The following is a 53,081-nucleotide window of genomic DNA, read 5'->3' on the forward strand; positions in this document are numbered from 1 at the left end:
CCTCCGTGCTGTAATTGAGTTGAGCTGAGCTGAGTGTTGCAGGGGGTAGGGTTCCAGTCCAGGTCCAGTCTTGGCCTCTTGGGAGTAGGGACCTCTCTTTGACCCCCATAGTTTATACTGCAACCAAAAGGAACAACATTAGTTTGGAGCATGGAGTGTTAAAGGTGCACACATCTCCAGACGAGCTAAATTTCCTTAATCTCTGTTGTTATAGTAGTATAATATAATACTAGTAATAATGTGTAGAAAGGATAACTTTGTGTAATAGAGAAAGGCTTATGTGATTTACTGTTAAAAGCCGAATCTGTAAACAGGATGAGCACTTTCTGTGTAGAACAAAAGATCGTCTAAGGTTGCTGGTCACATGTATGAGTTTCTAGGGTAGTACTTGTAGCCAGCTTTGTGTTTGCTCATGTGATGAGACATTTGTGTATTTGTATGGAAGAAAAAGTAGAAGTTTCTGAGGCATTCGGAAAAAAATTCCTCATGGCCAGAGAGACTGACTGTCTATTAGTAAGCTCTGAAGAACTAAAGAGACACGTGACATGACATCCCGTTGTTAGATCTCAGCTATCCCTGTCTCACTGTTCTAGTGCTCTCTCTCTCTCTACTCTCCCTTCCTCACTGGCCACTCACACCCACCCAAGCAAGGAAGAATGGAGTACGAGAGGATTCATCAGAAAGCCCAGGTATCCATGCCATGCCAATGCAGTAGCTCGTTTGATCTGAGCTACTTGCTGGCCGCTCAATTTGCTTCGTAGTTCTTCAAGTGAAGTGTCTTTTATCCCTTCATTTACATAAATACATTTCCATTTGCTTTCTTCGGAGACTTCAGTTTTATTGCTATAGATGTGGTTTCTTGCCTTGTTGCCAAGTTTGCTTCTTTCTTCCATTTCTTTAGAAGATTATTTTTCCTCATGCCCATTTGGGCATGTACTCTGTGGGAATGTTCTGCTTCATTTCAAGCTAGTATGTAAGATTGACACTCCTATGGGACAACTTGAGAACAAAGTGGCCAAGCCTTGAAATGATACAAGATGAATAGAATGTTTCTTGTTTAGAGACGTGCCATCCAATCTGTTTTCTCAGTGGAAGTGAAGCCAAGTCCCAAGTCCAACGCTAAATACACAGTTCTACAGGAAAAATGATCTTTTTTCCCCCAGGTAGTGGCGACCTAGCTAGAGTATTCATTCTGAAGAATTTGGTGTCGATTACAGTACGTCCTAGCATTTTGCATGGTGAAGGTGATGAATTCAATAATTTGTGCCGCATTTTCTTTTAACACTTAGTTCATGGTTGAGAAAAAGCAGTACCCCTTCCACTTAATCTCAACAAATGGCTGGCATCTCCTACTTCTACCGAGTACTAAAGTATGCCCTTTGGGGTAAATTAAATATTGTCTAACATATTTGCCAAGATTTTTGTGCAATAGTTACCACCTTGAATTGCAATATTTTACAAGTTAGAGCTTTCATGGAGAATGACTCATAGCTCTGAGGTTCCTGCAGGCTGGTGCTCTTTCTCCAACGAAGCTAAGGATGAAGCTTCTGGGTGCCCACAATCGAGTAAGGGTCATCACCAACAACTCATCGTCGCGCACATCGCCTGCAAAAAACACTGAGACGTCACAAGCGCAGAACAGGCTCTTAGTCTGTGATGTTCTTGAAGAAGGTACGAGCAAATTGGCCATTGATTTACTGACTTACCCCTTTTCCTGGCCAAGTCAAGCACACACCCTTCTTGTTCTGCAAACAGTTTCAGACAACTCTGATGGCTCCAAACGCCCTTCAGCAATCAACAAAACTGAAGCTGTAGAAAATGATTCAGCATTGGATAGTAATAAGGTCCAGAACACATCCAAGATTTCAGTTCCCCAACCAGCACCAGTCAACTCAAGCATAATATATCCAGTGAGAACTGTGGAAGATGACGGTAATGACTGTGATAGTGGGCTTGACAATGCTAGTACCAGTAGCTTTGAGTTCCATGGAGGTGAGAGGACGGCGACGCAGAATCCAGCGGCGGGATATTTCTCTAGACAGACTTCCTCCAAGTGGAATGATGCAGAGAAATGGATTGTGAACCGGCAGAATGTTAATCAGAACATCTCCAAGGGCACAGCACAAAACCAGACTGCACACCAGATGAATTCTGCCGCAGCCAGGGGTGCCATTGTACCCAAAGTTTCTGGTCGCCCTGTGCAGAACATGAAACGAGTGAATCCAGCTTCTTCTGCTTCTCGAAGCATATTAGAGAGGTTATCTTTTGCTTCGCATCAGCCAAAGCTGGTTAGGCATGCGGATGTCTTTCCAGTTAATAATGCTAGTGCCACCTCAGAGTATCACAAGGCAACTGACCCTGGTTCATCAATTGCAGTGAAGCCCTACAGCGATCCAAAAGGTAACTTAATCGCCGAAATAGCCAGAAACGCACAAAATTGTGACATGAAGCAAGTATGACATATTGACGCTAAACTTTATCTGTCTTGAAAACTTACTTGAACTTGTGTGAATTGTCGTGTGCAGTTATTCGTACAGTTCAGTCAGTGTCCGTGAGAGATGTGGGCACAGAAATGACTCCAATACCTAGTCAGGAACCTTCAAGGACTGGAACTCCACTTGGGTCAATGACACCAACACGAAGCCCTAATTGTTCGATACCATCGACTCCTGTAGGAGGGAGGTCAACAGCGTCACCCGGTGAAGACAACACAGATGATGGTCCATACTTCAACAGAAAAGGTGGCACAAATGAATTGTCAGATACTGAAATGAGGCTTAAGACAAGGAAAGAAATTGCTGCCCTTGGTATGCAGCTAGGAAAGATGAACATTGCTACATGGGCTAGCAAAGAAGAGCTAGAACTAGTCTCTGCAGCACCGAGCATTGCTGATATGGAGCGGATGAGGAAGGAATATGCCTCCCGTGCAGCAGCATATGAGGAGGCAGAAAATTCTAAACATACAGCAAGGTATTGTTCAGTCTGAATATTTGATCGTTCTTGTTGGTTTCATCTGCTACCGAGTTACAAAGAGACAAATAACTTGTAAATATTAGTTTTGTTCATCTCATCATGTAATGGAGATTGTTTTCCTCAGATTAAAAAAGGAAGATGTGAAGATTGAAGCTTGGGAGAGTCGTCAAAGAGCAAAAGCTGAATCTGAAATGAGAAGAATAGAGGTGCATTTCCACTTTGCATTTCATCCTCGGTGTACCTAGCTTTCTTTGCATAACAACAACAACAACAAAGCCTTTTAGTCCCAAGCAAGTTGGGTAGGCTAGAGATAAAACCCAACAAGATCCACCAAAAAAGAAAAGAGGATGGGAAAAAATGGAAAAGTCAGTGAAAGCCTTTTAGTAACTGGTTTCCTTGCACCAACACAAAAATTCTTACTCAAATTTTGAATGCATTATACTCTTACATGTCTAGTAATATGCTAGTAACACTAAAAATCACTTTATGGCAGGAACATGCAGAGAGAATGAGAAGTGAGGCCATGGCAAAGATGGCTGAAAAGTTAGAGATGACACGGCGTATAGCCGAAGAGAAACGAGCGTTAGCCAATGCCAGGATGAACCGGCAAGCAGCAATAGCAGTTCAGAAGGCCGAGAAGATTCGCCAGACAGGACGAGTTCGAGGATCAAATATCCTATGCTGCAGTGGCTGCTTCTGTGAACCTTAGTGGATGCTCAACAACTAATATGTTGAACATAGTGGTGGGAAATCTAAATTCCACCCTCTGTAAGTCAGCATTCCTTAATTTTAGTATGAAAAAGGGAATGCCTGATTAGGTACTCAGATGCAAGACGCAAACACATTCTTGTTTGCCATGTAAATCGTTCAAATGCTTTTATCTTGGTCAGTGTAAAAAGTACCCAGTTAATTGTTGGTCGATGAAGGAGAAGCACTCAATATGTAGAACGTAAAGGTGATGAGCAGTGGTTGACCAAGTTTTACGGGGTAGAGCCACAACGGTGAGGCCTTGCGATAAAAAGCTTTCGAAGACTAATTAACCGAGTTTCTTTTCTTATTTCCTTCCGTTCTCATTTACTCCTATGTGGCACAGCTAATATGTGATTATCCTAGCTGCAGGTCATGGCATGCCTCTCGGGTTAGTCATGACCCCAGAACCTAAGGAGCTCAGGCAGATGAAGCCACCATGCCGTACCTCCACGGTTCAGCTTCAAACCAGAGTAGCCAGCGCTCAGTGGATGCGCAGTTGACATTTCCATTTCGCGATTCATCCGGTACTGCGAAAAGCAGCTGAAATGGAACAAATCAGTATGGGATCTTACAAGCAGCTGAAACATATTCCATAATGCTTATACATTGATAAACTAAAGTTTTTGATGTATGGAGCACAGAATTCGATGGCATTGGATTGGATTTGATTGGATCCGTCCCCGTTGATGTATGGAACACGCAACTCGATTGCATTGGATTGGATCCGTCCCCCGTTGATGTATGGAACACGCAATTCGATTGCATTAGATAGAAATCCATGTAAGTTTATCTGGTTGTTTTAAACAGAATAGCTTTTAATATAATTCAGCCCATTTCGTAAAAAAAAAAACTGAATAGCTTTTAATATAATCTAGCCCATTTCGAAAAAAAACCAGAATAGCTTTTAGAAACCCTAACTCAACCTCTCCCAAGCACCACCTGTCTTTACAACCTCTTGCCATCCACCCTTTGCACCACTGCGCTGCCCTTGTGGCGCCTCCCGCCACCAGGCTTCTTGCTTGATTATGAGAACTTTTGATTTTTTTCTACCTACCATCGAAACTTCTTCGACTAGTTACAGAGGTATGGTGGAAATTAAGGTGCACGATTTTGAATAGGGAACATGTAAGAATGTATAATATTAGCCCAAATGACATGTCGCAGATATCTCATATTTGCTTTTCTTTTGAGATGGACATCTTGACTCTTACAAACGGATCCAATAGCCCATATCATCCATCATGAATATGAAACTTTTATTTTGTGCTTTTGAACAGCTTTTGAGATTAAAAATAAACTTTTATAAAAATAAAATGTTCTGTTTTAGGGCGGTGCAAGATAAGGCCGACCAATATAATGGTGTTTTCGGATGTGCAATGGGTGAGTTACTGCTGCAGTATCTAGGAATCCCGAATCACTTTCGAAAACTTAGAAACTTAGATTGAAAGGGAGTAGATGAACGAATCAAAAAAAGACTGAGTAGTTAAAAGGCCAAGTACTTATTTACGAGTGGCAGATTGGTATTTCTAAACTCAGTTTTTAGTTGGCTACCCACATATATGATGCCATTCTTTCAAATACCACGTGACGCTTAAAAAAGATCAATTATTTCAGATCAGTATTCTATTAGCAAAGTGATAGTAAAAATAAAAGAACTACCACCTAGCAAAATAGAAAATCTTGTGTAAACCCAAAGACATGGGTGAATTAGGGATAAATGATCTTGACATCCAAAATACCTCTATCATATGTAAGTAGTTGTACAAGTTACCTCTATCAAAATAAATACATGGGGACAAAACTTCTTTCGCAAGTTGAAGGAAAACCAGGTGAGTGACTCATATTTCTAGGCCAGACTTATGAAAATGAAAAGTATTATATTCCGTTATGATACTTTTATCATAAAGAATGGATCTAACGTTAGATTTTGGAAGGATATTTGATTAGACAACTCTCCACCGAGACTCCAATATCCTTCATTATATAACATAGTGCGAAACAAATAAGACTCGATAGCTAAGACGATGGAGTCATTCCTCACAAATGTTTCATTCATGCGGGGCTTGAATGGCCCGAAATTAGTCATGACTGCTCATCTCACCAATATCACGTTGTCTAGGGACCGAGATGAGTTTATATGGAGCTTAAACAAGTCAGAAAAATTCACAGTTAACTCTCTGTATAGGCATTGGTGTAAAGTGATGAACCAATCCAGAATAGTAAAATATGAAAAATTAAAGCTACCATTAGAAATAAAAATATTCATGTGGTATTTACACAAAGGAGTTTTGGTAACAAAAGATAACCTAAGAAATTGGCTCCGTTCATGGTCTGCATTACATCAGTAGCAACACCGTGAGTTGGTTATTATGACATGTACACAACTGTAGCAGACGACCAGTATGCTCCTTATCTTGTTTAGATGATAACATAGACTCCGTATCTAAGTCTAAGAAGAATAATCTCGCTCAAGGAGATGTATTTCCATCTTGTTCGAACTTTCTATTATGTGTTTCATGTAACGCTCTTTTTCCTTAGATATAGTTGTGTGTATCTCGGTAATGCAGAGACCAAGGGTAAACTCATGTACGATTATATCAGCTTGATATAATGATAATAATTAATAAAACTCTATTTTTCAAAAAAAAAAATCACTCATCGTGCTCTTCTAAACTCCCTCCCTTGATCTTGATCCCCTCCTACCCTTGCCACCTCCACTGCCATCGAGGCTTGCCATCAATTCACTAGCCCCACCTCCTAATGTTGCTATTGTCGCCGACCATCTCCCTTGTTACCTTTCATTCTCTTCCTCACCTTCATCATCTTGCTCCCAAATCACTCGGATCTGATGGCCAGAGTCACCGACCAACATGGCAACATCAATTAACCTCCGCCGATTGCGGGCCGAGGTACGAACGACACACAGCTTGGTGTTCCGAACTTTTTGATTTGATTTTGATTTTAAGTTACACATGAGCCAGGTGGATAAATTCCAAGTGTCTCTTTGCATAGGCACATCGATCCGTAAACACATAAAAGTCGGATGATGGCTCTAAGTGGATACTCATATGATGCCTCTTGGCGGACGGGTTTCTAGCCTTGTGACAACCCTCTAAGGGTGAAGGGAACTGATCGGGGGTTCGAACTCCCGGTCTCGCATCCCATTAAAAGGCCTCCAATAAAGGTCCAAGAAAATAGGATCCGGTGCTAAAAAAATGATGCCTCTTCGCATGGGCATGTCCATCTGCAAACAAACAAGTCTTTTTGCACAGATAGATATTGTTAGAATTATAGTGGTCTATATAATTTTAATAATTCTTAATAAATCTTAAAGACCCATATTGTTGAGAGGCGGCCCATGATAAGATTAGTACTATATCATTAATAGAGGTGGAGGTGAGTGATTTTCTCCGTATATATCTAAAGACCCCACCTCATTGGAGTGAGAAGATAAACTATTAACGAGAGTAGCCCTCAATTTAGGAACGCTCTTGTTACGTGAGTCTATATAAGAATTAAGTTTTTTTTTCTCTTCCTCTCATTGTTGCGTTGCTATTGTAGTCTACTTCATCTCAACAGCAGCGTGCACCGGCAACCGGGAGAACATGTTTCCGAATAAGGTTTTTGGGACGCGCTATGTGCGACTGTTTGAGTTCTTCACCATGGCTTTTCTTCCTAGTTGCTTGGGTGCCGCACGCTGTCATCGTCAAAAAATCTGGCGCGTTGTTAGCAGGATCGATCGTGTCATCAACACGATACAACCTACACCCTCATCAATTTTCACAGCGCATGATATGTACGTAAAAACTATGTCACTCGTACTTTATTTCATACGATCTCTAATTTCGAGTATAGTGGATCTAGGCATATATAATGATATCATACATATGTCTAGATTATGCTATGATGATATGAACGTGTTAGTTTATTAGTTTACGCTCATGAATTATTTATAGATTAAATTAAACCTAAAAGTGTCTTATTTTTCAACAATCCAAAAATCTTATTATAGGCACTTTGGTTTATCAATAGCTGGATTTGTCGATGCACTGAGGCCGGACAAGTTTTCTAGTGTGCACTTTAAGAGATGATAAGTTAAGGTCACTTTGTAGCTGACGGCTATGAATGTCTACTGGGTGGCTAATGGCAAGCCGGAATGAACCCTTGTGAGCAGAAAAAGACGTTCACAGATGCCAATACACTCTTTGTAGGATGTATTCTTAGCGTTCTTGGTGACCGTCTTTGTGATGTGTACATGCACATACAAAGTGCGAAGGGGCTGTGGGATACTTCGAAAGAATAAGAGAACGGGATTTGGGAGGTCGCAGAACGACCCTATGGTTGCAAACCTGTGGGTTGTAAATGTGTGTTCAAGAAGAAGTTTATGTCTGATGGTACTATTGAAAAGTACAAGGCTTGGCTTGTGGCTAAGGGTTATACCCAAAAGGAAGGCGGATATTTCTTTGACACTTATTTCACCTGTTACGAGTTTGACTACCATCCGAGTGCTACTTTTCTTAGCTGTCTCACATAGTCTTATCGTTCATCAAATGGACGTTCAGACAACTTTCCTTAATAGAGAGTTGGACGAGGAAATTTATATGGAACAACATGATGAGTTTGTAGTAAAAGGTCAAGAATGTATGGTGTGTAAGTTGTTGAAGTCCTCATATGGTCTTAAGCAAGGGTATGAGAAGTTCGATATAACTTTAACATCTGCAGGCTTTTCGATCAATGAGGCAGATAAATGTGTATACTATCGCCATGGTGGGGATGAGGGAGTTATATTGTGTATGTATGTTGATAACATATTGATATTTGAGATAAATCTTGACGTGGTTAGTGAGATCAAGTCTTTCTTGTCTCAAAACTTTGATATGATAGATCTAGATGAGACTGATGTAATCTTAAACATCAAACTAATCAAAGGAGATAATGTGATTATTTTTACACAATCTCATTATGTTTAGAAGGTCCTGAGCCGCTTTGGCTACCAGGACAACAAGTATTTTTCAGCACCTTATGACCCCAGTGTGATACTTCGAAAGAATAAGAAAAGTGGAAGAGATCAACTGAGATACTCCTAGATTATTGGATCACTCATGTACTTAGTTGGTGGTACAAGGCCTGACATCTCATTTGCTGTGAGCAAATTGAGCCGGTTTACTTCTAACCCGAGTGATAAACATTGGCATGCGCTTGAGCGAGTCATGCGCTATTTGCTTGGTACTATGTGTTATGGTCTTCACTATTCTGGATACCCATCGGTATTGGAGGGTTATAGTGATTCAAACTGGATACCTGATGTCGATGAGATTTACGCCACAAGTGGATATATATTCACTCTAGGTGGTGTTGCTGTCTCATGGAGGTCTTGTAAACAGACCATCTTAACGATGTCAACTATGGAAGTAGGACTCATTGCATTAGACACAACCACTATTGAGACGAGATGTGTGTGTGAGTTGTTGATGGACTTGCATGTGGTTAAGAAACCGCTATCGGCTATCTTTATGAACTGTGATAATCAGACGGTTATTATCAAAGTAAATAGTTCTAAGGATAATGATAAGTCAAAAAGGCACGTAAAGAGGCAGATTAGAGTTTGTTAGGAAATTGAGAAACTCTAGAGTGATAACCTTGGATTATGTCCAACAGCTAATAACATGAAAGATCCCTTCACAAAGGGATTATCACGGAATATGATAGAGAATTCATCGAGGGAGATGAGTATGAGACCCATGTAAGTTATACTATAGTGGTAACCAAGCCTATATGATCGGAGATCCTGTAAATTAGGACATAGGAAGAACAAGCTATTGGTCTAACTGAAGTATAGTACTTTACAACATACTCCAGTGAAGATGCAATATTCTCAGAGATCTATAAGGCAGGTTGGCTATTGCCTTAATATGTTATGTTGGCTTTAATAAGCAAAGATGCTGTCCTACAGAGTATTTTTGAAAAAACACATCTATATGAGCCCGACTGTTGGTCGCGGTCTGTGAGACTTGGATAATCTCTATTAAGCTCATGAAGAGGCCAATGAGTAGACTTATATGCTCCATCCACGGGGTAGCCTATAGGCAGCCAAGTATCAGTTATGACCTCTAATGAAACTTGTTTGCACAAAACTTGTAGTTCAAGGCGTAATCTATTGTTCAAGTTGTGAATGAGTGTAGCTTGATGTTCTAGGTGGATGTTCAACTTAACAATCTTCACTGAAACACTAGTATATCAAACAACAGTGGGAAACAGATAAATCTCTATGGGACTTTGAGATTTGGTGGAGGATTGTTAGAATTATAGGGGCCCATATAATTTTAATAATTCTCAATAAATTTTAAAGACCCATATTGCGGAGAGGCGGCCTATGATGAGATCCACTTTCTATTAGTATTGTCGGTGTATCAGGAACCAGGGGTCCTCGAATCCCGAGGCCAGGCCAGCCATCCGTCACATGGCGTCATCCCACGAGGTCTCTCCTGTAGGATGAGAAAATGTCAAGTCCTGGGAGAAGGTGCTTGGGCCATGGTCGGTGGCCCCCCGAGTACCCCAGTTCCCCGATGATCCACGGAATCCAAGTACCGGGAAGAAAATGCCCGGGGAGGTGTACTGTCACCCTCGAGCACCCTAGTCCCCCGACGATCAGAAGAGCTAAGTTTCGGGAGAAAGTGCTCAGGGCTGCGTGCGGCAGCTCCCGAGCACTCGGTTCCCCGAGGATCCGTACAAGAGTGCTCGAGAGAGAGTGCTCAGGGCTGCACGCGGCAGCCCCCGAGCACTCGGTTCCCCGAGGGTCCGTGCAAGAGTGCTCGGGAGAAAGTGCTCGGGGAGGTGAACAGTACCCCCGAGCACCCGGCATCCCGAGGACAAGGATTGGCATTCTCGGGAGAGAGTGCTCGGGGATGTGAATAGTACCCCCGAGCACTCGGTACCCCGACGACCCAGGAAGACCCCTGAGGGGCCTATCGATGAGGTGTCAACCAGTCAGAGGCTCGATACCGCATTTAATGAGCGTGCGTGGCCTGACACCTCCTATTGCTCCCGCCGCGCTCAGCGTCAGTTCCTGCCATGTTTTGGCAGAGAGGCGTGGGGTCATTAATTGCATGGGTCCCGTCCCATGCCATCCGGCTTATCTCGGGATAATGTCGTAAGGATCAGGGCGTTCCGTCTGCCGCGCTGCTGTGGCAGGGGAACAAGACAGGGCGAGCACACGGGGTTGCTCTGCGGCTGCCTGGTGGGCTCTCTCCACGGCGCCCGTTGCCAGGGCATTTATGGTGACGGGTGATCGAGCGTGCGACGCATTTTCCACCCCCGGTCACTTCGCCCAGAAGAAATGATGACGCCCTTTCCATATATGGCGTCTCGGAACTCGAGCCCCCCTCCTTCGGTTCGGGGCATGTCGCGGCCGGCGAGTATTTAAAACAGTCGGCGGCGCAGAAGCAAGGAGAGGTAGATAGAGAGAGAGAGGGAACAAGAGATGAAGAATAGCACAATAGAGACCAAGTGCAGACACGAAGAACACAGCGCAAGAGAACACTGTGAGGGAGGCTGAGCTCAGTTCCAGCCGAAGAACCAGGCGCCTCAAGCTCTTAGATAGACCCACATTCTTGTAACTGGCAACATCCTTGAGGGACTTCCTCAGGGCAGTTATAGCATCCACATATGAGTAGGGTATTACGGTCCTATGCGGCCCGAACCTGTCTAAATTCCGGTGCATTTACCTTTTCTCGCACTAGGTTAACATCCCCCACCACCGGCCGTTGCATTCATTCCCATTTATTTCTCCGACGAACTTATTCAGAATCATCCCCCCGACCGAATCTCTAAAAAAGGGATCTCTCGGGATCCCTGCGACAGGAGTTAATCCTCCGATAAGTATCATATTGCTAATAGAGATAAAGGTGGGTTTTTTCCCTATATATCTAAAGATCACACCTTATTAGAGTGAGAAGATAGACTACTAATGAGAGTAGCACTTAATTTGAAAACACTCTTATTACGTGAGTCTATATAAGAATTAGAGTTTTTTTTTTCTCTTCCTCTCACTCTTGCGTTGCCACTGTAGTCTACTCCATCCCGCATCGGCGTGAACCAGTAACCGCGAGAGCATGTCTCCGAAGGCATCACTTTTGAGATCTTACACTGGGAGAGGACAAATAAGATTTTAAGAAGCGCTCCACGCAACTGCTTAAGTTCTTCACTACGGCTCGTCTTCCTAGTCGTTTAGACGCCGTTCGTTGTCATCATCAACAAATCCGGCGCGTTGTCAGCATGATCGATCGTGCCGTCAACACGTTGCAACCTATATCCTCAGCAATCTTCACAGCGTATGATCAGTATGTAAAAACTATGTCACTTGTACTTTATTTTCTGCGATTTCTAATTTTGAGTATAGTAGATCTAAATATATGTAATACTATATTACACATGTCTAGATTATATTTTAATAATATGAATATATTAGTTTATCAATTTACACCTATAAATTATTTATAGATTAAATTAAATCTAAAATTACCATATCTTCCAACAGATACTATCACCCTTAGAGAAGATTGTCTAGCGGTGGAGGCAGGGGACTGAGATCCAGTGCAGTCCCTCCGCCGACTGCAACTTTAGGACTGCACGTGATCTCAGCGTTCGTTACAACGGCAGACAATACAAATCAATTGCTACAATAGGGTCTGCTACATAGATTTTGCTACAGAGACTATGCTACAATGTATCGATACATTATTTTTCCTAAGTTACCATCACACTAACGAGTGTACAGAACCAGGTCCGGAGGCAGGGTAACCAAAAGCAACACCACGGCGGTGACCAGAGGTCGCAGTGGCGGAAGCACCTCTGTGGCTTTGTGTCCTGCAGACACCAACACCTGAACATCTTTCTCCCTCCCGCTAGTACAAAGTGCACGTACGACTGCTCACTGGGGCCCGACGAATTTATGGCCCAGCGAGGCAGTGTCTGTAAATCGCTTCGAACAACCAGGCACGTACTCCAAGCGGGTAACTGTAGCCGGACGGAATCCTGCTAGATCGAATCTCGAGTGCCAGTACGTCTGTGCAACACCTCCACTGACACTTGGACCCCACATACGAGTCAGACCCACTGCCAGTGACTAACTGCCAGATTCTGCTGTGTGTATCCAGAGGCGCGCCGGTAGGAACTCTCCGCCCTGCCTTTTTGCCACGTCATGAATCTACAAAAGTCACCGAACACAGATCTTTCACATCCCACTGCAAGGCGGTCCCACGAAAGTGTGGACCCACTTAACAGTAGCAGCATAGCATTTTAAACGACCGGGGTACGCCAGAGAGTAACTGTAGCGCACCTCGCCGCGTAAATCTCCAGCGCCACCGAAGGATTCAAACTGTTCTCACTGGCCTCTTGGCCCCACGAGTCGTGGTCCCACTGTGTAGTGAGGGAGCTGTATATTCCCGCACCTGGACGGGGACGCATCGAGACGAAGCGGAGCCTTCATAGATTATTCTCCCCAAAGTCTCTCCCTGCCTCTCCTCCATCTCGCGATCGACCCCTCGCCCTTTCTCTTCTCTCGCTTCCCAAACTCCGCCTCCGCGCCCTCTCCCCCCCCCCACCCTCCTCCCACTCGTCATCTCGCGATTGGCGAATTCTTGGGTTCCGCGGCCACCCGGATCCAGCTCGACGAGGCCAGCTCCTCTAAAGCTTCGGATTGCGCGAGCGGGCGCTGCTCACTCCCAGTTCCTCCTCCTCCTCCGCCGCCGCCACGACGACGACGAGTTGCTGTGCCTGGGGTTGGAGACTCCACCGCCTCTCTGTTGACCATCGGTGAGGGACTCAGCTCCTTCCTCGAGTTTCCAGCTGCTGCTGCTGTGCTGTCAGCTCGCTAGTCACCCAGTTCGATCGCGTCGTGCTGTGATTTGATATGTCGGAGATGGAGGTTTGCGGCGGAGCTGGCGTGAGCAGCTGGGAGCTAGTAGGGAAGTGGTGTCGTTTGTGTTTGTGCGCTTGCTTTTTTTTTTCTGTGTGCGGGTGGGTGGGGGCGGCCGTGTGTTGCTGTGTCAGTCGTTGCTTTTATCTGTCTCGCTTTGTGGATTGGTGCTTGCGGAGCTGGAAGCTCCCAGGATTGCTTTGGCTTATTTAACCGCTAGGACTTTGGAGGCGAGGGACTGGAGACTGGAGAGGTGGGGTAAGCGTTCATGTGGCTTTTTGTGTTTTGTTTTCCGAGCTTGATGTGATCGGTTCCTGATTATGTAGTCTGCTGCTTCAATAGTAGCTGTGTGAATCTGGAGACTCATGGTGGGTGGTTCGTTAATTGGTGGCTGACTGGCTGTTGTACACCTGATTGGAGATTATGAGACGGGATTCAGGGCATGCGTTTTTTTATGCATATTTGTTGTTTATATTCTGATGTTATAACGATTTGCTTGGGTAAGGATGCAATCGAAATTGAGTTTGTTGTTGTTTTGGTTACTTCGATTCTTCCTAAGAATCGGTGTTTGTCATGGTTTGAGTTATTTAATTGGATGGTATATAGTGTTAAACACAATCTATACACCTTTTCCAGAGTTTCTTCGGTTTAGGGGTTTTGGTTCTAGGACTTTCAGGTTGTGCTTACATGGAATGCTTTTAAAATTCTAAGGATGTTTGAAATGTTATTAAAGTTTGAGGGTTTTTTACTTAGGTTTATGACGTATTGATGAAGTGGGTGTGGGTAATGTGCCAAGGTGGTCAATCATAATTTTTTCAGGTTTCCGTGCCAAGATACATGCAGACAATTTTTGTAATGGAAGATAGTGGCTAGCGGGTAGTTTTCAGTGTGTAAAGTATCTATGTGGTTCATACCAAAGCTCCATTTATTCAATTATGAAACTTTGTTCCATCTCATCTCACAATCAGCTATTTCCAGGATATGGTCTGAAGTCTGAATCAGCACACAATATAGAAATCTGAGCCCTAAATCTGCTTCATTTGTGAGATTGTGACAGTGCCAAGTATTGACGGAATTGTCACTCTGCAAGATGTTTTGGCACGTGCCTGGACTCTCCGCTGCATCACCTGTGAGTGCTTGCACTTTGATGATTGCATTTTTTTTTTGTAGTGTACAATTTTTTTTTTTTTTTACCGGACATTGTGCTATTTCTTTCAGGTGGATACTATTTTGGACAAGGAAAATTTTAAGTTGGAGGATCTTCTCGAGGAGGATGAAATAATCCAGGAGTGCAAAGCACTGAATACCCGCCTAATAAATTTGTACTGTTCCTTTTCTAGAGCACTGTTTCGTTATGTTTGTGATTTTCCTAGACCTGGTGTAAATTATTTGGTAGTAAACTATCTGTTTTATCTGGTTATTGCAGTTTGCGAGACAAGGTTCAAGTGGAGCAATTGCTCTGCTACATTGTAGAAGAGGCACCTGAGGATGCAGAAAAGAAAAGGATATTTAGGTATAACAATTAGAAGGCTAATTGAAGCTGAATAAAACTCATTTTGTGCAATTTCCTAATGTGGAGTTTATTCAACACCATGAAATACCACTGTGCAGATTTCCTTTTATAGCTTGTGAAATATTTACGTGTGAAGTGGATGTCATCATGAAGACATTAGTGGAGGATGAAGATGTATGTTTTAGTTTTAATCTAATTACTGTCTTGATGCCATACTGTAATTACTGTTCCTATGATACGGTGTAATTTTTTTTGCAACTAAATTCGTGATCTCTGTGCAGCTCATGAATTTACTTTTCTCATTCCTGAAACCTGACCACCCTCATGGTACATTGTCTGCTGGTTACTTTGCCAAGGTACTTTTATGCAGCTTTTAACTTCTGAAAAAAAAAAAACTCAGTCTGGATGATCAAAATGGTAATTTTCTCATTCTTACACTGACATTTTAAATGGTCATGATCTTATTGCTTTTGCAGGTAGTGATTTGCTTGATGCTGAGGAAGACACTCCCACTTGTTAGTTACGTGCAGGTTTGTGTAGTTCTAGTGTCATTTGTCAGCTCTCCTTTTGTTCTTCTGTGTTTCTGTTTGTTCACTGATCTCTCATGTTAGCTATTCATCCTGCTCATGCATTGGTATGCCGAATAATGCTTACTGTGCTGTATGAGTCAATATATTTTTATTATTGTTTTCTTTATGGGGTGGGATGGGGACAGTACCTATTGTAGCTAACCTCTGCTAGAGCCCAGCTGGTGTCTGAATCATGAACTCGGCATCTGGTTGTATAATCAAACACTACTGACCCTTTTCTGGGAACCTAAACTGTACTTCTCGATGGCTTTTACATCCATGTAATGTCTACAGGTGTTGGAGGTCTGAACATCTGTAAAACCTTTTATATATCTCCTTATCCTGTGTGTTGTATCTAGAATTAGCACTCGAGTATGTAATAACTATTCGCTGTTGTGTTCCTTCTCCAGGACCATCCTGAAATAGTTAGCCAACTTGTGGATCTTATTGGGATTACTTCTATCATGGAGGTCAGATTTCTTTAAAACTTTACTATAATTGTACTTTTTTGTTTTAATCACATGAAAAGTTGTGGCACCAAAGAATATCATTAGCTGTGATACTGACAAATGAGGGCTTTGCCCATGTCAATGGTACACTCAGTAGTATTTTTGAAAATATACTTTTCCCGTGCAGTGAATTAAAATGCCCAGTTTCAATAGTTTGATTTCTGTTGGTGTGTAATGCAGGTTTTGATTCGCTTAATCGGTGCTGATGAAACTATGTATTCAAGTTACGCGGATTCTATGCAATGGTTAGATGACATAAAGGTCCTTGAGATGATTGTTGACAAGTTCAGCACATCAGTAAGAACTAAAGATTGCTTTTAGCATCTAACCTTGTCAGTTATCCACTTATCCTGTTTATTGTTTTCAAACTATTCTAAAATAGTATCTGTTAATATTTGTAATGAAATGATGTTGAAAAGTTATTGCTCAACTATATAGCCTTCACTGTGATAATCAGAAAGCAAATGCATGCTCTTAGCACAATAAGATCGCTCTTGTAACTTTGTGTTGTTTCTGGGTAAACCTGCACTGCTTCCAGTGCCTGGTTGGAATCAATGGATGGGTTGAAAAGCTAGCCTTTTTGGATATTGACTTGGCAAAGCAAGATAAGTCTTGTCCAAAAGAAGATTTTCTTGAAAACTGAAGCGTTTGTCTCTAGCAGAACAAGCTCACATCTTTTTGCAGACCATTGGCGCAAATATGGTTATCCATTACATAGCTTGGTTAGAATTCTCTAATCTGAACCAATATGACTGTGAAAGCCCTTGTTAGTGGTCTGATCTCCTCTGAATGTGATATCCTATGGTCCATTTTCTGGTTCTCATTTACGTGGTTGTTGAATAAGATTACATTTTCCTGGTAATTTATGCTTTTACGGTCAATGTGATTCGTTTTTTATTTAACTTCTATTGCAGGATTCTCCTGAGGTTCATGCAAATGCTGCTGAAATCCTTTGTGCAATAACTAGATATGCCCCTCCAGCACTTGCTGCAAAGATTTCCAGTCCAAGGTGCCTTTGTTGCGCACTCTTTTATTGTACTACTTTTTGAATTTGTCATGATTTGTATAGTCTAAGGGCTTTGTCTTTTCAATCCGATATTCAACATGGTTGTGGGCATTCTTTTTAACTTAACATTTGCAGCTTTGTGGGAAGATTATTTCAACATGCTTTTGAATCTTCAAGGCCTAAATCGGTGCTGGTCCACTCACTGGCAGTGTGCATATCTTTGTTAGATCCTAAGAGACTTGTATCAGCTTCCTACCAGGCTTTCTGTAGTCAGTTAAGCCATGGAACACTGGTCACTGCAAGTCCAGAAACAGTTAATGGCATGCTGGATAGCCTAGGTTAGTTGTTGTTTAGTCTTTTAAATCCTTGTATCTTTCCATATGGAGACTCATGAACTCATCATAGCTACAGTCTTCTAAAGTGTCATTCAAACTTCTATGTTCTTATCTATGATATTTCAGGTGATTTGTTAAAGCTGCTGGATATTTCATCTGCTGAAAATGTTCTGCCAACAACATATGGAAGCTTACAACCTCCTCTTGGCAAGCATCGCTTGAAGGTCAAAGTGCTTGGTTCTGTAATGACTTGCTGATTGGAAATACTCATGAAATGAACAGCACAGCGACTAGTGCTTGAAGTGCTTGACAACTAGACATTTGACAATTGACATAGTGTTGGTTTACACACCTTTTTTTTCCTGGGAAAATATCAAGAATTGGTTGCTTTATCCAAAGAACTGGTGCTATCCGTTTCTTCAATTGTAATTTATAGAACAATTTTCAGTAATGGCTTTGATTTTCTTCATTATTGTTGAGTCTGGCTATTTCATTTTTTTCAGATTGTCGAGTTCATCTCTGTTCTACTGTCAATTGATAGTGAAGCTGCTGAAATGCGACTGATCCATCTAGGAGCAATCAAGCGTGCTATAGATCTATTTTTTGAGTAAGTTAGACTTTGGAATCTGCTTCTCAATAACTTTTCAGAAAGCTGACATAGACTTCCATCTTCAGGTACCCATTTAACAACTTTTTGCACCATCATGTGGAGAATATCATCGGGTCCTGTTTAGAAAGTAAGCAGGATCACCTGATTGGGCATGCTCTTGATGAGTGTAAACTTGTTACAAGAATTCTGGAAGCAGATAAATACTCTGCTCTGTCAACAGATTTAACTAAGGTTAAAAAAAGTTACCTTACTGCTTCCATTGTTTAACTGTTGGTTAGTTTATTAGTTTCTTTTTTTTTCATCCTATATATTCTCCTATTATTTTCCTGGCAGCATACATTATCTTCAGAGGGGAAATCTCCACCAAGGATAGGAATTGTTGGTCATACGACACGCATAGCTAACAAGCTCATTCAGCTAGCCAACACCAACATCGCAGTCCAATCACATTTGCAGGTTTAAATTTGATTCTCATTATCTAGATGAAAGTGCTGCAACCATTTACATTCCTAACATGTTACTAGGTGCGCTAGTCATTACTGGTCACTTGCTAGCTATCTGACAGATCCTTACTACAATGGTCGACAAAAAAATAATATATCGTCTATTTTTTTTTCTTGTTTTCCCTGTCTCGATTCTATGGCCTGCATTGAACAAATGAACGTCATGTTGAAGTCACTAGAGTTTGTGTGATATCACCCTGTAACTCTTTGATTGCAATTTTGGTCTTTGGAAATCTTGATAGTTGCAAGTTAAATTCCTCCGCAGATAATACAAGACAATGTGTCTAAGATCCAATGTGGATCAACTTCAATACCTATTATAATTGTAACTAATCATTATATAATCTGAAAGAATGTGTATGCTAAGGTTTGAGAGTCACCTCATGTGCTAACTACCGTGCTTGTTGTGGGCTGTTTAATCTTTATTGGTTCATCTTCTATATACAAGCTCATTCTCTAAAAGACTGCTCATGTGATCTGCTTTTGATGACATAACCAGCAGCCAGCTTTATTTGATACATTTAATTTGTTGAAGCAGAATTCTGGTTGGATTGAGTGGCATTCCAGTATCCTAACAAAGCGTAATGCATTAGAAAATGTTTACCAGTGGGCTTGTGGGTAAGTACCATTTAGCCTTTTATGTTATATCTTGTGCAAGCCTTTTAGCAGAGCTTTATTTTGAATTCTCCTTTTACTCGTGTTGTTTCTTCCTCATGGATCATAACGCACTCTGCTGACAGAAAATGGTATTAGTCAGTGTGATTGCTTTAAGAAATATGCACATATGTTAACTACATCAGTGCTGCTTTGATATCCAAAAGTGCATCATGCACTTTGTCCCTTACTTCTTGCTGGATTTAGAAGGAACTATAGTCAATAATTGTTGGTCCTTAGTAACCAGCCATTACCCACCTGTTAGCTCCCTATGCTATAAATAAAGAGTGATATAATTTCTATTGAGCTCGAAAACATCATTTTTTCTTTCTACTGCTTCATAGGGCTGTATATATTCATATAGTGTGCTGAAAATTTGAAGTATTATATTTGGACAAATGACCTTTACGATTATTTTTATATGAAACTTGTAGTTTACATTAGTTATTACAAGAAAATTTCAGTGATGGCATCATTACATGAAAGAACAGTGTGATGTTTCAGAGTTTTCCTCATTTTGGAGGAACCACTAGGCCCAATTGTGGCCAAACTTCTGCCCCAATAGGACATAAGGCATTGATGCCATAGTTCTAACATCTATCAATACTTTAATACTTCAAAAGGGCTGACTATATGTCATGCATGTCTGCATAAACTATATGGAGTTACTGCAGACTTCAGCTGCTGTGTTTTACTTATCTTGCTTTGCTATGTGTCCTGCATTTACTGGGAAGAAAGATCATATGCTAAATTCCGTGTTGCTTCTCTGGTTATAGTCGACCAACATCACTGCAGGATCGTGGTAGGGACAGTGATGATGAAGACTTCCGAGATAGGGACTACGATGTGGCCGCACTTGCTAGTAATTTAAGTCAGGCATTTAAATATGGTACTTACAGTAATGAGGATATTGATGAGGTCAGTATTTTCTTGTTGAGCAGCATTCTTACTGCTAAGGTGTAGGTTGCATATGCAGCTGTATTAGCCTTGATTAGTCCTATTGTTTTTGGTTTGGAATCTTGCATACTTATGTGCTCTATATGTAGGCCTACCGATCAACATTAAAAGATTGAATCAGCATTCATCCCAAGATTTGAAATGCTGAATTTGTGGACTTTGAAGTTTAATAATCATATTATGGACCTAACCTAAGCAGCATGTTTCGGCTTTATTTGCATAACATTTGAAACATTATGTTTTGTTTGATAAGTAACTTTTTGATGGTATGATGCATGCAGGCCCAAGTATCACTCGAGCGGGATGATGAGGTATATTCAGATCTGTTTGTTTAGACTCGCTGCATGATTTTGAACCATCCATCAACCTGACAAGATTGTATTTGCTGATTCATGATTCTCTTTCTGATTATACTCTGTCGCAGGATGTATATTTTGATGATGAATCTGCGGAGGTAGTAATCTCCTCTCTTCGCCTTGGAGATGTACAAGACAGGTTTATTCTTGTCTATGTGCTTTGGCTACTGTTCTGCATCAGCACATTTGAACGACTACAATCGACTAATGAAGAATATCCTTTGCAGTAGCTCTCTCTTTACAAATTCCAATTGGTTTGCGTTTGATGAGGACAAAGCATTGAATGATGGTCCGGTTACCTTAGAAGCTTCCTCATCCCCAAATTCAGAGAAATCTTCGCCAGAAGTGGATGACGAGTATGATGAAGTAATTCTTGGTGAAGTTATAGATGACACAAAAGGTTCTAAACCACCTTTTCCAATCTCCAACAAGGACTCAAGTGAAGAGTCTGTTCACACAGTCTTGACAAATGGCCCCGTTGACAAGTTGGAAGATGACATCAGACCACCAACTCCTGATGTGAAAGAGAGTCCACCTGAGTGTGTCGAATGGATGGAGGAAGAATCTGAACCTGGTGTTGTTGCTGAGAAGGATACTGCGGTTCCTAATTTTGAGGCTGGAAGTGAGAAGCAGCTGAATGCCACCGATGATGTCATGCCTGTTGAGGCCAAATCAGAAGAGGAAAAAGCGAGTGATAATTCTTTTGGATCTTCAATGCCTGAGGCTACAGCAGAAGAAGCGTTACCAGTTTCACCTGATGTTAATTCAATCAAGCATCCTGAACCAGTCAATGACAGTACCGGTTTGGAGTCTCCAGTGGACGAACAAAACCACGAGAAGGATGAAAATCAGGGGGAATGAAATGAATTTGAGGGCAGCAGACTTTCGTTCACATTGATGATGGACGTGCAGGGTGCTTGGGGAACTGGTCGGATCATTCTTGTACAAACAGTTGGAGGGTCATACATGGATATTTTTCTATACAGTTTGCTTAAGGAGGTCCCCGACACTCACCTGATGGAGCCTCAAAGATTTAACTTGTCTCATGGACCTGCTTAGGTTTGATTTGTATCATAATTTATTGGAGGTTCGTTGATGCTGTGCCAGTGCCTGCAGTCTCCCGGCTACATTTTGGCACAAAATGCTGGAAATAGTCAGCCTTTTCGTTCTCAACCAATAGTTGGGGTTCTGCTTGTGTCACCGACTCACCGTGGTAAATAACCGATTGGTGATACCTGGTTCTGCTGCATGTCAAATGCTGTAGCTTGTGCTATTTGTATGAAAATTTTGACCCAATCCCAGCCAGTCGATTGTTGTCATATTCAGAATTTGTTCCGTCGTATAAACTATAAAGACAAGATAACTTCTATTCTTCCCAGGTACTTTATTCATTTGTTATGTGTAACTTTTTTTTAATCTTAACACCATATTTCGAACGACCTTTGATATTTCAGCCATCTGTTCTTATTTTCTGTAAAGCTGAAGCAGTTGTTCATAGCTATACTCCTTTTGCCCCCTTGAATTGAAATGGTGATCTCTTGTCTATTAGATGAATGTGCTTTACAGATAATTACTGAATCTATAATTAGTTCAAATCTGAATGTGGACCTGCATGCATGAAAGAAACTTGCGGCGCAGCAGAAAATTTCTGTTGATTGGTGAATGACTAGAAGGATGCTGGTCAGATTTCAATGTATTTAAAAGTTGGCAATGCTGCGTTTTTGCTAGCATGCTAGGTGATCTTAGCGATTGGCAGTTAATACTTCTATTAAGTAAATTGGTAGTTAATAGTTGTTCATGGCCAGTAGAACGCAAGGCGACCTGCAAATACACCTAGGCCTGAAACAAATGATGCAACAGTTTCAGCTTTAGCATTTGCAACCGTCGAAACACAGTTGTGCAGTAACGCTTCACATGCCATTTTGTTCATTTGCTCGTGCCCCATTTGTTCCTCGGTATAAACGAGTTAAAAATGGGTGAACGAACACCATGAATACTTTTCCAAGTGTACCCCGGCGCTCCCGTCCAGTATTTACTCCTGGTGAGGCACACAATTCACAGTTCCTTTTTTCTCCAGCAGCAGCAGCAGCAACGAGTTAGAATCAGCAGGCACACAGAAGAACCACTTCTTCTGCAAATTATAAACCAACAGCTCCAAGCGTCAGCGCCCGGAAGAAATCTACGCACGCTGTTCTTACCGGTAGTGGATACCTTGATGCGTTTGGGCGGCATGTACTGGTAGCTGTCGCTGGATTTGAAGTCGGGCCTGTACACGCCGTTGCCGGCGCCGCCGTTATCCCTGAAGGCCGGCGGGATGCCCGCCTGCGCGTGCCCGGGACCGGTCGTCTTCTCGTCGTCGCGTGCCCGGGGCCGGTCGTCTTCTTGCCCAAACTTGGGCAGCGGCCGCCCCTTGTCCTGCAGGCATGGCCTTGCCACGTCAAAATCACAACCAATTCGTAATGGATCTGCATTGCTGTGCAATGCAACCGTTCGGCATGGGAGCCTGGGATTTATCTGGACATGGATCCCGTAGGCCGGCAGATGAGGTGAGCAGAGCAGATCGTATCGGGGATGGCTGAGCTTACGATGGTGCAATGCAAAAACGTCAAGAAAACGTTGGAATCCGTTCAGCGGGTTCGGCATGGGATGAAAAACGCGATTTTTTCAGAAGGAAATGGAGAGGTATTTGGAGGGGAAAAGATACTGCTGGCAATGCAATATTCCACCCACCAACGCACCGGATCAATCTCGTAAGCGTCACAGAAAGAAGAGCTCTCCGGAAAGAAAATAATGGAGTCAAAGAGAGTTGGTTAGAGGAGTTACCGTCGTCATGGCCGGGAGGGAGCTAGCCCGCGGGGACGAACTCGACGCCCGGCCGGCCGCCGGGGACGGGAGAGAAGAGAGGTGGAGAAACGACGTAACCAGCAGGAGCAGCGGTGATAAAAAAATAGACGGGAGGGGTGGCCAGGAGCAGGGATGTCAATGACGATCCGATCTCCGATTCTTCGTGGAGAATTCCCTTATTAGGGGACGGAGATGTGAAAACGCTTCCCGTCCCCGCTATATTCTCGATATCACATATATATACATATTTTTCTTAGTATATAAATATATAAATATTACATTACGTAGGATAAATAATAAATTACTCTTATTCTTTTTTATCTAACTACGATGTTTAATCAATCTTATATTAATTATCCTCATATATATCAATAAATTACTTATTTATATAACATACATATTATTAATATATAAAAATAATTAAATATCATTCAATTTTACATCCCTATTGGGAATCTGATCCCCGCAAATTCTCCGTGGGGATAGAGATGAGAGAAATCTTTCCTCCAATAACTAAATAGGGACGAGGATTAGAAAGCATTCCCCGCAGGATTGACCCTGTTGCCATCTCTAGCCAGGAGGGATGGCGCCCTCGTTTTATACACAGGGAGGTGCCGTTCGTTCTCCCCAGAAAGAGAGGATGCCGGCTTACCTGAAGAGCAAACGTGTGTTCGTGCGCGAACCAGCAGAACCCGCTGCAAGGATGGTGCCGCAAGGCGCTGAGCAATGGAGTGTTGCGTTGCAGAAATTGCTTGTTGCACCAATTGATATTCTGCTACGCATCCTCATGCATATGCATTCTTGTCAATTAGTTGGATGTACAATAAAATACTGCAATATAATTTCTTCTCTGCTTTTTGAGACTGAAAATTGGGATGTTGAGTGTGAAGACATGATGATGCTGTAGTTACTCCTGTAACTCTCTTTATAAATTGTGATCTAGAGGACTGCAGTTGGAATTCAGTGAATAGAAATTGTAATAGTGCGGAAAAGAACTCTGAACTGAACCTTTGCCATCTGTTGACCGGTTATGCAGTACTGCAAACTTCATGCATCGTCGGTAAAAGTAGATGAGTTCTTCCAAAGCAAAAAGGTCAACATCAAGAGGATCCCCTCAATCTGATTTTATTTAATATTGTCATTGGTACGTTAGCAGTACTAATCGAGAGGGCTAAAAATAACACTCAACATCCCCATTTGATACACAATGGGTTATCAATCCTTTAATACGTTGACGACATGATCTTATTCATGGATAATGATTTGAAAAAGATAAAGAACATGAAGCTTTTGCTTTATACATTCGAACATCTTTTAGGTCTAAAAATTAACTTCCGTAAAAATGAATTGTTTTACTTTAGGGCGGTTCTAGACAAGACCGATCAATATGCTAATATATTTGGTTGTGCAAAGGGTGAGTCGCCCCTGTGCTACCTAAGAATCCCAATTCATTATCGAAAACTCAAAATTCTAACTGGAAATGAGTAGATAAACGAATTTAAAAAAGACTAACTAACTGGAAGGCCAAATACCTAATTGCGGATGGCCGACTGGTACTTCTAAACTCAATACTTAGTATCTTACCCGTTTATATGATATTCTTCTTCCAAATCCCACACAGGGTATTAAAAAGGCTTGATTATTTTTGCTCTCGATTCTACTGACAAAGTGATAATCCGAAAAAAGAAGTACCGTTTAGTGAAATAGAAAGTCCTTTGCAAACCCAAAGGCAAGTGTGGACGAGGGATAAAAGATATGGATATCCAAATTATCTCACTCCCATGTAAGTGGTTATACAAATTACTGATAGAGGATGGGATTTGACAAGAAGTACTACAAAATCAGGTGACTCACTTCTGGACCGGACTAATGAAATTGAAAAATACTCTTTTCTGTTATGGCACATTCAACATAAAAGATGACTCTGAAATCAGATTTTAGGAGGATATTTGGTTAAGCAATTCCCCACCTAGAGTCCAATATCCTTCTTTATATGCGAGAAACAAGCAAGCCTCGGTTGCAAAGTCAATGAAATCATTCCCAACCAATATATCCTTCAGATGGGATCTAATCGACCAATGTTTGTTCACGTGAAATGAATTGATGACACATCTCAACAACACTTTGCCTGAGGATCAAGATGAGTTTAAATGGACCTTAAGCAAAACTAGTAGGTTCACGATCAATGCTGTATATAGGGCTATGGTGCAAGGGGATGAGCCAATCCATAATAATTAAATGTGGAAATTAAAAATACCAATAAAAACTAAAATCTTCGTTTGGTATTTACAGAAGGGTGTATTGTTAACAAAGAATAATCTAAGTAAAAAACAATAGATTAGAGATCAGAAGTGTTGCTTTTACCATAAAATTGAGACAATTAAGTACCTCTTTTTTGGTTGTCGATTTGCCCGTTCTGTATGATTCATAGTCCGTGTGGCATCGTATCTTTATCAACCATAAAATGCTCAAACTATACCATATGTTAACTGGCTTATGGGTTTTAGTAAAAATTGAAAGCCTATATACCAACGGTGGTGGCTACATTTTGTTAGTCCCTATAATCTTGTAAGAATGGCATTGTCTTTAATAAGAAGAAATTTGTATCTCCCTTACAGGTTATTTTTACTTAAATATATTGGCTTTCATACGTGGTCTGTGCTACACCGGCAGGGCATCACGAGCTGGTTTCTTCAACATGTATACGTCTAGGGAGGATAGACAAGAAGCTCTTTACTCGGTTTGGATAACAGTCTGATACTACATCCAAGATTGAATGAAACACCGTGTCAGCAGTTCATCAACAATATTCTCGTCAATTGTAAGAGATCATAAATTATCTGAGTGAACCTAAGGAATCATCAGAGAAGACAACCAATCAGTCTTCATTTAAATTTGCAGGAACGAAACACCGGTACTTGCTGAACAACTAATACAAACGCCTGCAACTTTTACAAACGTTCCACAAATATGCTTCATGAAAAAGCTTCCAGCAACTGGAAATTCCGAAGTTACCAAATACTCAAATAGTCAAAAAATCAATTTAAGGTCTTCTGCAATTTCAAAAAATTAAGGTCTTGGTTAGTAAAACAGCATAGACAATTGTTGACATCAAGGGTAGAATTTTGCACAACAAGCAACATCACTGGTACAAATAGTTAAAATAACACATATTTGGATGGTCGCTAAAATTTATCTGACGTATGCATCTAAAAAAAGCTGAAATAACGCTCATCACGCTAATGGTCATCACCAGACCAAGAAGAACTCGCATCATCCAAGCACTCGAACACTACTGTTAAAACAACCTCCCCTGCACCAAAGAATCAGCATTGTCAGCTCCCGAGGCTCTGTCCACGCCCGCCGTCCAATCTCGCGCCCGGCACGATTCAATCCGTCCACATCGCCTGGGGGAGATGTCCATACTCTCGAGGGCTCCGAGTCGCTCCTCCGCCAATCCCGGTCGCCGCCGCCGCCGCTGATGGCCTTATCCGCCGCCGCCGCCGACTTTCCACCCTGCTCCAATGTCGCCGCCACGGAACTCAAATCGCCCCGGGCGCGGCAAAGAGAAACCCTAACCGCGTTCGTGGCCTCGCCCCGCTCGCCTCCGCAGTCGATGACACCTCTGGTTTTGTCAATTCTGTCGGTGGAAGTTTCGATTTTGGAACTTCAAATTCGATTCGAGAGTTCAGGATTCCCAATCCCCTCTTCTACTGAAAGTTGGACATCCACTTGGTACCCAGCAGCAGGTCGTCGCGGCCACTGGCCCGTCGCGCGGGTTGGCTCGCTGACCGCGCGTGTGATCTCGTCCACACGGAACGGCTCCATGGCTCCCTGCCCACCACCCAAATCAGACAGTACTGCCACTTAATTTGTCGCCCAAAAAAATTTGCATCTGGTGCTCTCTTCTCCTATCCTTTCCTCCCCCATTCATCTCCTTTCTTCCTTCATTGTGCACCAACTGCTTCTGCCGAAATCCTTCTCAGCACGAGGCGATGACGGTGGGAGAAGCTGTAATCGGGTGCCTGGTGGAAAGCGTCCTGAACCTCTGCTTCTCTGAAAAGTTGGTTGCATGGACTCGCAAAGTTGGGCTTGCCGACGATGTGGAGAAGCTCAAGTCAGCCATGAGGTATGTCCAGATGGTGCTTGCTGCTGCCAACGGGAGGAAGATCGAGAACCAGCCGCTGGCTCAGTCTCTGAGTGATCTCAAGGGGCTGCTGTACGACGCCGAGGACGTGATGGACGAGCTCGACTACTACCGCCTCAAAGAACAGGTCACAAGTGGTATGTGTATCATACCAATCCCAAGGATTTGGTCATAAATTTGGTACTTTGCGAATTTAATATGCTTCAAGTGTTTTGTGAGATTGGCCAAACTGGTTTACATTTTTAACATAAATTCCAGTTGATTTATTTTCGGAATATGACGCAGTGATCTACCCTTTCACTTCGCAGACAATACTGCAACTTCATCCGCGTGGTGGTTTAGCTCCATTAAACAATTAGGAAGCAGTTTAATCGACAAATGTGGTAACTTTGTCTCCACGGGCAACTCGAGGAGAAAAAGGAGAAGAGAAGATGACCACAAGATTGCTGCCGACACACACCTGGGAAACATGAGTGAGTTTTCTGGTAGGATAAAACACATTACTGGTAAACTAGAGATGTCGGCCATGACGTTGTCAGATTAAGAGTTTCTACAGGATCTGGTCATTATTTTATTTATTTATCAAATAAATGATAGGCAAATATGAGTCTAAATGCAACAAAACACTAAATAAATAGGTACAAAAAATGGATACATCAATGATGATGACTTATATTAGACTAATTAGAGGATATATCACATAACATCATAGGAAAAAGGAATACAAATGGGCTATAGTCTCACTTGGCCAACTATCCTAGCCAAGCTCAGTAGCCCATTTAAACACCACGCCACCCCAATCCAAGCCCACTAAGCAGCATAGCCAGAGCAGCGCAACATCTCCCTGTTCTTCTTCATCAGGCCATCTACCTCAGCCAAAAGCAGAGCCACCGCAGCCATCCCTCCTGTACAACGCCAGCACCGGATCCAACACCTCCATCTTCTCTGCTTTCCTTCCCAGCTGAAGCCAAACTTCATGCCCTAGTCCCATCGATAAAGGTAGGCGCTCATCATTCCTTATTAATCTGCCACTTCTCCCTCAATCTGCGCGTGGGGAAGGCTGCGACAACGTGTTGACGTCTACTACGCACACAAATTACTAACCACAAGCGCACGGGTCAATTGTATCTTTTCCCTTAGAGTATTCCAATGTTTACTGAATCCACAAGGATCAACAACCAAACCAGTAGAGAAATTATCATAACAAGTTGATTCTAAGCATGAATCCTTAATTGCATATAGATAACATGTTTATCATTAATTGATGAAAGAGATCGGATTAATGGTTATGAAAGCATAAACCAAATTTGCGAGTTACAGCCAGATAATTTGATAATCATGATGTCGGTAGTTACTAGTTTAGTTCAACCAGAAAGATACAATTGCCTAAGAAAGATTAAGCTTCCTTAGATCTATAAATTCTCCTGATTATTTCCTCCGGACCCCTCGTGCGTTCCCCGAGAGCACATGTCATGTGGCTAGTTAGTCACACCCACGCCCTTCAACAAATACAAACTAAGCAAATAGAGCGTGTCCAATCTAGCCAACTAATCATTAAGCTAAGGCAAGAAAACGCCAAGATTGGCTCTGAACTCGAGATTGGATGGTCTGGGCACCGTGTTCTTCGTTTTATATGGGTGTTGGAAGGCAGTGGCGTGTTTCTCGAGGTGGGGGCAATTGGTGTTGTGCATAACAAAGACAATGTCATGTGGCACCCTTTTTGGTTTGCGTGCTCACCTTTGCATATGTCGGTGCTAGTTCTTCTAGAAGGCCCCGTGTGCCTTCCATGCGGGTCCATCATGTCAAATCTTTTTGGAATAGACTCTGGGAGGAGTCTGTATCATCGTCGGTTTTCGAATTTCCTTGTTATGCTTATCAAATATTCTTCACGGTAATCTAGGGAAGTTTCTGGAAGACTTGCACGAGGGGAAACCCTCAGCCTTGGTTGGGCCAAGGTGGGCCTTGTGGGCCAAGTGCCGTGCGGCACTAGGCCTAGTGCCATACGATACTATGCTGTCCTTGGGCCACCTGGCCGAGGTTTCTTCTATATGGCTGGTGAAGTCTAGGCCTTTTCTAGTGAGGCCCAATTTTGCCCTTTTCTGTCGTCTTTTGTGATATTTCTGTAAAACATGCTCAAACAACACTATATGCGAGAATTGTTAGGGTTATAGACAATAATCAACAATAATGATGATAGTTCAGATAATATATTGAGAGAATTTGATGCTAAAATATACAATAACTGGTGTCAACACAACGCGGAGTTGACCGTTTGTGAGGCGGGCTAAGGCATTGAGCAAAGGCACGGGGAGGCATGCAGTGGTGTGGAGCAGGGCCCAAAGAATGTGTAGGAGGCCATGCAAGAGCAATGGCGGTGCTGTCGATGGAGGTGGTGCGTGTGCAGGCAGTCACGGGCGATGGCAACGGACGCCATCGGCTCGCCTATGGAGGTGATCACACGTGGGGGTGGGGTATGGACTAAGTGTACTTGCTAGGTAAAAACGGGAATCCCGAGGGGAATTTCCCTATAAACGTGACTCCGGCAAAAATTTTGGGAAGATGATAGTATCGTTTCCGAAAATATGGAAAGCGGTTAGGGAAAAAGGGAAAACAGTATGGGTCGAGATGGGAATTTCATGTTCCGTTTTCATCCCTAATAGTAAGGAATGAACCGGGTGCAACCATGAAGCCATAATCAAAGAGAACAACTTAGTTGGTTCGGGTCCTTGTGGTGGAACCTGCCCACCTGGGTTCAAGTCATAGACTCAGCATATGTGCTTATATTTTCCTAGGATTAAATCCGGGAAAGAAACAATACATGCACATGTGGGTACGTTCAGTGGTCAAAGCGTATGCCCTTGCTACATGAGGCTAGGCCTCCAATCTAGTTTAGACGTGTGATAGGGTGCACAATTGCACACACGTTGGTGGATGTGAGCGTGAGTATGGTGTGTGTCCGTCCGACTTGTACTCAAAATTTTTTTCCAAAGCAGGCATCACAGTCATTAGTAAAGTTGGTCAAATGACCAATATGGACAATCTCTAACTAAAGATTCATCTAACTGAAACACACAGACTAAAATTATGAATTTTGTTCACGTCGAGTGTTTTTGTGCCATTGGTACATTTGTTAACATGGATTCCTTTCCGGAATTCAACAAAGTGATATAAATTCCCTTTTACTTTGCAGGTAATACTGAGGGTGGTACAGCCACTGCTGCGCACAATACTGCAAATTCAACCACGTGGTCCGTTCAACAGCTTAGAAGCACCTTAATCGGCATCTGTGGCAACTTAGTCTCGAGGGGGAAAAGGAAGAGAGAAGATGACCACTACATTGATGCCTACACATACCTTGAAAACAAGCGTGAGTTTTCTGATAGGATGCAACGTATTGCTGGTACACTACAACGTGTTGGTCGTGATGTCAGTCACACTCTCCATATAAATGAATCGAAGTTCGTTGGAACTTCTAGTTTGAGTCCGAGTACACCCCAGGACACACGACTAACATCATCATATCTTGTCGAGCCCAAAGTTTATGGGAGGCATTCAGAGATGGAATCCATCCTAAAGCTGATGGCAAGTAACAGATCCAATGGCATAACTGTCCTACCGATTGTAGGCATAGGAGGCATTGGGAAGACAACTCTGGCACAACTTGTGTACAATGATCCGATAGTTGCAAATCAGTTTCAAATCAAGATATGGGTTTGCGTGTCTGATAACTTTAATGTAGTTAGGCTGACATGGGAGATGTTAGACTGTGTCTCTAAACAAAGGCAAGCAGAAACAAGCAACTTGAACAAGCTTCAGGAGGATCTAGAGAAACACATGAAATCTAGGAGGTTTCTAATTGTCTTGGATGATGTCTGGGATGACATGAATGAACACTCTTGGAACAAACTATTAGCTCCTTTGAAACGTAATCAGGCAATGGATAATATGATACTTGTGACAACTCGAAAATTGCCTGTTGCAGAAATGACAAGGACAGTTGAACCAATCATGTTAGGTGCTTTGGAAGGGGATGATTTCTGGCCACTATTTGAATCATATGCATTTGGTGATCAACAATATGAAGATCAAAGGTTGTACAATATTGGGAAGCAAATATCTCAAGATTTGAGGGGGAACCCATTAGCAGCAAAAACTGTAGGTGCGCTATTAAGAAGGGATATTAGCTTTTCTTATTGGACTAAGATTCGAAAAAGTGAAGAATGGAAATCCCTACAAGAAAGCGAAGGCATCATGTCTACTTTAAAGCTGAGCTATGATTGCCTACCAGGCCACTTGCAGAATTGCTTCAGGTATTGTTGCCTGTTCCCCAAGGATTATCACTTTGATGGAGCAGACTTAGTCAAAATTTGGATTTCACAAGGATTTGTGGATGGTAGCCGTACCAGTAAAAGTCTAGAGGACGCAGGGAATGCCTATTTGGCTGATTTGGTGGACTCGGGCTTCTTTCAGAAAATAGGAAGGGATTGGAATTCTCTGGAATGCTTTGTCATACATGATCTTATGCATGATTTAGCATGGCAGGTTTCAAGAGCTGATTTTGGCACTATAGATGGCTGGGACTGTGAAGAAATCTTACCAACTGTGCGCCATCTATCAATAGTTACTGATTCTACATTTTCTCATGAAAATATTAACAAAAAACTGCGGCAAATTAAATCTGTGAGAAAGCTGAGGTCCTTGTTGTTAATTGGCCATTACGACCCCTCTTTTTTTGAAGACTTCCAGAATATGTTCAAAGAGGCCGGAAATTTACGTTTGTTGCAAATCTCTGCAACTTATGCTGATTTTGTTTCCTTCTTGCGCAGTTTGGTAAATTGTTCCCATCTTCGCTACCTGAAACTTGAGAACAAATGGATTGGTGAAGATTTGCCTATACCTATGAGCAAGTTTTACCATCTTGAAGTATTAGATGCTGGACACCCAACTATAGTTCATGGTATGAATGATCTTGTCAGCATGAGGTATCTTGTTGTGACAAAGGGAGCGTGCTCTTCTGTTACTAGTGTTGGTGAAATGAGCAATCATCAAGATGTGCTGAATTTCACGGATCAAAATTCTAGCTGCTCTGAGATAACACAACTTCAATCCATGAACAAGCTTGTACAACTTGGTGTGTTTCAACTCGAAAATGTCAGTAGTGCCGAGGCTTATGGAGCAAAACTGAGAGATAAACAACACTTACAAAAGCTACACTTGTCTTGGAAGAATACTTTGTCACAGGATGGATATGATAGTCGAAGTTCTGAACAATTTGTTGACACAGCGAAAGAGGTTCTTGAAGGTCTTGAACCACATCGCAACCTAAAGCATCTTCAAATCTCTGGGTACAGCGGTGTTACCTCCCCAGCTTGGCTTGCCACTTCAGTTAGCTGTTTGCAAACTCTTCATCTAGAGGATTGTGGAGAATGGCAAATACTCCCATCTTTGGGGAGGCTTTCGTTTCTTACAAAGTTGAAGTTAAGGAAAATGCAGAAAGTAATAGAAGTATTGATTCCTTCATTGGACGAGCTGGTGCTGATTGAAATGCCAAAATTAGAGAAATGCTCCTGCAATTCCGTGAGGGGTTTGAACTCTAGTTTAAGGGTACTGAATATCCAGAGATGCTGCGTACTGAAGGCCTTTCCTCTCTTTGAGAGCTGCGAGAAACACAAAATCGAGAAGAAGTCATGGTTGTCCCGTCTTAGAGAGCTTACCATCCATGATTGTCCTTATTTAACGGTATCATATCCTCTACCACCTTCAAATGCTATTGTTCAATTGTCCATTCGCGGAGTTCCAAAGCTTCCGGAAATGAAAGGATCATCAAGGGCAACATTAACAATTGGTTCTCTGGATGAACTGAATCACAATGTTTTGGCATTCCATAACTTGAGGTTCCTGTCTCACTTGATACTAGTAGGATGCCGAAATCTATCATTTACTATATCCGAGGGTTTCAGGCAACTCGTCAACTTGAAGCGGTTGAAAATATACCAGAGTAAGGATACCGATGAAGACATGGCAGCTGCGAATTTCATTGCCCCTCCATCTCTCAAGCATCTTGCGATCATGAGTGGTAAAATAAATTGGAGCTGGCTATCTAGGATGCTTCAACAGGTGCAGGCCCTTGAGGAATTACATTTAGAGGGGTGTCACCTAAGAGGGCTATCGTTGGAAGAGGAAGAAAGTAGCCTACCTAATCTGATCTCATCTCCGGAGGCTTCATCATCAGGAAATCCATATGATGCATCGACAAGCTCAGCTTCAAATGGACTCTTGTGCATTCCATTAAATATCATCTCCTCTCTCCAGAACATGACTATTGTGTGTTGTGGTGATCCAACATTTTACGGGACCAAGGATGGCTTCGCTAGATTCACCTCACTTGAGGAGCTAACAATTTGGGGCTGCCCCAAGCTTATCTCGTCATTGGCCTGTAAAGCCGAAAACAACGACCAGGCAAGCGAAAGATGGCTTCTTCCGGATTCACTTGGTAAACTTGTGATATACCTTGAAGGACATGAGTTCATCCATTCCCCGGAAACCCCCCATTCCCCCGAAACGCTGCAGCTCTGCTATCCAGGGAATATGACCCGCCTAAAAAAATTAGAAATATGGGGCAGCCCAAGTTTGAAATCTCTACAGCTGCATTCTAGCACAGCACTGGAGGAATTGGATATTCGTGATTGTAGATCTCTCACGGCACTAGAGGGCTTGGAATTCCTTGGCGTTCTCAGGCATTTGAGAGTATCCAAGTGGCCCAGCTTTCTCCTATGTTTGGAGGATCTGTCAAGGCAGGGCTATGACCTGCGCCCTCGACTGGAAAGCCTCGAGATCGACGATTACTATATCCTTACCACGTCATTTTGCAGGACCCTCACCTCCCTCCAACGCCTAGAATTTCACACTCATTTGAGCCAAGTGACGAGACTAACAGATGAGCAAGAGAGTGCGCTTCGGCTCCTCTCGTCCCTGCAGGAGCTCCATTTTTGGGGTTGCCGGAGTCTAGCAGATCTTCCTGTGGGTCTGCACAGCCTTCCCTCCCTCAAGAGGTTGAAGATCTTCGATTGCGGGAGTATCTCAAGACTGCCACAAATGGGCCTCCCACCTACGCTGGAAGAGCTGGATGTTAGCTGGTGCAGCGATGAGCTATCTGAGCAATGCAGAACGCTTGGGCTGCAGTGGCGTTCTTCAGAATGAATACGAGCATCATACAATTGCAAGCTGTTCGAGAGAGTGTTCATGGCATCCCTGTTCCTCCCGGGATCACCTGTTGCGGGGCTCATGCTCGCGAGACGAGAGTCCACAAGTGTGGTTCTTTTTACTCAAAAGCGTCAAAAACTGGATTTCTTGTGCCAGATTATGTACAGGTTTTGTTTCACTTCTGAACCTCGTCCTCACGTGGTCATGTTGCTGGATACGGTTCTCATGTTTTGTTATAAACTTGTTGGGATTTTAGAAAAAGCCAACAGAGAATTTGTGTGATGTCATGTTCAACGAGGTAGCTGTTTTGCTCGTTCAAAAGGATGATTATCACTTATTTCGTTGACTACAGAAGGGACTCCGAGATATATCTGAAGATAATGTGCTTTTCATAAAAAAAATGGAGTAAATAAGCGTATCCAAAATTTTCTTGCTAACCATGCAAAATACTCTGCAACTACAACAAGGTACTCTCCAGTTCTATCTCGCTCTGCTACAAATCAGGATGGTGCAGTCAGCAGCCAGCTAGTTTGTGCATAAATTTGAGGCATCCTTTGGATTGTAGAAATTTTATAGGAATTTTAGAGGATTTCAATCCTTAGAAAATTTTCCTATAAGGGTCCTTTGGAAAAAAGGAATAGGCTTCTCAAATTTCTATGAAAATCCTACGAAATAGTTTTTTTTCACAGGAATTTTGGAAGAATTGTAACATGAGGTCCAACCTCATGGAATTTCCTTTGTGTTCATTTGATTCATGTGTTTTTCCTGCGCTCCATCCAAACGATCATTCCTGTAGTTTTTCTGTATTTTTCCATTATAGGATTCAAGGTGTTAGGATATTCTAATTCTGCGTTTTTCTTATTCCTATGTTTTTAGAATCCTATGTTCAAGAGGCCCTGAGTATGCAGCCTGCGACGCACTCTGTTACTGCTGATTGATTTTCCACGTGGTGAGAGTTTTGTGGCCTGTGTTTGTGATGTTATATCTTACGAGTTCATTGTGCTGTCTGGGCCTTTTGAAGGCAAACATGTCACACCTTTGATTGTCATTGAAGACAACCAATCAGTCTTCGTTTCAATTTGCAGGAACGAAACACCGGTACTTGCTGAAACAAACGCCTGCAACTTTTACAAACATTGCACAGATATGCTTCATGAAAAGCTTCGAGCAACTGGAAATTCCGAAGTTGCCAAATACTCAAATAGCCACAAATCAATTTAAGGTCTTCTGCAATTTCAAAAAATTAAGGTCTGGTGGTGTTAGTAAAACAGCATAGGCAACTGTTGATATCAAAGGGTAGAATTTTCGCACAACAAGCAACATCACTAGTACAAATAGTTAAAATGAACACAGATTTAGATGGTCGCTAACATTTATCTGGCGTATGCATCTAAAAAAGCTGTTATAACTCTCATCACACCAATAGTCATCACCGGACTAAGATAATGTCTTGCTACTTATAATACCACAAGGCGAAATTTGCTACGGGACACTGAACTTTGCTGGTATTTGCCATTTCACACCGTTTCAGTATTTAGTCGCAAAACATTACAAATTTGTTGCCACATGACACTATAACCATTAGAATAATATTTTCTTAGATTTCATGTGAGAGAGTGTTCATGAAAAGATCATTTTGCCCTTCGGATCTGTAGCAGCAGTTTTGGCTTTGCAGGACCATTTTTCAATTTGATTATTCCGAAAAAAATCAAATTCGAGAATTTTGTTTTCCATTTTTTTTTCATTCACCGGCGGATTTCAGAATTTCGAATTTCAAAATTTTCGTATAGCTCTGTATGTAGTGAAATTCGAGAATTTTCAAATTTTCAGAATTTCAAATTTTAAAAATTGAATGTTAAATTTCGAATTTCAGAATTTTTGTATAGATATTCTGTATGTATGAAATTCAAAATTCTGAAATCCGCCGGTGAATGAAAAAAAAAAATGGAAAACAAATTCTCGAATTTGATTTTTTTTGGGAATAATCAAATTAAAAAATGGTCCTGCAAAGCCAAAACTGCTGCTACAGATCTGAAGGGTGTAAGGATCGGTGACGTCATAAGAGGGGGGGGTGAATTAGGACACTTAAAACTAAACTGGCTCAAAAAATAACACAAGATAAACCTATATCAATTTCTATCTAAATGTGCTCTAGGTTTATCTAGCGTGTCTACTCTACCGATTAAGGAAACTTGCAACCTATCTAGTAAGGTAAATTGCAAGAATGTAAATGCGGAAGTGTAAAGAGGGTAGAGAGAACAAACTCGGCACAAGGATTTTTATCCCGTGGTTTCGATGGCATGAAAGCCACCCCTAGTCCACGTTGGAGCTCCACAAAGGATATGCTCCCGGTCGGCACCCGGTCACGGCCTTTGAGCCACCAAGTCACAAAGACAAGGCCTCTACCCGGATGAGCCACCAAACCACCAAGGCAAGGTCTCACCACTAGCCTCTCTTCCGGTTCCTCGCCGCCGTGATCACTTCGGAGCTTGAGCCACAAAGGCAAGGGTCTCCGCGTCCCCGCACAAATACCTTGCCGCCTCTCCACACCAAGTCGGAGGGTCAACAAGCTTACCGGCGAGTCACCAAGACTCCAAGGTGCCGGCGTACCACTTGGTACAAGTTAGGATCACTCCTTGATCCACTCTCTATGCAGCTATCAACTAGCTACACTCTCTCTAGGCCTACAAGCACTAATCACTCTCTAATGGTGTGCTTAATCGCCTTGGATTTGATCACTTAAGCACTTTGGTGGCTTGGATGTCTTCTCAAGTGTACATGAACTTCTCTGGACTCCAGCACCTTCAAATGACTGAGTGGAGGAGTATTTATAGCCTCAAACCCGCCAACTAGCCGTTGCCCCAACGGCTCAGAAAATTGTGAGCACCGGATAATCCTGTGATGATAGTAGTACAAGCACCGGATTATCCTGTGAGTACATCAGAGAAACTAGCCGTGGGAACCCACTCAAACTCAACTGTGAGCACCGGATTATCCTGTGATGAGTTAGTTAACACCGGACAAAAGCACCGGATTATCCTATGCCCATAAGTTCATTTTGGAGCTCTCTGCAAAAATTAGTCCGGTGAGTTCATTTTGTGAGCACCGGATTATCCTGTGAGGCACCGGACTTATGTTGATTTGAGCACCGGAGTTATGTTGATTTGAGCACCGGATATTCCTCTGAAGCACCGGAGTTATGTTGATTTTGAGCACCGGATTATCCTGTGAGGCAAATTTCAGCACAACTGTATTTTGGGCATAACTTTTCGCTCCGAACTCCGATTTTGATGATCTTGGGCTCTATTGAAAGCTTGTGAATAGATCTACAAGATTATACAAAAATCCATCCCATTTGATCACATCAAAATTCATTGTGAGCACCGGATAATCCGGTGAGGCAAATTTCAGCACAACTGTGTTTTGTATTTTGGGCACAACTTTTTGCTCCGAACTCCGATTTTGATGATCTTGGGCTCTATTGAAAGCTTGTGAAGAACTCTACAAAATTATACAAAAATCCAACCCATTTGATCACATCAAAATTCATTGTGAGCACCGGATAATCCGGTGAGGCAAATTTCAGCACAACTGTGTTTTGTATTTTGGGCATAACTTTTCGCTCCGAACTCCGATTTTGATGATCTTGGGCTCTATTGAAAGCTTGTGAAGAACTCTACAAAATTATACAGAAATCCAACCCATTTGATCACATCAAAATTCATGGAACAAGTCCAATTCATTCCTTTCTTTGTTCCGGCTTCGGTGACTTCTCTTTTGTTGCATCCATGAGACCTACTAAAGCATATACTTGACAAACATGTTAGTCTTATTGACTATGTTGTCATTAATCACCAAAATCACATACATGCCCTTATGTAATTTAGGCAATCAATCTAAGGGCATGTTTCCTACAAAGGGTAAAATGGTCTTTTCATCAACACTCTCTCACATGAAATCTACGAAAATACTATTCTAATGGTTATAGTGTCATGTGGCAAAGAGCCATAAATTTGTAATGTCTTGTGGCTAAATACTGAAAGTTCGGTGTGAAATAACAAATACCAGCAAAGTTCAGTGTCCCGTGCAAATTTCACCATACCACAACATCGTCAAGGACATAAAAAAGGTGAAACATAACAGATGTACTATGAAGAACACAGACACAAGAGCACCCTAATATCAGAATGCTAGATCAACTAATACAATTGCCCCGATACCTTCCATGTGACGCCCGACTCCGCAACTGCTCCCGCTCTCGGCGCAGCGCCGCAACGGCCGCCCGAGATTGCGGACGCCCTCAACCGCATTCGCGAATCCCGCAACCACCACTCGTGTCTATACAATCCAAATCAAACCCCGCCGGGCCTCCTCTCACCATACCGCACCCAAAGTCTCACATCTCGTTGAGTTTCCTCCACCCGAGAGCGCTTGCGCCGCCGCCGAAGCTCCGCTGCACCCCGTCACCGTCGTCGAGCTACTCCAGACTTCCCAACGCCGCCCGAGCCTTCTCCCGTGTTCGCCGTCCACACGTCGACGTCCCCGACCGATCTCCATCGAGTTCCGTTGCCACAGTCGAGCTCCTGCGATCGTCGAACCTCTACTGAGCCTGAGCGTCGTCGCCAAGCCTCCTCGAGCTTCCCCGACGCGCTGCAACTCGTCAAACGAGTTCATCGTCGATCCCCGGTGCTTTTTCGCTGCTCACCGTCGATGTTCGACCTGCGTCGCGCCATTCCCGTTGCCTTCGGCCATCCTCTGCCGTCGCTCAAGCTCGCCGTCGTCGCCCTCATACCGGAGAAGAGGTAGGCCCAACCTCAAACGTCCGATCTCTCGTAGATGGCCACGATTAGATCCAGTCGTACCCCTTCACGGGCCAATTAGATCGCGCCACATGTCCCCTTTGATGATTGGGATTATGTGAGCCATGTCAGCCGCCAAGTCAGCACGCCACGTGGGCGATTTTGTTCAATGTGGCAGTCCAGTCAGCCGATCAGAGCCGAGTCAGCAACCCGGTCAACACTGACGTCAGCGCTTACGCAATAACTCAGAATTTCCTTTAGAAAAATAATTCACGAAATAGATTTAATCCGAAAATATGTTTTCTTTTAATAGAAAAATTCCAAAAAATAGTTTATGTTATAAATAAATGCTTTTAATAAGTTTTGTTGCTCATAAAATTAGTTTTAATTCTAGAAAAATGCAAATAAATTCCATAAAATTGTTTTAATTAGTTTTATGCTATACAATAATTCTGGAAAATTTTAAATAAATGTTTTAGGATATTTAAAAATTAGGTTTAATTCCAGAAAAAATAGTTTTTGTTGTTTTTAGTCGTTTTAAAAATTCGTTTAACCGTAGCTTTCGCGGCATTGCTCCGATTTGGGTGATTCTTGCGGTCAAATCTTTCAAAAATCATAATCAAGCCCGCCTTCGCGTTTGTTTGTTGCGTTAGCTTCATTTTGCGCTTGCTCTTAGTGTGTTGTTCTCTCCGCGTGTAGACGATCCTGTCCCAGAGCCATTCGAGAATATTCAAGATCAAGATTTCGACAACACTGAGTAGCATTTCGGAGAAGACAAGTGTACTTGAACATCTTGCACCTATTTTTAGGAATTTATGTTAGTTGTTTATCCTTCATTACACGCTTGTCTAAATTGGAAACCTATGAATAGGGTTTACTGTTTTTTGTCTGATTATCCTTGTCGTCGTTGATGAGTCATGGGAATAAAATTGTAGATATGCTAGTCGCTGTCCTGGTTGGGTTAGAAGTTAAACTTGACTAACGATTATGTAACATGAATCGGGTATGGTAATTTTTCGTAGCAACATGAAATAGGGATCCTAACAGGATGGTTGGTATGCGGATGGTGTATGAAGGTGCATGTGTTGTGGCGCACGATGGGAATGTATCTGTTCATGTGTGGGGTCCTAAGGACCGGTTCTTGGAGCCTGTAACCCGGCTGAACAGCGCAACCATGAGGCTTATATGGGTACGATCTGACCAATTAATTAGATATCCTCCTTATTATGTACGCACCAGTGGACAGTTGAGTGGCACAAGAAGGGGCCTCTGCAGTGGATGGAATCCTTGTTAGTGGTGAAATCTTAGTAGGTGCATATGAATTTGGAGGCACTTTGTAAAGGCCTTCTAGTGAGACCCCAGCTCTACACCCCGGAAGTGTGAAGCAAAACGGGAATCATGACTCGTGGGTAAAGTGTGCAAACTCTGCAGAGTATAAAACTGATCGATCAGCCGTGCTCACAATCAAGAGCGGACTTGGATTTTTCTTGCTTAGTTGGGATCAAGGTACTAGTATGGATGGTCGGTTAAGCAGGTAATGGGATTACCTGGTGAGTTATGGTAGCCGGATATGGAATATCTGGTGAGTTTAGTAGTTGGATGGAATCCGATGAGTTGTTTCTCTTGTTTAATTTGTGTCTTCACACTTAGTAAATAGGATGCCTAATTCTGGGAGTTATAGGTTAAGGTTGCTTAGTGCAGTAAACCAGTGTCTAACCTTTTCTTTACTTAAGCCCTCATATCATACTTTTCTACACTTGCGGAGTACGATATGTATTCGCACTTGTTATTTCTAATAATAAATGTTGCTCAGTTGGAGAAGGCTACATGAAGATCAAGGAAGCTAAAGACTACAATGAAGACGGAACATCCTAGGTCGCGTTGCCCCCAGTCGATTGCCTGTGGTGTGGCATGAAGCCTTCGTTGGAGTTTCATCTTGTTCTTCCGCTACCGTTTAAAAACTCTGATATCTGTTTCAATGAAGTTGTTTTGTTCGATATAGAACTGTTTATCACTGATGATGTCACCACATATATGGTGAAACAGATCCTGACATACATGTGGAATACACCTGGTTGTTCTTTTTCAAAAACTGGACGTGACATTCCACCACCTGCTTATATATACATGGTCCAGCTGTGCTACCAGATTACCCACAAAACTATTCCGTTATCTATACTAAGTATGTGCTACCAGATTACCCACAAAGCCATTCCGTTATCAATACTAACTAGTCAACTAAACCCCAAGCATGCACACACGTCTCAGAAACAACTTACAAAATACTTACAGCTTCCTCTAGCTCTACTCGAATCACCCAAGGCCAAGAAGAACTCACATCTTCCAAGTACTCAAATGTTACTATTAAAATAACCTCCCCTACACCAAAGAATGAGCATTGCCAACTCCCGAGGCACTATCCCCTGAGCTCCCCGACTCAGAACCTGTATAAGAAGGCAAATGGTAAACAGTGTAAAAGTTCCGGATCATGAAGAAGTTGGAATTTTTAAAGTACAAATAGTTGGCTTGATCATACCAGTGGACGATGAGCCGCTGCCGGAACCACCAGAGCCAATAGCAACCTCAGCATCCTTCTCAATCTCCATTGATTGGTAAGTGGCTGTTGGCATCTCATCTCCAATATCTATATACTCATCCACCTGCTCGGCCATTGTGGTACTCTTCACAGGGTTCTCACTCTCCTGTGAACAAGAAAACAAACAAGCCAACATGAGAAGCAAATTCTCACATCCTCTAGCTGCAACCAAGAACAACGCCTGCTGGTCCTATTGCCATTACCGTATCATCATTGTCAACCAATGTAGGCACAATGCCATTCACTGGCACAATACTGTCCTCAGCCACAACTGGATCGGTTATATCAGCAATGCCACCATTCGTCATCGCAGCCCGTTGACTCTTCTTGAGCGCTTTGTTGCAGTTGGTGACGAATCGATCAAGCTCCCACTGTGTCTCGACATCCATCTCATCAATATCCAGCTCAATCTCATCCCCAAGCATCTCTGGTTCCTATTCCTCTTCCGCACAATCTACAGCACATTATGCATCTTCTCTTCGGGCAAGCTCTCTAGCCCTAGCCTCAGCCTCAGCATGTCCTTCTCCTCCAGGCTCATCTCCCTCTTGTTAGGCTCCCTCGCCTTCGGCTTCCGCATCTTCATTGTGACGTCCGTTACTGTGCTGTCGGCCTGGCCCACCTTTCCCGCTCTCGAGGCCCAGCCGAAGCCCAGCTCGCTCTCTCTCCTTCTCTCTTTGGTAGCCCGGACCCGCCCGTCAGCTCCCTCCCCTTCCTCCCACCACGCTCACGCACTCGCAACTCCACGACCAAAACCGCCGCCCACGCCCCCGCGCCCACGACTCCACAATGGATTTCTCCCCTGCACGCGCTATATAGATGTGCCTACAGCACACCGTGCCCCCATTCCGCACTCCGCTCACCCGCCCGAGAGACCGCAGCCCCGTCGCCGAGCCGCCATTGTCGCCTCAAAGCTCCGCCGCACGTCGTCTGTTGCGTCCGAGCTCTCCCCGGTGTCTCCGAGCTCGCCGTCGACTTCGCAGGAGCACGAGACATCCCTCCTGCCGCTCCTCGACACCGTCCCGCTGCTCGCCATTGATAGCCATTCCCGTTGCACCCCGAGGTCCGCTAACCATCTCTCCGGCATCGCAGGGTCCCATGGAAGCGTCTCCGACCGTCAATTTCGTGTCTCTATCACCATAGCCGTGCCTCCATCGAGCATTGACCGCTGCCGCCACTCTTCTCCGTCGCCGACCACCGCCGAGACCTCTCCGGCCGCCGTGAAGCCCTCGGTGAGGATCCCCATTGCCTCCTCTTTCAGTTGCACCGTATCTCGTCGAGTTTGGTAGGCCGTAGCTCAATCCCGCGCTTCGCCGGTGATGTTCCGGCAATGTCCGAGGCGGCGCCGTCGTGTCCCCACCGTCGTCGACCACCCTTTCTCCCCCAACCATCATCGGTCGTTCGTTTTGTCACGTGCGGTCTAGATTAGAAGCCCGGATACCCTTTCATGTTTTAAATCTCAGCCGTCCAATCTAGATTGTGCGTCCTAGATTTAAATAACCAAATCCCAGTCAGCCTTGCCACATGTGCATGCCACGCGTGCACCTTCGTCCCACGCGGCACAACCACGTCACCCTTTTTGGCCCAATCAGCATGCGGACACAATAATTAGGATTTTCAATACAAAAATAATTCCTTTATTCTCTAAAATTAGGTCTTATTACAATCTAAACCCTAAACTTTTCTGTTTTCACAAAAGACCCTTGTCAGCCCTATTATTTTTACTTCTAGCCCCTTGTAGTTTTGTTTATTTGCATATAAGTCCATAACTTTTTACAAATAAGTCCCTGGAACTTTCTATTTTTACAATTTAGTCCTTGTACTTTTTCAGAAAAGCCCTCGTAACTTAAAACCCTCATAACTTTTTCATACGAGCTCCGATTTAGATGATTCTTGCGCTCCCGCAATCGTAGCAACGAGTACTATCCATTAGTAATCTTTTTATAGTGCCTTGCTACTGTTTTATGTACTGTTCTAGATATTTGTGGCTGTTTATTTCCAGTGTGCGCGATTGCAATAGGAGACGAGTAGTTTGTGAACCTGCAGGACCAGACGTTCGAGGAGTTTGAACAACCTGCGGTTGAAGGCAAGTGTCCTTGATCACTTTGATCCTATTGTAGGAAAGTGTATCTTTTATTTTTCTAGATGTATGCTTGTCAATATGAATCCTATGTTTAGGGTTTACTAGTACTTTCCCTATGCGTCTTTTCCAAGATTGTTCTGCGGTCAGGTTACCATCAGCTGAAGATTCAAGCATCGGACATTCCCATGACCGCTTTTGTCACCCGATATGGTTTGTATGAGTTTACAGTGATGTCTTTTGGATTGACCAACACCGCAACATACTTCATGTACCTCATGAACAAGGTTTTCATGGATTATCTGGACAAGTTCATGGTTGTGTTCATCAATGATATCCTGGTCTTCTTGAAGGACGAGGAAGAGCACGAGGAACATTTGAGGATGGTTCTAGAGAAACTCACAGAAAATCAGTTATATGCCAAGATGAGCAAGTGTGAGTTTTGGTTGAAAGAAGTCTCTTTTCTAGGTCATATAATCTCAGCAAGGGGAGTATCCGTTGACCCCAGCAAAGTGAAGGAGGTCCTAAATTGGAAGCCACCGCAGATCGTTTCAGAGATTCGGAGTTTTCTGGGTTTAGCAGGATATTACCATCGCTTTATAGAAGGCTTCTCTAGGATCGCCAAGCCAATGACAGAGTTACTGGAGAAAGGAAAGGAATTTAAGTGGAGTCCCGCTCCTGAGTCCAGCTTTAACGAATTAAAGAAGAGATTAACCACCGCCTTAGTGCTAATCATGCCTGACACACAGAAGCCATTCTCGGTGTACTGTGATGCCTTGCGCCAAGGTTTGAGATGTGTGCTAATGCAAGAAGGCCGCGTGATAGCCTATGCTTCCAGGCAATTAAGGAAGCACGAGGAGAACTACCCTACTCATGACTTGGCACTAGCTGTTGTAGTTCATGCACTCAAGATTTGGAGACACTACTTGATAAGGCATAGATGCAAGATCTTCTCGGATTATTAAAGACTGAAGTATATCTTCATTCAACCCGATCTCAACCTTAGACAGCGTATGTCGGTGGATGAACACCGTGAGCGGGGATCCTGAGGGACCCCCTTTGAGATTCGGCCGGGGGCTGGTTCTGGATCTACCTCGTACGTGGGGTTAATGCGGGTGTATAGGATTTAGGCGGGATGGATCGTCTTCGGCTGGTGGAAATGAATGCACTAAGGATTTAGACAGGTTTAGACCGCACGAAGGTGTAATACCCTACTCCTGTGTGTCTAGTATATTATCAATGCTCTTCGAATGCCTTTCTCTGGATCTCTAGCCCTCTCGTTTTTCTCTGAGTTACAAGGTTCGGGGTTTATCTTTCGGCTGTCTGAAAACCCCCCTCTCTACGAAGTGCTCCCCCCCTTTTATCTACTAGGGGGGAGGCCCTCCAGGGAGTGCCCAGAACGAGGGCACAAGTTCCCGTAAACAATAAATGGAAAACAACCATCATGAGTCTACAGTTGATGTTACAGAGGGTTGGAAATATATCCCTCGGACGGTCTCATCGGTCTTCACGTCCATACTTTAGCAGGCGCAGGGGCGCCCACCGGCCAGTCTCTAAGTACTCTCTCATGCCCGTCTGGTCAGAGTAGGTCTGACACGGTCTGAAGTAACAGGGCGATAAGCGATAAGCCTCAAGCCCATCGAAGATATCTTCAAGCCGTCTTTCTTTATGGGCCCCGCGGGGGAACATGCAATGGGACCCGCCGCATTAATTGTGCCCACGCCTTCTTGCCAGGCGGTGGCAGGGACTGATGTATTCAGTACGACATGCGTGGGGGAGAGTGGTTGGATGTGACCGTCCACGCCCCCCATTAAATGCAGCATCGAGCCTCCTACCGACTGACACCTCATCGTGGAGTCCCTGCGGGGTCCACCGGCATGGGGCTTGCCGGGTGCTCGGGGCACTCTGGGTAATCGGGGACTAACTGTTCTTGGCCCCGAGCGCCCACTCCCGGACCTGGCTCTTCTTGGGTCCTCGGGGCACTCTGGGTACTCGGGGACCAACTGTTCCTTGGTCCCCGAGCACCCACTCCCGGATCTAGCTTCCCTCGGGTTCTCGGGGCACTCTGAGTACTCGGGGACCAACCGTTCTTGGCCCCAAGCACCCCCTCCCGGACCTGGCTTCCCTCGGGCCCTCGGGGACCCCTCGGGGAGGTGGTCCCCGAGGGAAGGCACCACGTGGCACTGCGATGTCCTGGTCCCGGGACTCGGGGACCCCCGGATCCCATTTCACCGACAGCGTAGATGGCTAGAACTTATTAAGGATTACAATTTGAGAATCAACTACCATCCAGGAAAAGCAAATGTAGTGGCAGATGCTCTGAGCAGAAAGTCTTATGTTAATATGATGACTATACAAGAAAGACAACCTGGACAATGTAAAGAGTTTGAGAAACTTAATTTGGGCATTGTGTCCAGCGCAGATGCAATTGTAATGGAAGTGGATTTTACTTTGGAGCAAGATATAAGAAAGGGCCAACAAGAAGATGAGAAGATTCTAGAGATCAAACAACTCATTAAGGAGGACAAGGCTCCATGATTCACGGAAGATGAGCAAGGAGTGGTGTGTTATAAGAAAAGAATATGTGTTCCAAATGTTAAGTCCATTCGGGAGTCGATTCTAAGAGAAGCTCATGACTCAGCTTACTCTATTCACCCGGGAAGCACCAAGATGTACCAAGATCTTAAGGATCATTATTGGTGGTACGGAATGAAACGTGAAGTAGCAGAATATGTGGCTCTATGTGACACATGCCAGCGAGTTAAGGCCGAACACCAGAGACCAGCCGGGTTGCTTCAACCATTGAAAGTACCCGAGTGGAAATGAGAAGAAATCAGCATGGATTTTATAATGAGATTACCTCGAACACAATCCGGGTATGATTCTATATGGGTTGTAGTAGATTGGCTAACAAATGTAGCTCACTTCATACCAGTCAAGGAGACATATAAGGGACAAAGGCTCGCAGAATTGTACATGTCTAGGATTGTGTGTCTTCATGGAGTACCTAAGAGGATAGTATCTGACCAAGGTACCCAATTTACATCATGTTTTTGGTAGCGTCTACATGAGTCCATGGACACCAGGTTGAACTTTAGCTCAGCTTATCACCCGTAGACTGATGCACAGACGGAAAGGACCAACCAGATTCTATGTTGAGAGCATGTGCTTTAAAGAACGACAAGAGTTGGGATAAGAATCTCCCCTATGCAGAATTCTCATATAACAACAGTTACCAAGCAAGTTCAAAGATGGCCCTTTTTGAAGCACTATATGGAAGGAAGTGCAGAACCCCACTATTCTAGAATCAGACCGGAGAAAGTCAAGTGTTTGGCTCAGAAATCTTAAGGGATGCAGAAAGGCAAGTACAAGAGATTTGGAACAGTCTGCGAACCGTGCAGTCAAGGCAGAAGAGTTATACGGACAATCGACGTCGAGAGTTGACCTTCGAAGTTGAAGACTTTGTGTATCTCAAGGTGTCACCGATCAGAGGCCTTCGCAGATTCAAAGTCAAGGGTAAGCCAACACCTCGATATATTGGTCCATTTAGGGTTCTAGAAAGAAGAGGAGAAGTGGCTTATCGTTTGGAATTACCACCCCAGCTCTCCGATATGCATGATGTGTTTCATGTCTCACAGTTAAAGAAATACCTGAGAGTTCCAGAAGAGCAGTTGTCGATGGAGGAACTGAATGTGCAAGAGGGTCTATCTTACTCAGAATATCCAGTCATGATTCTCGAGACATTAGAATGTGTTACCCGGAACTAGAGGGTCTGAATGTGCAAAGTGTAGTGGAAGCATCATTCAAAAGCAGAAGCCACCTGGGAGAGAGAAGATGATCTAAAAGCAGAGTTTCCCTAGTCTCTTCTCCGATCCTTCCGAATCTCGAGGACGAGATTCATCCTAAGGGGGGTAGGTTTGTGACGCATGTTCCTGTGCTGCCGGCCCAGCTCACCTCTCCTGCTCTCGAGGCCCAGCCGAAGCCCAGCCCGCTCTCTCTCCCTCTCTATCTAGCAGCTCGGACCCGCCCGTCAGCTCCCTCCCCTTCCTCCCGCCGCTCTCGCGTGCTCACAACTGCACCACTGAAACTGCCGCCCACGTCCCCTTGCCCACGACTCCGCAACGGATTTCTCTCCCCCCCCGCTCGCGCTATATAGATGCGCCTGCAGCACGTCGCGCCCCCATCCTGCACTCCCTCACCCGCCCGAGAGACCGCAGCCCCATCGTCGAGCCGCCATTGTCGCCCCGAAGCTCCATCGCACGCCGTCCGCCGCATTCGAGCTCTCCCCGGTGTCTCCGAGCCCGTCGTCGGCTTCGCAGGAGCAAGAGACATCTCTCCTACCGCTCCTCGATGCCGTCCCGCCGCTCCACAACCATCCCACCAAGCTCCTTTGAGTTCCGCCGTAACCTCGCCATCGATAGACATTCCTGTTGCGCTCCGAGGTACGCTGACCATCTCTCCGGCATCTTAGTGTCCCGTGAAAGCGTCTCCGACCGTCAATTTTGTGTCTCTATCGCCATAGTCGAGTCTCCATCGAGCACTGACCGCTGCCGCCACTCTTCTCCATCGCCGACCACCACCGAGACCTCTCCGGCCGCCGTGAAGCCCTCGGTGAGGATCCACATCGCCTCCTCTTTCGATTGCACTGTATCTCGTCAAGTTTGGTAGGTCGTAGCCCAATCCCACGCTTCGCCAGCGATGTTCCGGCAATGTCCGAGGCGGCGTCGCCATGTCCCCACCGTCACCGGCCGCCCTTTCTCCCCCAACCGTCGTCGACTGTCCGTTTTGTCATGTGCGGTAGAGATTAGAAGCCCGGATACCCTTTCGTATTTTAAATCTCAACCGTCAAATCTAGATCGTGCGCCCTAGATTTAAATAACCAAATCCCAGTCAACCTTGCCACGCGTGCACCTTCGTCCCACGTGGCACGACCACGTCACCCTTTTTAACCCAGTCAGCATGCTGACACAATAATTAGGATTTTCAATACAAAAATAATTTCTTTATTCTCTGAAATTAGGTCTTATTGCAATCTAAACCCTAAACTTTTCTGTTTTCACAAAAAGACCCTTGTTAGCCCTATTATTTTACTTTTAGACCCTATAGTTTTGTTTATTTGCATATAAGTCCCTGAATTTTTTACAAATAAGTCCCTGGAACTTTCTATTTTTACAATTTAGCCCTTATACTTTTTCAGAAAAGCCCCTAGCTTAAAACCCTCATAACTTTTTCATATGAGCTCTGATTTAGATGATTCTTGCGCTCCCGCGATCGTAGCAACGAGTACTATCCGTTAGTAATATTTTTATAGTGCCTTGCTACTGTTTTGTGTACTGTTCTTAGATATTTGTGTTTGTTTATTTTTGTTGTGCGCGATTGCAATAGGAGACGAGCAGTTTGTGAACCTACAGGACCAGACGTTCAAGGAGTTTGAACAACCCGCGGTTGAAGGCAAGTGTCCTTGATCTCTTTGATCCCATTGTAGGAAAGTGTATCTTTTATTTTTTCTATATGCATGCTTGTCAATATGAATCCCATGTTTAGGGTTTACTAGTATTTCCCTATTGTCCTTGTCGCCTGTGTCATAGTTTGAGTGTTAAGGGTAGAAATGCTTAGTTATGCTGTCAAGTCGGGTGGATTAAATATTAATCTGAATAATGTTCTATGCAACATGATCCATTTTGGGTAATTTTTGTAGCAACTTTGATCATAGGGATCTAGGCAGATTGGTTTGAATGGTATGGCTGCTATGTGCGCATTGGGTGATGTGCATGTACCTGCTGTAGACTCTAAGGACCGGTTTGTGAAGCCTGTAACCCGGCATAATAGCGCAACCATGAGGCTTATATGGGTACGACCTGACCAATTAATTAGATATCCTCCTTATTCTATACACACCAGTGGACGGTTGAGTGGCACAAGAGGGGGCCTCTGCAGTGGATAGAATCCCTGTTAACGGTGAAACCTTAGTGGGTGCATATGGATTTGGAGGCGCTTTGTAAAGGCCTTGTAGTGAGACCCCGTTTCTACACCCCGGAAGTGTGAAGCAAAACGGGAATTACAACTCGTGGGTAAATGGTGCAAACTCTGCAGAGTATAAAATTGATCGATCAGCCGTGCTCACGGTCCAGAGCAGGCTTGAACTTCTTCATAATTAGCGGGGATCTTGGATGGTTGGTTTTGGGTAGTCGGGTGGTGGAACCTCGATGAATTGGTAGCCAAGTATGGGATATCTGGTGAGTCTGGTAGTCGAATGGAATCTGATGAACTGTTACTTTAATGTTGGTGTCATTACACATAGTACATAGGTTTACTATGTCTTTTGAGTCCTAGATTAGAATGTCATAGATGCAGTCAACCTGAGTCTAGCATTTCCTTTCCTTAATCCTTCATGTCATGTTTTCCCACACTTGCTGAGTACTCCATGTACTCACGCTTGCTTTCTCCCAACCTCTTGATGCTGCTCAGAAGGTGAGGATTTCAAGGACATCTCGGCCGATGGAGCTGAGTTCTAGTCGAAAGAAGATGTCGACCTGAAGACCATGTCGTAGGCTGGCGCTCCCCTGGATAACGCCTGTGGATGAATGGAAGAACTGCTATCGCCGGAAGTTATCGTAGTGTTTTCTTTAAGACCTACGGGTTCTTTTGTAATGAACCTTATCGTTATGTAATGACACTGTTATGTTATCACTTATGAAGTCACTGCATGTATGGAAATTTGATCCTGGCATACATGTGAAATGCATCTGATTTGTTCTCTTGAAAACCGAGTGTGACATTCATATTCCCAGTCCTCGGCTTCACCTTTGTCTCAACAGCCAGATAATTTTATTTGGCATATGCATCTAAAAAAAGCTGAAATGACTCATCACACCAAAGAATGAGCATTGCCAGCTCCCGAGGCACTATCCACGCCCATGCCCGTCGTCCGATCTCACGCTCGGCACGATTCAAGCCGTCCAGATCCCGAGTGCTCCGAGTCGCCCTCGCCGGCATCCTCAATCTCGTCCCCTCACCTTCTCCTCCGCCAATCCCGTTCACCGCCGCCGCCGCCACCGACTTTCCACCTAGTTCCATTGTCACCGCCACGGAACTCAAATTGCCCCAGGCGCGGCAAAGATAAACCCTAACCGCGTCTGTGGCCTCGCCCCGCTCGCCTCCGCAGTCAATGACACCTCTGGTTTCATCAGTTCTGTTGATGGAAGTTTCTATTTTTGAACTTCAAATTCGATTCGAGAGTTCAGGATTCCCAATCCCCTCTTCTACTGAAAGTTGGACATCCACTTGGTACTTTGTTAACTCTCCTTAACCATCAATGCTATAACTCTGCAACTAATCGGAGCCGAGCTCCAAGTGTCCTTGAGATTGTTCTTCAATCTTCAGATTATATTGCTCCTGATCTGGAGCCATTCTGTAATTGGCGGTGTGCTGGCATGCTGTATGCACCCACAAGAGTAGTAGTTAGCACAAACTTCGAAATCCCAACAACAAGAACAACCCGAAATTGCAAAGTTACCAAATAATCAGATACCAAAATCACGGTCGTTTTGTGTTAGACGTTTGTGCAGCACAGGCACTAGTTGACATCTGAGGGGATACTTTTCACGTAGCGAGCAACATCACCGAAACAAATGGTTGGAACCAACACAAACTTGCATGGTCACTGAAATTTATCTAGCGTATGCCTCTCGGAAAAGCTAAAATAGCTCTTCACATCGATAGCCATCAACGATTCTACGACGCGCGCTCGGTTCGCGTGTGTCACGTGGTGGTAATAATGCATTGGCCATTGGGGTTCGTTAAGCTGTACTGCTGCTACTGCTAGTGTTTTGGCCCATGATAGATTCTTGTGCGGTGCAGCGTGAAACGAGGAGGTCTGACCCGCATGGCAACACACGGGTTCTACTGGTAACGGACCAACGGTTTACTGTAGCTGCTAAGCTTGCTTGATTACTCTTGTGTTCATGGCGAAAGTTTCGATTTTGGAACTTCAAATTCGATTCGAGAGTTCAGGATTCCCAATCCCCTCTTCTACTGAAAGTTGGACGTCCGGTTTGATTTCTTACTCTACAAAGTTTTAGTTCCCAATTGAAAATTTCCTGATAGAATGTTTGATCTTAATCTCGTTGAAAGTTCTGAATCTGTAGTTTGGAATTCTCTAAAACGGAGGTTTTTCCAATTGCAATGCTCCGATTTTCTATCTAAAAATTGAATGCTTGCTTGCTTGGAAGGGGTTGAGGAACGCCCCAACCTAAATATATTTAGACGATACACTGTGGTGTGACTATAGCTATTATAGTATTGTAACCACCATATGAAATTTAACGAAGTGAAATGCCTAAAATACCCCTATATGTACATAATTATAATATAATACTTTAGAAGCAAGTTGTTAATTTTTTCTGCTCATTCTCTCTATAAATAAGCTCTCAAAAGGCGGGAGAGCTGCTTCCCAATTACACAAACAATGCGTCTCTCTCTGCTCTCTCCTTCCAGCACACAGATTCATCTACAAGCTTGAGTCTCCTCTTACGAGCGAGGCTCTCGCCGTATTTGTTCGGGGCACGTCTCCGTGTCCCAACAGAAGGGATCGATGGCGAGGAAAGATTTCAACATACGCGCTGTACCCGAGGCGATTATGTACTTCCTAACTAGCGGTGCTTTAGAGCAGCTCCAGCAGGATCGGCATCCCAATCGCCATCCTCAAATTTACCGAGCGGATGAAAGAACACCGTTCTAACGGACTGGCTATCGCTCTCGCTAT

At 43.7% G+C, this 53,081-nt stretch overlaps 5 protein-coding genes across 13 annotated transcripts; 3 read left to right on the plus strand and 2 right to left on the minus strand.

The window, feature by feature from the left end:
• The first annotated feature begins 393 nt into the window (after positions 1-393).
• Positions 394-4,366, plus strand: LOC133925002 (uncharacterized). 5 transcript variants are annotated; one of them, XR_009910879.1, is made up of 7 exons: positions 394-769; positions 1,509-1,671; positions 1,756-2,400; positions 2,526-2,970; positions 3,098-3,179; positions 3,467-3,974; positions 4,093-4,366. XR_009910879.1 is itself a non-coding variant. In XM_062370783.1 (6 exons), exons 1-6 carry the CDS (start codon positions 657-659, stop codon positions 3,680-3,682), a joined length of 1,584 nt encoding a protein of 527 aa, XP_062226767.1. In that variant the 5' UTR covers positions 394-656; the 3' UTR covers positions 3,683-4,032. The 5 variants fall into 5 exon arrangements, 1 of the variants encoding a protein (XP_062226767.1); XR_009910877.1 differs by having other exon boundaries at positions 394-689; XR_009910878.1 differs by having other exon boundaries at positions 394-689; positions 1,792-2,400.
• Positions 4,367-13,200: 8,834 nt separating this feature from the next.
• Positions 13,201-22,043, plus strand: LOC133925004 (uncharacterized). 4 transcript variants are annotated; one of them, XM_062370788.1, is made up of 20 exons: positions 13,201-13,536; positions 14,618-14,768; positions 14,858-14,961; positions 15,066-15,152; positions 15,251-15,326; positions 15,434-15,508; positions 15,629-15,682; positions 16,132-16,191; positions 16,411-16,527; positions 17,145-17,239; positions 17,372-17,574; positions 17,698-17,795; positions 18,075-18,178; positions 18,247-18,412; positions 18,515-18,637; positions 19,223-19,302; positions 20,115-20,256; positions 20,577-20,606; positions 20,720-20,790; positions 20,882-22,043. In XM_062370788.1, exons 2-20 carry the CDS (start codon positions 14,730-14,732, stop codon positions 21,510-21,512), a joined length of 2,355 nt encoding a protein of 784 aa, XP_062226772.1. In that variant the 5' UTR covers positions 13,201-13,536; positions 14,618-14,729; the 3' UTR covers positions 21,513-22,043. The 4 variants fall into 4 exon arrangements, with proteins under 4 accessions (XP_062226772.1, XP_062226768.1, XP_062226769.1 ...); XM_062370784.1 differs by having other exon boundaries at positions 13,202-13,536; positions 20,879-22,043; XM_062370785.1 differs by lacking the exon at positions 13,201-13,536 and adding an exon at positions 13,780-13,897 and having other exon boundaries at positions 20,879-22,043.
• A 595-nt stretch (positions 22,044-22,638) lies between these two features.
• Positions 22,639-23,594, minus strand: LOC133923659 (uncharacterized). The gene is made up of 3 exons (XM_062368947.1): positions 23,475-23,594; positions 22,863-23,066; positions 22,639-22,782 (listed from the first exon to the last, which is right to left on the minus strand). Exons 1-3 carry the CDS (start codon positions 23,481-23,483, stop codon positions 22,684-22,686), a joined length of 312 nt encoding a protein of 103 aa, XP_062224931.1. The 5' UTR covers positions 23,484-23,594; the 3' UTR covers positions 22,639-22,683.
• A 3,167-nt stretch (positions 23,595-26,761) lies between these two features.
• On the plus strand, positions 26,762-35,139 carry LOC133925013 (putative disease resistance protein RGA4). Of its 2 annotated transcripts, none has more exons than XM_062370812.1 (3): positions 26,762-27,779; positions 27,951-28,127; positions 30,833-35,139. In XM_062370812.1, exons 1-3 carry the CDS (start codon positions 27,491-27,493, stop codon positions 34,840-34,842), a joined length of 4,476 nt encoding a protein of 1,491 aa, XP_062226796.1. In that variant the 5' UTR covers positions 26,762-27,490; the 3' UTR covers positions 34,843-35,139. The 2 variants fall into 2 exon arrangements, with proteins under 2 accessions (XP_062226796.1, XP_062226797.1); XM_062370813.1 differs by having other exon boundaries at positions 27,951-28,115.
• Positions 35,140-41,751: 6,612 nt separating this feature from the next.
• LOC133925619 (transcription factor GTE2-like) lies at positions 41,752-42,665 on the minus strand. The gene is made up of 3 exons (XM_062371483.1): positions 42,474-42,665; positions 42,181-42,430; positions 41,752-42,088 (listed from the first exon to the last, which is right to left on the minus strand). The coding sequence occupies exons 1-3, from the start codon at positions 42,663-42,665 to the stop codon at positions 42,024-42,026; spliced, it is 507 nt and encodes a 168-aa protein (XP_062227467.1). The 3' UTR covers positions 41,752-42,023.
• Positions 42,666-53,081: the final 10,416 nt, after the last annotated feature.

The sequence above is a fragment of the Phragmites australis genome, chromosome 7, assembly GCF_958298935.1.
Source record: "Phragmites australis chromosome 7, lpPhrAust1.1, whole genome shotgun sequence".
Lineage (NCBI taxonomy): Eukaryota > Viridiplantae > Streptophyta > Magnoliopsida > Poales > Poaceae > Phragmites > Phragmites australis.

What these genes read in the sequence shown, in the direction of transcription:
- LOC133925619 (XM_062371483.1), bottom strand. Translation starts at nt 42,665, where the DNA reads ATGCTTGGGGATGAGATTGAGCTGGATATTGATGAGATGGATGTCGAG. An exon ending in TTGTGCCAGTGAATGGCATT is followed by an intron (nt 42,431 to 42,473) that starts GTGCCTACATTG and finishes TAATGGCAATAG; the next exon opens with GACCAGCAGGCGTTGTTCTT. An exon ending in CAGCGGCTCATCGTCCACTG is followed by an intron (nt 42,089 to 42,180) that starts GTATGATCAAGC and finishes CTTCTTATACAG; the next exon opens with GTTCTGAGTCGGGGAGCTCA.
- LOC133925002 (XM_062370783.1), top strand. Translation starts at nt 657, where the DNA reads ATGGAGTACGAGAGGATTCATCAGAAAGCCCAG. An exon ending in GGATTCATCAGAAAGCCCAG is followed by an intron (nt 690 to 1,508) that starts GTATCCATGCCA and finishes AGGTTCCTGCAG; the next exon opens with GCTGGTGCTCTTTCTCCAAC. An exon ending in CTGAAATGAGAAGAATAGAG is followed by an intron (nt 3,180 to 3,466) that starts GTGCATTTCCAC and finishes ACTTTATGGCAG; the next exon opens with GAACATGCAGAGAGAATGAG.
- LOC133925004 (XM_062370784.1), top strand. Translation starts at nt 14,730, where the DNA reads ATGTTTTGGCACGTGCCTGGACTCTCCGCTGCATCACCT. An exon ending in GCAAAGATTTCCAGTCCAAG is followed by an intron (nt 17,240 to 17,371) that starts GTGCCTTTGTTG and finishes TAACATTTGCAG; the next exon opens with CTTTGTGGGAAGATTATTTC. An exon ending in TGGCATGCTGGATAGCCTAG is followed by an intron (nt 17,575 to 17,697) that starts GTTAGTTGTTGT and finishes ATGATATTTCAG; the next exon opens with GTGATTTGTTAAAGCTGCTG.
- LOC133925013 (XM_062370812.1), top strand. Translation starts at nt 27,491, where the DNA reads ATGACGGTGGGAGAAGCTGTAATCGGGTGCCTGGTGGAAAGCGTCCTG. An exon ending in CAAAGAACAGGTCACAAGTG is followed by an intron (nt 27,780 to 27,950) that starts GTATGTGTATCA and finishes TTCACTTCGCAG; the next exon opens with ACAATACTGCAACTTCATCC. An exon ending in AAACATGAGTGAGTTTTCTG is followed by an intron (nt 28,128 to 30,832) that starts GTAGGATAAAAC and finishes TTTACTTTGCAG; the next exon opens with GTAATACTGAGGGTGGTACA.
- LOC133923659 (XM_062368947.1), bottom strand. An exon ending in TGCCGCCCAAACGCATCAAG is followed by an intron (nt 22,783 to 22,862) that starts GTATCCACTACC and finishes TATAATTTGCAG; the next exon opens with AAGAAGTGGTTCTTCTGTGT.